Source organism: Dermacentor albipictus, chromosome 1 (assembly GCF_038994185.2).
Source record: "Dermacentor albipictus isolate Rhodes 1998 colony chromosome 1, USDA_Dalb.pri_finalv2, whole genome shotgun sequence".
Taxonomy (NCBI): domain Eukaryota; kingdom Metazoa; phylum Arthropoda; class Arachnida; order Ixodida; family Ixodidae; genus Dermacentor; species Dermacentor albipictus.
In genome coordinates, this window is record NC_091821.1 from 489,825,854 (window position 1) to 489,897,942 (window position 72,089).

General features: G+C 46.3%; 1 protein-coding gene and 1 long non-coding RNA gene across 2 annotated transcripts in view; one reads left to right on the top strand and one right to left on the bottom strand.

The window, feature by feature from the left end:
• Positions 1–11,195: 11,195 nt before the first annotated feature.
• Positions 11,196–45,241, bottom strand: LOC135911935 (uncharacterized). The gene is made up of 4 exons (XR_011514349.1): positions 45,088–45,241; positions 34,611–34,777; positions 11,532–11,615; positions 11,196–11,427 (listed from the first exon to the last, which is right to left on the bottom strand). It is a non-coding gene; the product is annotated as an uncharacterized lncRNA (long non-coding RNA).
• A 15,704-nt stretch (positions 45,242–60,945) lies between these two features.
• LOC135912879 (endothelin-converting enzyme 2-like) overlaps positions 60,946–72,089 on the top strand; it is a 219,294-nt gene continuing 208,150 nt past the window's right edge. Inside the window, exons 1-3 of the mRNA XM_065445457.1 lie at positions 60,946–60,978; positions 61,046–61,271; positions 62,485–62,567. Coding sequence (XP_065301529.1) covers positions 61,094–61,271; positions 62,485–62,567 — 261 coding nt within the window. The 5' untranslated portion in view covers positions 60,946–60,978; positions 61,046–61,093. The remainder of the gene's footprint in view (positions 60,979–61,045; positions 61,272–62,484; positions 62,568–72,089) is intronic.

A 72,089-nucleotide genomic window follows, 5' to 3' on the forward strand; every position in this document is an offset into this window, starting at 1 on the left:
GACCCACTCTTCTGCTTTGCCTCTCCAGGTCAGTGAGCATGCATTGCAATTGGTCCCCTGAGTTACTAAGCAAGGCAATATCATCCGCGAATCGCAACGTATCTATAAAACATCATCTTCCCCCGATACGCCAGCCGACCACCAACGATTCTCTTTCACTGCCGCATGCCATCGACTACAAAAGCGTTTCCTCAGATATCCCCATTCAAGTCGACAACTACCCGGTCACTGCTCTCGTGGACACTGACGCCAAGTATTCTGCTATGAGTGCCGAACTAGCTGCTGAACTGAGAAAAGTCACGACGTCATGGCACACACTAAGCCTTGCAACAGCAGCTGATCATCTCTCGACACTGATCGGGAGATGCAGCAGGCTCCAAATCCGCCAGTCAACGTCCGTTGCTGCGTTTATCGTGTTGCACGAGCGCTCGCGGAAAGTCATCCTTGAGATGGATTTTATTCGCCAGCACTGTGCTGTTATTGATCTTCGAGAGCTGCTTATAACCTTTCCCGACAACTATGCCCCGGTACTGCACGATAGTAGCACTCGCAAGACAGCACTGCATATTGTTGATGACATTGAGCCACCTCCGCCGCGAACTAGTAGGTTCGTAACTGTTGAAAGCGACTGCGACCTAAATAGTAGTGGCATCGCTAAAGGAAACATGTCTTGGCTCGGCAAGTCTGTGCCAGCCGCGGCATTGTTCAACTGAACCGCCGAATTGCTGAGCTTTTAGTGACGAACCTCATTGGTGAGTACCGACAGCTGCAAAGCGAACAGCATTGACCACTCTGACGATATTGGGGATGCAATAGGTCCTACGCTTGCTGAGCGTTCAGCAACGGCCAAGAGTGACGACACCATGGTTTTCAATACAGCCGAAGTGAATCCTGAACTCTCAACCACGCAAAGAGCGAAAACGAAGTATGTTATGCATGTTCAGCTGTTGTTTTGTATCCACGTAAAAATAACGTAGACCCATATCGCGAAGCATCGCATTATAACAGACCCTACCCAACGTCCCGTGCGTGAGCACGCCTACCACCTATGACAAAAGGAGCACGAGGTGATTGGTTGTCAAGTGAAGCATATGCTAGATGATTACGTAATTCAACCCTCAACCAGCCCATGCGCGTCGCCTGTTGTACTTGTCAAGAAGAAGGACGGCACTCTTTGGTTTTCTGTAGAATACCGCAAACATAACAGGATTGATGAAAAAATATGTCTACCCTCTTCCACGCATTCATAACTCTCAAGGCTGTGTTCGACATGCCCGATACTTATCCTAAATGGGTTTACGCAGCGGATACTGAAAGATAGCAGCTGATGAAGGAGATCACGAAAAGACTGCTTTCGTAACTCCTGAGGGCCTGTGCGAAGTTAAAGTGCTGCCCTTCAAATTACACTCCGTTCTCGCGGCCTTTCAACAAATGATGGACACCGTGCTCTCAGGTCTCAAGTGGCAATCATGGCTCGTCTATTCAGACGACGCCATTGTTTTTTTCTAGGACATTTGAACAACACATACAGTGACTTCAGTATGCGTTCCTTGCACTTCGATCTGGAGGCCTGTCATTAAAACCTGAGAAATGCCATTTTGGCTATCAGGAGCTGAAGTTCCTCGGCCACGTTGCTAGTAATGAAGGCCAGACCCAGAAAAGAGTGTGGCTGTTGCTGCATTTCCACCACAAGCCTACAAACGTGACGTGTGCCGCTTCTTGGGCCTCTGCTCATACTACAATGCTTTGTAGATAATTTTTGCAAGATCGCAGAACCCCTAACTTGCTTAACAAAGGAGGATATCCCGTTTGTTTGGGATCCGGAGCAGAGAGAAGCCTTCTCCGAGCTTCAGCGGCTCCCCCAGACACTGCCCTTACTTGGACACTTTGATCAAAATGCAGACACTGAATTGTACAATGATGCTAGCAACATCGACCTCGGTGCAGTCCTCGTGTAGTGTGCAAGATGGCGCTGAACGTGCTATCGCTTACACTAGCTGCACCTTAACATCTGCAGAACGAAACTACTCTACCACTGAAAAGGAATATTTGGCTATCGTCTGCGCGGGTGGCTAAGTTTCGGTGATATTTATACGGTGGGTACCGTATATTGTTATACAGTAGTTGCTGACAATCATGCCCTTTATTGGCTAATCAATCTCAAAGACTCTTCAGGAAGTCTTGCCAGGTGGAACCTTCGTCTTCAAGGTTTTGATGTAACAATCGTCTACAAGACTGGCCGGAGGCAAACTGACGCTCACATTCTTTCGAGCGCTCCACTTGCAAGGGTGTCAAGTGGTGCTGATGATGACGTTATTTTGCTTTGCACTGTCAATATACCTGACTTAGCTCGGCAACAGCGGGACCATTTAGAACTCGGGCAACTTATCGACTATCTGGAAAGCCGAAGTTCGCATCCTCCACGCACATTCACGCATTCAACATCTTCGTCGTGTCTCAGCAACAATGTCTGCTATAAAAAAGAATTTCTACCCATTAGTGACCGGACATCTCCTTGTCGTTCACTCCGCGCTGCGTGCCGATTCTGTACGCTTGCCACGATGAGCTCTTTTAAGGCCACTTGAGATTTGCGCGTACCTTGGCCCCAAATGAACAACGCTACTACTGGCCTAAGCTTGCCGGGGAAATGCAGCGTTACTTACAAACTTGCCGTCGCTGCCAGCGCTGAAAGACTTCACCTCAGTGCCAGCCGGTATCCTGAAGTTGGTTACACCACCAACACAACCATTTCAACAAATCGGCATGGACGTGCTCGGGCCCTTCCCTAAGTCTTTTGCTGGCAACCGCTGGATCGTGGTTGCGAATGATTACTTGACGTGATACTGCGAAACTGGAGCCATTGTCAGCGACGATGCGCACTTTTTCATCCACAACAGAGTCATCCGGCATGGTGCACCAGCAGTAGTCATATCAGATCGTGGTGCAGCTTTCACAGCTAAGATGATGCAAGACATCATGATGCTTGGTGGAATATCTCGTCGCCGTGGCACTGCATACCATCCTAAGACGAACGGTCTTACGGAGAGGTTGAATAAGACAATCGCTCAGATGTTTTCCATGTATGCCGACAGCGAAAGCAAGAACCGGGACGATGTTTTGCCTTACGTTACATTCGCGTACAACATTGCTGGTCAGGAAACCACTGGGATCACCACTCCTTCGGTTTGCTCCGCGGTCGTGAGGCAACCACCATGCTGGACCCCATGCTCCTCCCAAAACAATACCATTGACGCGGATGAATTTACCCGGCTCGCAGACCCAGCTCCCAAGCATGCACGCGAGCAAATCCAGAATCTTCAATCCAAAAACTCCCAGAGGTATAAAGCTCGCCATCGCGAGATTGCGTATCAACCCAGTGTCCATGTTTGGGTATGGACCCCGATTCTGCAACGTGGCCATTCGGAAAAGTTGCTGCACCACTACTTCGGCCTCTACAGGGCCCTCCGTCACCTCAGCGAGGTGAACTACGAAGTTGTCCCAGCAGACACTAGTCGGCGATCCCGTCGCATGCATCCTGCAGATATTGTCCATGTTTCAAGGATCAAACCGTAGCACTCACGTTGACGAAGCCATTCTCGCTTCCACTCGCCTTGATTTCTTACCTTTTCACAAACTTTATCAGTGTTGCCGGGCATGTGCTTTGTTTTTTTCTCTCTGCTTCCCATTTGAATCATCGAGACGACGGTTTCTGAAAGGTGGAAAATGCCACGAGCATAACAGTTGCCGCTGTAGTGGGTTTGCCGCTGCTGCAGAGGTTGAGGTCGATGGCGACGAAGACGCACCCTCAGTGAAGGCGTCGGAGGGGAACTGTCTGCTTCCATTAGATTAAACTTAATAGTTTTGTCATATATTGCAGTGTGATAATATACAGGAAGAACAAGGTTTATTATACTTTTAAACGAAAGGAAGTAGCCAACGAACAATTATTTCTAATGATAGCGATAACCTATGTCTAGAGAATGAATATGCTGCTGTGTGTTCACATCGCTTCAAGTTTCTTGCATGCTTTTTTGACGCTGACAAAACCTGTAGGCTTCTGTGACCCCTTCTGCAGAGCCTTTTGTCAACGGCATGTGAAATGCCCATGAATGTATATGTTTCAGTAATGCTTCTCTTTCCAGTAGGCAATACTAGCAATTATGAAAAAAATCTTTCATAATAATTTGCTACACTCATTAGCGATGGAAACATTGGCACTTGCATGCAGAGGTCATCAATATACAGGTTGTTTCCATGAACGCCTTCAAATTTTTTTTAATCTTGCCTGCGGCATACAGCACAATTGTAGTTCATAAGGTGGTGTACTCGAAGTGGTGGACACAACTTGCAAAAAAAAAAAATGAAATGCATAATCGAATACTTTCCAAAAATTCATCAATTAAGTTTTTAACCAATTACCCTATGACCCATACTGAAATGTGCAAATTGTAGCTGTGGAACTCACAAGGCGGATCCACTTAAAACGAGTTCTCAGTATGACACCTGTTTCGAGATAATAATTCTCGATTTTTGCAGAGAAATGCATTGGAGTTTCAGTTACTTTCTTAGCAAGATGTCGTTCTATGCAGGCAAGTACAAAATTAAGTGGAACATCAGTGCATTTCTCCGCAAAGCTATTCGATTTTGGGGCGTTGTCAGCTCTGGGAAGAAAAGGGTCCTCGAACGGCACAAACAACTCACGCAGGTGAATTATTGCACCGTATTCATGAAGAAAGTCCATTCCAGGGATTATTACGCGGGTGTCCACAGGTAATACTAGGAAAGACTCTCGTGAACGTCTACGCTCGGATTCAAATACCTGCCGTGCACATTCCAGTTGACATCTCCAGATGGCTATCTGCCCTGACAAATGGGGTTCTTGCCATGCCGTGGTGACTTTCCTCAACTTAGATGCCAGTGCGTCACTCATAACTGAATAATCAGCACCGGTGTCGACGAGGACAGTGAGAGCATTATAATCCACAAATACGGCGACGTCAGTGGAAACAATATTGTTAGTGTCAGAAAATTCAGAAAAAACAAAACAGTCATCGTCGCGTCGTTGCGTCGAGGGAGGTTATTCAAATGTTCGTTGGAAAGCGGCTTCACCTTCAGAAGTCACGGTTGCTAGTTTCATTTTGTGGAGACGCGGAGATCGGTTCGTGAGGGGAGCGTGAGACGACGAGGGCAAGCTAGGTGACACGCACCGACGAGGGGAAAGCGATCGCGATTGGCGGCGCTCATCAGGAATCTGCTGACCTGTCAGATACGCCTCGATCGCTGCACCGCATACACCGCTACACCGCAGATCGCTTTGAAGACGGGGCCCACGCAGGCGGACATTTAGGCACGTCGGAGACCGTTTTCAAGACACACGAGCACCGGCAACGCGTCCCTACGGCGTGTGCCCAAGGCGTTTACTATAGAGTCCGCGATTCGTGTGGACAACGATGCAGCAGACGCCGCGGTTGACTCCAACAGCTTGCATTCTGTACGGAGTGGTGTTCGAGGAGGACATCGAGAGAGCTAGTGATCTAAAGAAATGAAAGACGCTTGATTCTGCAACCCGCGAGAGACCACGGCGAAGCGTTGTCAGGGGATAGGGAGTAGGAACTGAAAGGTGATCAGGAGGAAGCATGTGTCCTAATAGACAGCACTATGCGTGACGGGTCGCAGTCCTCAGTAAAGTGGCTAGCATGGTAGCGGGCTCTGACAGGGTGTCTATTCCACTGAGATTTACAAACTACACTAGGCATCGCAGCGCAGGGAGCCGGAAGCACACCGGGAACAACAGGTCAGTCTCTGTGGCCGCTGGAAGGCCGTGGCCTCTGTAAGTGCTGATCACTACGAAGCGTTCCTATGCCAAGGATGGATAGGCACAGAGAGGGTGCTCCAGAGGCTCGGGGACCCCGCACCTCTTCCCGCAGGTGACGTTGCGCGGTCCTTGGTGTGAAGCTGGGCCGCAGTTTAGCTGCACTTAATCCGCAAGCTCAAGAGCGTGGACCAGTGTCTTCTTTCTCTAGAGAGGCCGTTCTCTCGAAGCGGCTTGGAGGCGCTGCCACTAGCAACACGGGAGTCCGGGTGAATGGAGGTGAGCAGGCACCGTAGTCGATATTCCTTGTAGTTCGAAGCAGCTACCGCTCTGGTAGCCGGGACTACATGATGCTGGGCAGCGTTGGCGTAGGTATCCGTCTCCTCGTAACGATTTAGGGCAGCCAGTGCAAGGATATTAGAATTGTGGTCCTGGCTAGAGCCGTTAACATGGCAAGCAGCAACACCTAGGAGTACCCCAAGGTAACGCCCCTTAAACTTCGTAAAGTAGCGACACTCTCCTCCTCTACCTTCCCTCCTCCTCGTTTCTTCTCTCTTTCGCACTCCCTCTTCGACCGTGGCGCCGCCTACACTGCTCGAGCGTAGCAACGGCGCCAACATGCGCTCCTCGCCACTCCGTAGACGCTTCTCGAGCAAAAATGGCGCTGATGCACCGCGCGTGAGCCCACGTGATGCTATTCGGCCAATAGTGACGCGGCGTCGGCCTCGGCCAGAGCGCGCGAGGAGGAGGCGGCATTCTTCAAAGCGTGGCACTACTTTACGATGTTTAAGGGGTTTTACTCCAAGGAGGTCGGCAGCCACATGCAGCCCCCCGAGCTCAGCTGCAGTAGAACTCGCTGTAAACAGGCACTGCCTGTGACACTGCCGGGGTACTGCTGTTACTGCCGACCCACTGGGGAAGACTGACCATTCACGATCACCAGCAGGTGCCCTTCCCTGGAGCTTGCAGGATGCCGTATGCAGCAGGGCTGCGGCTGGGGCACCCCGCTTGGCTATCCCCTTGAAACGAGAGGTGCACGTCCAGAGGTTGGTGATGGACAGGAGAAAAAGCCACTGCCACAGGAAGGTGGAGAACTGTCTCCTCATAGAGCCAGCATAGGCTGCCTAGACATGAAGCCAGCAGGCTCCGGAGCCTGGCTAAGAGAGCTTGGCCATCTGGTGCGCGATGTAGCTTGTCAATATGGCCCAGTCACCGCTGCAGCATGAGCAGTGACAGTGGTCATTCGCCGGCCTCAGCCAGTGCTGCGGTGATATTGAAATGCCTTGGGAGCCACAGAACATTTACGATGGCCGTCCTGTGCAGGACCTCTAGTTGTCTTTTCCTGGCATGTGTCAGGCAAACCAGTGGCAGGGCATACAACAAGGACGATGTTGCTACAGCCTTGTTCAGGCGCAGTGCCCACTTGGTGGAGCATCGTTGGCCTCGTTGGAGGAGTCGGCTCCCGGCTGCATGTACTCGGCGCGCCTTGGTGCTGAGGGCCTTAGCAGCCTGGATCCACGTCAGCCGGCGGTCTATGGTTAGGTCAAGGTAAGTCACCGATTGGGTGAGGGAACAAACGCGAGATAATGACATCTTAGTTGAAATCAAGAAAAAGAAATGGGCATGGGCAGGACATGTAATGAGGAGGGCAGATAACCGATGGTCATTAAGGGTTACGGACTAGATTCCAAGGGAAGGTAAGCGTAGCAGGGGGCGGCAGAAAGTTAGGTGGGCGGATGAGATTAAGAAGTTTGTTGGGACGGCATGGCTACAATTAGTACATGACCGGGGTTGTTGGAGAAGTATGGGAGAGGCCTTTACCCTGCAGTGGGCGTAACCAAGCTGATGATGATGATGAAGTCACCGTCTGCTTTCACGGAAGTGGGTCGGTGCCGATTCTCAACGGGTGGACGTTGAGGCCGGGCGGCCCTTGGGTGTACCACTAGGGCCTCCGTCTTTGCAGGAAAGACTGTTAGGCTGATGCTCCCGAGGAAGGCTGTCACCACGTACAGGGCTCTTTGCAGTGATCTCCGGACAGCTAGCTGGAAGGCACCGCATTGGTCTCCGGACCCAGAGTGCCACATCATCAGCGTAAATGGAGCACTGTTTGTGGTATCGGATGTCTACCGGTAATGCGGCTGGCACTACCAGCTGGCACTACCGGCTGGCACTACCGGAAAATTTCGGGATGGTTTTGCATCCAATTGAGCAGAGACAGGGTATGGCAAAATCACAACGAAGAACTGCGCCCATGGCAGCTTATGTGTCATTTGTAGAGCTTCTTTGTGGTTCCTAATAAATAATTATTATGAAATGCCTAACATCCGTATTTGATAACCCCATATGCTCATACAGAATGCCATATCAAAGCCCACTTGTTCCGAATATTTGTATCAGTTTCTTTGATTGGGAGGATGAGGCATGGTGGGCTTGCACACGACTGACAGCAAGTTCTTCATGTTAAAAAACGTGACTTCAAGAAACATTTCTAGCAAATTTGTCCAATTGAAACGTAACACTATTCGTTGTTAAATTATATGTTCGTTGGAAGTTTCGATAATTTTCCCATCGCTTATTTTATTCTTTGCTTTTTGCGCCTCTAGCAGGTGACTAAGGTTTAAAATCATCATCATCATCATCATCAGCCTAGTTACGCCCACTGCAGGGCAAAGGCCTCTCCCATACTTCTCCAACTACCCCGGTCATATACTAATTGTGGCCATGTTCTCCCTGCAAACGTCTTAATGTCATCCGCCCACCTAACTTTCTGCCGCCCCCTGCTACGCTTCCCTTCACTTGGAATCCAGTCCGTAACCCTTAGTGACCATCGGTTATCTTCCCTCCTCAATTACATGTCCGGCCCATGCCCATTTCTTTTTCTTGATGTCAACTAAGGTGTCGTTTACCCGCGTTTGTTGCCTCACCCAATCTGCTCTTTTCTTATCCCTTAACGTTACACCCATCATTCTTCCTTCCATAGCTCGTTGCGTCGTCCTCAATTTCAGCAGAACCCTTTTCGTAAGCCTCCAGGTTTCTGCCGCATATGTGAGTACTGGTAACACACAGCTGTTATACACTTTCCTTTTGAGGGATAGTGGCAAGCTGCTGTTCATGATTTGAGAATGCCTGCCAAACGCACCCCAACCCATTCTTATTCTTCTGGCTATTTCAGTCTCATGATCCGGATCCGTGGTCACTACCTGCCCTAAGTAGATGTATTCCCCTACCACTTCCAGTGCTTCGCTACCTATCGTAAACTGCTGTTCTCTTCCGAGGCTGTTAAACAATACTTTAGTTTTCTGCAGATTAATTTTCAGACCCACCCTTCTGCTTTGCCTCTCCAGGTCAGTGAGCATGCATGGCAATTGGTCTCCTGAGTTACTAAGCAAGGCAATATCATCAGCGAATCGCAAGTTGCTAAGTATTCTCCATCAAAATTTATGCCCAATTCTTCCCACTCCAGGCCTCTGAATACCTCCTGTACACATGCTGTGAATAGCATTGGAGATATCGTATCTCCCTGTCTGACGCCTTTCTTTATAGGGATTTTGTTGCTTTCTTTGTGGAGGACTACGATGGCTGTGGAGCCGCTATAGATATCTTCCAGTATTTTTACATATCGCTCATCTACACCCTGATTCCGTAATGCCTTCATGACTGCTGAGGTTTCGACTGAATCAAACGCTTTCTCGTAATCAATGAAAGCTATATATAAGGGTTGGTTATATTCTGCATATTTCTCTATCGCTTGATTTATAGTGTGAATATGGTCTATTGTTGAGTAGCCTTTACGGAATCCTGCCTGGTCCTTTGGTTGACAGAAGTCTAAGGTGTTCCTGATTCTATTTGCGATTACCTTAGTAAATAGTTTGTAGGCAACGGACAGTAAGCTGATCGGTCTATAATTTTTCAAGTCTTTGGCGTCCCCTTTCTTATGGATTAGCATTATATTAGCGTTCTTCCAAGATTCCGGTACGCTCGAGGTTATGAGGCATTGCGTATGCAGGGTGGCCAGTTTCTCTAGAACAATCTGACCACCATTCTTCAACAAATCTGCTGTTACTTATCCTCCCCAGCTGCCTTCCCCCTTTGCATAGCTCCTAAGGCTTTCTTTACTTCTGGCGCTACCTGTGGGATTTCGAATTCCTCTAGGCTATTCTCTCTTCCACTATCGTCGTGGGTGCCACTTGTACTGTATAAATCTCTATACAACTCCTCAGCCACTTGAACTATCTCATCCATATTAGTAACGATATTGCCGGCTTTGTCTCGTAACGCATACATCCGATTCTTGCCGATTCCTAGTTTCTTCTTCACTGTTTTTAGGCTTCCTCCGTTCCTGAGAGCATGTTGAATTCTATCCATATTATACTTCCTTATGTCAGCCGTCTTACGCTTGTTGATTAACTTCGAAAGTTCTGCCAGTTCTATTCTAGCTGTAGGGTTAGAGGCTTTCATACATTGGTGTTTCTTCATCAGATCTTTCGTCTCCTGCGATAGTTTGCTGGTATCCTGCCTAATGGAGTTACCATCGACTTCCATCGCACTCCTTAATGATGCCCATGACATTGTCGTTCATTGCTTCAACACTAAGGTCCTGAGTTAAAGCCGAATACCTGTTCTGTAGCTTGATCCGGAATTCCTCGAGTTTCCCTCTTACCGCTAACTCATTATTCGGCTTCATATGTACCAGTTTCTTCCGTTCCCTCCTCAGGTCTAGACTAATTCGAGTTCTTACCATCCTGTGGTCACTGCAGCGCACCTTGCCGAGCACGTCCACATCTTGTGTGATGCCAGGGTTAGCGCAGAGTATGAAGTCGATTTCATTTCTAGTCTCACCATTCGGGCTCCTCCACGTCCACTTTCGACTAACCCGCTTGCGGAAAAAGGTATTCATTATCCGCATATTATTCTGTTCTGAGCTTTAAAATATAAATCTCTAAATGTTAGGTTCGTGAACACACATGATACATTCTTCTGATGTAACATCTGCAAATCTCGACATTTGCTTTCATTTCTACTGTACATCGTTTAAACTTCTCGTGTTGTTTCTTTAGACCTGCCGAAGCTGCCACGTTCCTTCTTTATAATTTTCGAGAAAACCCCTTAGTCATGAATATGGATACTCTTCAAGTACCATGATCAACAAATATAATTCCCTTGAATGTGAGGTCTTGCGATCGTAACATCTATTTTAAAGTGCAGAAAGTCACTTTTCAGCACTCCGGCACATTTCATTGCTTCTCAGCCATGAAGTTACACTAAGTAGAATGTAAACATCACTTGACTAATGCGATGCTCATATCAGACACTAGGGATATTTAAGGAATTGTCCAGTTTATTATCACGCATGAAGCACGCTTGACTATACATGCGGCAGCAAAACAGAAGAAATACAAAATTATAATATCGCAAGCCACTCGTCAATTCCACCACAAGGACGACTTCGATTTCCGCTGTTTCAAGAACGGCGCCTGCGGGAGAAATTTATACTCCTCTGCACAACTCCTTATCATATACCATGTACTTTTCTGGTCCGCAGAGCAGGTGGTATATGAAGAAGCATAGTGACTTGATCTTCTCGATTTCTGCAACTTTCACCCAAAGTTCACACCCTGCAAGTAGAACTATAAGTCAGGCAGCAGTATCTGCTCAAACAAAAAGTTGAAACGGAAGCTGTTTCTCAATCAGTCACCCATCAAAACGGGATGCTACTCACCATTTTTCCTGTGAGGCAGTCTCATTATCTCGCAGTTATCGTACTCCAAAAAGGCCATTATGTAGTCGACCGTGAATTCCTTTCCTGAAATGTAAGCATATACGAGTGACCATGTTTAGTAACTAACAAACAAATCACAAACTTACTCACGATGACTACTTAGGCAAACCCCTGCAATTTTGTAATAGACCTCTCGTTATCATATTTAACTTAAGGAAAGCAAGCGCCGGGCAACAGGAGAACAACGGTGATGAATCTACAATGCTTGGTGCACAGCTTAATAAGTTGCTAAGTCACTTGATAACGACGTCACTGTGGCAATTACGACTAACCTCGTTCTAAAAAGCCGGTCCTAATTGAAATGCAGACCGTTGCTGTCCCAGTATCTTTTGTAAAGAGAGGCTCGTAGGTGTAAATAGCGTACGAAACAGAAAGCTTTCTGAATGCATGTTTGAGAATATGTCGACTTAATAATATGTCGAATTAATAATATGTCGGCCACAATAACGGGTCATGGCCGATATGCAAGCGCCTGCAAGAATTACCTGGGAAGTCACCTTCCCCCGCATGGCTTGCGCAAGGAGCGTAGCCCGCAACGCAGCGCCTGCTGTTAGCAAGCACACTGGGTACGCGAGTGCGATGGAAGCGTGGATGTGCCAACATATGCCCGATAGTTATTAGGTACACGCAGCATGTATTAATCCGTATGCATTTTACGCATACTTGCCTCGGAACTCTTCCCATCTGTCCGTTTCTCTGTAATGCGTGACATGGTGCACTGACGCATAGGTATGCGTGAGATCCCTTTGACTATGCTAGGAGAATGCCAGCAAACTTTAGAGTAGGAAAAAATCGAGAGGCAGACATAGACAAAGAGACAGGAAGGTGGCTGGAAGGTCAGGAAGGTCTATGTCTGCCTCTCGATTTTTTCCTACTCTAAAGTTTGCTGGCATTCTCCTAGCATAACCATGTACCAACTAGCCCAACAAGCCACTCTCATGAACCCTTTGACTACGTATGAGTACTGAAATTTATGATTACGAGTATATTTAGGGGTACTGAACAGGTATAAGAGTAATAAAGGTTACTAAAGCCTAACAAGAGTTTCTACGGCAAAATTACGACAACAATGATTAATTGAATAATTAGGAACAGTGAGTGAAATTAAGATTACTGCACGTTAATTTACTGAAATAAACAATAGTACCTAAGGTTCAATTACCGGGGCTTAAAAATAATATTTAAGAGTACTTGAGGTTAGTTTGACCTAAGTATTCATAATTATAGTTGGTAACTTATAAGAACGTCTCCATCATACCTTCACTTGAGCCGAATTGAGTAAACAAGCAAAGTCGTTATTATACCCATAACTAAGTCTAATCAATTAATTACCGAATGCATTAGGTTTATTTACCTCAGCCAAAGTTCAACCTATGTACATTGCTCTCTCCTAAACTGCTCCAAATCAGGTGATGTTTATACACGCTATGCGGCGAATTGGAGAGCGAGAGCTGCGTGCTGCAAAAAAGTATGCAACACTCGGCTGAAGTTGTCCAAGTATGCATACGAATAAGCGTGCCCCCGAATTGCAGCTGGCCCACCCACACATTTCAGTTGGTGCACGCCCAAATTTCAAGCTGGCCCACCCCAAAGATTCAAGTTGACCCACCCCCAAATTTCCCTTGGTCCACCCCCACTTTCAAGTTGGCTCACTCCCAAGTTCAAACTTGGCCCACGCCAAATTTAGGATGGCCCACCCCCAAGTTTCAAGTTAGCCCACCCCCAAATTTAAGTTGGCCAACCCTCATATTTCAGTTGGCCCACCCTCAACTTTAAGTAGCCCCACCTGCAAATTTCAGTTTGGCTCACTCCCAAATTTAAGTTTGCCCACCCCTACATTTCAGTTGAACCATGCCGAAATTTCAAGTTGGCCCACCGTCAAATTTAGGTTGACTCACCCTTAAATTTCAGTTGACCTACACCTTATTTCAAGCTCACTTACCCCAAACTTAAAGTTGGCCCATCGCAAACTTGAGCTGTCCTAACCTGAAATTTCAAGCTAGCCCACCCCCAAATTTAGTTGGCCCCTCCAAAATTTCAGTTGGCCCACCCCTAAATTACTAGTTGACGAACCCCCAAAGTTATGTTACCCGACCCCCTGATTTTAGTTGGCCTACCCTCCTATTTCAATTGGCCCAGCCCCAAGTTTCAAGTTGGCCCACCCCTTGCCGATGCATTTTCTGCGGAGTCGTATGCATGTATCCCTATGGGTATAATCTTATATATTTTTTTTGTTTCATTTCTTCCTTGTCGGTTATAAAACTGCCATTCATCTACAATTGCACTACTGTAACGGTTGAATGTAACTTTACCAATTACTCATTTTTGTGGATATACAAGGCATTGCACTTTTCGATTAATGCAGATCTAGCTGTGGTACTCACCAAAAAATGCTCGCACATTGAAAGATGCTGGAAGTACCATAACTAGAGGCATGGAGGTGCAAGAGCGTAGGAGAGGCCCCGGCCAGCACAGACTTTTTGGAAAACGTGTGGTGGTAGTGACGTGCTGTTTTTTGCAAAAGAACACTGGTGCTAGTACCGCAAATGTCAACGTTATTTTAGCAACCATGCTCCTTAAACTCTCGCTGTTGGTCTCGACCTCTGAAAAGAGAGATAAGATTTTTCGGCCTGTGTCTTTCTCACAGCACATTCTGTTCGTGAGACAAGCTGATTTTGGAGCGTGGTATCTAGGCTTTACAGTCGTGTTTTGTGTCTTTGTGTGTGAGTGTCAACCGGCAACACATACACTCAAGTAATCACAGCACGGGTCTGTCATCTGCTTCAACGTGCCACGGAAAAGCACACGAGCATGCCTGCTGTACTAAACCTGTTAAAGTTTTGTATGCTTTTTCCTGATGCGCTTCGGCAGCAAACACTCCCGGCAGCTTGTAGCAATGCAAGTTCAAAGATCGCGCCTATCTGTTCTGGCGAACTGATTGGAGGCGCAAAAAGAGATGGCACACCAACGTGGCTGAATTTCCGGCTTCAAGAACGTGACGCCAAGGTTTCTCCTATTTTGTTTCTTTCCTCCATGCCTAAAGGGCTTATTTTGGCACTTACACATTTCCAGTGCACTAATATACTGCGCGGTTTGCTAGCACCAGGCGCTGCGCTGGAAGACCCTACCCTTGTGCATCTATCTGGCGTGTGAGTGAGTCTAGCAGGCGCTTGCCTATTGGCCATGTCCATTCATTCTAGCCGCCACTAGACAACGTCATAAGCGGACGCGCTGTCCCTTGCTACCACTTGCTGGCACTCTAAGCAGCCTTTGCAGAGGGCAGGCCGCGCGCTTGGGTGTACCCTTTCGTAAGGAACCACCCTGCACACGAGAAGACGTGGTTGGTGGTGCAAATGTAGGACTCTAGTCGGAATTGGGGGGGCGTCTTCAGCATGTCGTACAATTGAGCACGCACGAAAATATATTTTGGGCATTTTGTACCATATGTCAAGTTTTAAATTTCAACTTTTAACTAATGATGCTGTGCATGTGCATTCCGACGCCATACCGAGTGTATTCGAAGATTCGATAACATTGGGAATAGGGTAATCGTCCGATGTCTTCACCCAGGCATAAGCAGTTCCATTTTTCCTGCACAGTAGGAAAGAAAGCAACTGAGCTTTCTCTAAGACACAGCGCGGGCCCTCTGTAGCGGATATCAATTAATTAAGCGATAATTTCTGGACAACAAATTTATTTGTTTATTTAGCATGCTTTGTAGGTCTCAGGGCTTTAACAACAAATGTTTGCACAGTAAAAAGAAACAAAATACAATTATCGCAAATGAAGGAACCATGTTAGCAATAGGCTTCATGAATGGTGGTCTTGAAGTTGTCGATGTCGGTGATGGCGGACATGGAAGCGTTAAAGTGGTTACATTCCTTGCTAGTCTTCGGAGTGTAATATTCGCTGTAGGTATTTGCCCGACAAGCGGGCACACCAACTTTGAAGTTACGGTCTGAATGCGATGAAACGTAGACGGGAGCAGAAGAAAAGAACGTCTTTTGGAAGAGGATTATAATGAGAGATATTGTATAACAATGAAATACGTAAGCGTTTACGGCAAAAGATAGTTGTGGTAAAGCAACTGTTGCTTTCATTGATGATATGCTCGCCTGCGGAGAGTAACTTGATTGAATTAAATGAGCTGCGCCATTCTCATTGTACACTTCCTTTTTTTATTAAAAGCATACAAGAACAAAAATACCTTTCAAAAGCTTTGTATGTATAGCAGACATATACAAGACAGCAACAAGATAGTCCTGGACGAACCTGACTGAGGAGGAGTGAAGAACGTGGAAGGGAGCTGACATGCATCCAGCCTAAACAACAGTACCTTCGGTATTTTTTTAGTGTATCCAAAAATGCGGTTACGTCTAATTTACTCTACCAGTCTGTAAATGACGGCGCTGCTATGTACTGGTCTGTGCATTACGAACTTTCGTATTAACGCTGGCACTGCTATAAGAGTAGTACGGTTGAGAGCTACTTTTGCTCTTTCCAAGGCAGAACACACCAATCACTGCTTCCACAACCGGAGCAGCGCTCATCAGAAATTTGGAAACCTGTTCCGACTCCCATGAGCGTTTCTTCGCTAAACTGAAGCTTGTTAAAAGGGTGCATTTTATTTATTAGATAAAATAGTGCAGCACGGAAAAAAATTTTTATGGTCAAGTGTGAGTTTTAGTTTCCCGAGATATACGCGAATCAAACGACACATTCCTTTACATCAGCCTGTACGGAAGCTCCATTAGTGTAGTTCCAACCTCTTCTAAATGTGCTTGAAACAACGTACACTACAGAGCCAATACTCAATTTATTGAAATTATTCCCCGTATGAGGACGCACGCCTTGCCTTTCTCAAACATTAGCCGGTGGTGTCCTTGCAGATGATTACATCTCCTTTACACCATCACTCCCGGTGACTTTACAATGCTTTCTTTCTTGACTTCTCATCATTGTTTCGAAGTGTCGAACTGACTTTTTCTTCATGTGAGCACCTATTAGCAAGTGCTTTCTATCGTCATATTCATTCTTAGCGCAGTTTATTCGCTTCCTGACAGCAGCCTAAAGCTAAGACCTCGGGATGGCAACCTCAGAGCATTGAAAAACTTTATCGCTGGTTCTAATTTTAGGAGCAGGCAAAGACAAACACGATACCAATTCCCAGATAAAAAATGACACAGTTATGGGGTGCTACTTGCCGAGGAACGCACTAGCGGGCGACTCCGGGTTAATTTGGAACACCTGTTGTTCTTTAACGTGTGCTTAAGTCTCGGCACACGAGGGTTTCCTTGCGCTTCGCCCCATTGGAAAGCTCCCGCTACGACTAGGATTGAAACCGCGACCTCGAGCTATGCAGCGCAACGCCACAGTCCCTAAGCTATCGCGGTGAGCAAACCTCACAGCAAGCTCGAAAGCGAGCTTCGTTTAATAACGTTACAAATTATATATAAAAACGTATATTATGAAGTACCTTAAACAACGAAAGAAAGCACATGTACAATTTACACTAGCAGCGGGTGATGATGAGACGTGCAATATTGGCACTAAGCGATCGTTGCATTAAGTATGACTTTGCAAATGAACGCAGGTATTGCGAGAGACACTGCAGTGGGGTACTCCTGATTGTTTCCATATAAGGTTATAGGCACCCATGAAGTTCGATGCACCCTTGAAGAATATCGTCGTAGTCAGAGGCAATCGCACCAGTCAATTCATGCTCGGCAGCTGGGTGCCATATTTACTAAGGTAACTTGGTGTTTGTAAGTGTATCGAGTTGGGTTAGATTGTAAGAAGTTCAAGCCATTTGAATGCAAAGTATCAACCTTCTGCCGGTAGGAGCGTAACTGTCGCATTAAAATGGCCTTATTAGAGTTCAGTCTAAATTTTGGAGAAGAATAGCAGTGTGCCTCATTCACTTGACCGTAAATCACTATCATCAACAGAGAAACAGATAGGCAAAGAACTTTATTGGGGTCTTGAGAAGCGCTCCCCGTAGAGCAGCACCGCGGGCCGCTCTCCTGTGTGGGAACGCGGAGGCCTAGACTCACCACACAATCGTAAGCTCTCTGCACAGCCCGGAGTTGTGGGAGAAGCTCGGAACTCTTCATTATCAAGACAGGTAAATTTTAATGATATCCATTTATGCAAGCCCATATTATTGATATCAGCGTGCCAGGGACAGGACATTTAAGATCTTTCCATTTGAAGCTTCAACAAAGTTGAGTTAATTCTACTACCCCCAATTTATCCTGTAAAGTAAGTCTCACAGTAGGATATGACTCTTCTGTAATGTCTGAATTGTCTACGTTTGTATTTTAGCTGCCTCTCATACAAACTATGCAAGCTGCCCTATACGATTTCTTTATCTTGAACAAGAACAAGTGTGAATAATTCTTTTCTGATGAAACAACACCAGAACTGCAAGTCTCCTGGGTTTTTAGTTCTACAGTCCTAAAGAAAAGCTCGCAGTATTTACTACCTAGTGTTACACCATTTGCTACCTTGATATGACTGCAGTTCACCGCGAGTTATTAACAGTGCTGAGTAAATGGCATAGCCACTGTTACTAATGGGTCTCAGCTATCAATTCAAATCGTCGTTAGCCCAACCGAATCCAACGTTTCTGTAAGATAACGCACATATCGGACCCCCACTGGAATAGGACACAGCTAGACTGATAGATGCAGCAGAGACGAGACACTTTGTGTCAGGCGGTGCTAACTGCGGGCGTTTGCAATGGGTTGGTGAGACCCATTAGGTAACAGTGACTACCCAGTGTAATCGGCATTGTTGTAGCTTTATCATTACCAACTGCAGTTGTACTAATGTAGAAAATGGTGTGCACTAAGTAGTGACTACAACGACGTTTTTTATTCGTGTAGTCTGTGCGCAGTCCGAAGGCTGAACATGTACTTAAAAGTATTATTGCTTGCATTTTGGGCTCTAGAAGGTTGCGGGCTCTGCTTGAAGCAATTTGCAAGATCTATATTCATTGCCAAATCCTCATTCTACGATCAGTAAGATACATGCTGTATTGCTTCAAGTATAAGAGAAAATGATGATGCCTGGAAGCAATAGCGTGCTTAATCAAACAGCACAGTCATGTATGTAACATTTCTTCAGCCGCGGATGCAATGTTCCAAAGAAGAGGTTTTGGCTACAAGGTGTCGACTTTCTGAAGAAAGTATGCGTTTTCAGCAGCAATTTGGTGCTGCCGACTTCTACGCCGAGTCAGGACAGTTAGCAGGATATAAGGTGCGTTTGAGCCACGGTCGTAACATAAAGGCCAACGTGAGCGGTCATTGGTCGAGCACTGGTCGAAGTGAGTGTTGCTGCTGACTGAATAACAATATGCTTCACAGGGGAAATGTATGTGCGCTTTTCGCTTGGCCCTTTTAGATAGATAAGGAAAAAAGAGTATTTGTCATGTTCAATGCTATAAAATAGCAATTTTAATCGGATTTATCGCGTTCTGCCAAGCAGACAAGGTGATGCTAAGTTGGCGAGCATTACTAACGGTGTACCTGCCGAAAAACGCTGTAGCCGCTAAAGACAAAAGGAAAGGCACATGCAAGCACAAAGCGCTACCCCATTAACAAGATCAGTCACTGCTAGCTGATATTACAAACCAATTAAGACTCAGCTACACGATATCGACACGCAGGGTGCACTTTTAAGTGAACTTCTACTATGCAGTATAGTAGAAGTGTGTATTTTATCTATCTGTAATACCATTTATAAGTAGAAGTGGGCTAATGTCAGCGTGCCCAATTACGAATCAAGTATGAAAAGTAAGGATCTCTTTTCCAATCGAATTTTGAATAGTGAAACGCTGACGCATGCATTTGCAGCAGCAATATCTATTTCCTTACAATCAGGTACCACTCCTGCACTCAGTAGTGCAAAAATGGTAGATAATTATCAGGGCCAAAGAATAGTTTATACGCAATATCACAAATTGTCATTAACAAAACTGCCCGTAAACCTGCAACAAATTTACAGCTTGGTTGCAAACAATGTTTGCAAGAGTGCTAGGCTGCTATATCCCTAGCATTCCCAAAACGCTAAATAAACAGTTGCCGAAAACAAATTACAACGTGTGGGAAAAGAACAACAATTATCCTCAAGAACATGGGCGCTGTAGGCGCCTGTAAACACAACCGTTGCCAAGAAAACACACATGGTTGTAGCGTTAAAGGCAAAATTGCTACATGACAAAACAGCAGAAAACGCTAAATGACAGAGTACTAGAAAAATACCAGGTGGTCATGCAGACTTTCACCGGAAAACCGAGAACAATTCTTGAATTACCAATTTTGTTTCTGAAGCGCTTTTATGTCTTTTGTTCATGTTCTGCTATTCTGCTGCACTTCGTTGTGTAGACGTAGAACAGTAAGTAACCCGGCTTTAACAATAACTTGTTGCGAAATATTATGTTGGAAGGTCTGCAATACTCGAAAATACAGAACTGCTGCTTTTTGAAAGCGGATATAAATAGTTAGTGTATAATATTCGATTTCTATTCAAAACGTCAAATGTTCGCCCATCAGAAGTTATTAATGACGCTCAACTTGTGAAATCTTCAAAGATAACCTGTAAGTACTACGTGTTGCAAACGAACTCCTACTTCGTCAATGAAAACTTCGCATTAGCTTGTTTTTCCCGATACTGCGGCTGCATTGTAATGAGGGTGGAACGCGCAATCGTTCATGTACCAAGACTTCAGCATTTGGGTGCACGACTGTGGATTGAGTCGTCTTACTAAAGAGTATGTTCGTAGGTGAGAGTGCTTCTTTCCATTTTTTTTGCTTCTGTATATATTGGCGCGTGGTCTGTGTGAACAAGCACATGCGTATACCCGCACTCACGCGCGCGCGCGTGTGTGAGAAAAAAATTGCGTGTTTATGTGTCTGTTTGCATGCGGCATTACTTTCTTCTCTTTTTCAGCGTGCGATGGTCACGCAAGCTTTTCCCATGCATACAGTGTCCCGCAGACACACAGATGACGCCAGTATCCATTAAACGCTACTTACTGAACGTATGGGCTTCTATGAAAGCTTTGCTGTAATGTGTACTCTATATACATCGGAGAAGTGCTGCGCCAGCTTTCATTTCTAGTTCAGAACAAGACCACTCCTGCGGTACTCCTAACACTTCATGAGACATGTATTTCTTATAGTCAGAATATTGATAGCAGGGATGAAATTTCAATAATGGTGATGATGCAGTTGTGCTGGCGGCATCTGTTCGTAGACACTGTTGAAAAAGTACCCGAGCGTAGTCCTTGCGCTTTCAGCGGTTTGGTTCACAAGAGGCGGGAAGTTTTTTTTTTTTTTTATTGCCACTGACGGACACTTAACAATTCGCAGTCATTGTTCTCGTAGAAGCGCTGTTATTGTTGTGGTTTGCCCACACATAGTCATATCAAGTGCGGTAGTGTTTGCAAATCGCTGTCTATATCCAGATAATTAAAATCAAAGATACGCGCATTACAACTTACCGGTCTTTCTGCTTGGATGCCACTGCTTTGTTTTCCATAAACAGTTCAATACCAATTCCTCGCGCAATTTGAACTTGTGATTTTGATTTATCTTGGATTACTTTCAACTAATCTCTTTTACCTAAATGACTATTGAAAAAGACAACTTCAGTGCTCACATAAAATCCAATGCTTCAGTTATTATTATCAGATTAGTCATCCACATCCTGTAAAGTATTTGTTAAAACATGCGCAGGGGCGTTTTATTTCGATATTGTAGGAATAACGTATGGATTTAAAATGTTTCGTCAGTTCTGCTTTAGTATTTCAAATAAATAGCTGTGTCACGGCTGTCTGTCAATATCACCATCTGTTTAATTTTGAACATGTTGATTAAGTTACCATGTGTATCATTGCTGTTTCATTATGACGTTTAATCTTTTTCTGAATGCACTCTAGATTTTGCGGACGCTGATGATACTTTTTCTTTTACTGTGGTAATGTTTGAACTAATTCGGCCACTTTGGTTGGTCGATCTCGCACAATAAGCAGTAGTTGATACCCGCTGACCAAAGTTGTCTACAAGGCTGGGCCACTAGGTATGAGCTGGATATTGTGTTGCTGCGCATAAAACATAGGCCACTTAGCATGTGCCCGAATATGCAAATTTGCTTATGGATGCTGTCTGGCCTAGCAAACAACTTGGGTAGTTACTATGTGCCACTGGCTATGACCCTGAGCCGACAACTTCGGTACTGCGTGTGCGATTTTGGTCTGCGCCCATTCTTGGCCTATCCCCCGTTAGGTATGTGTCAAGGTGGTACAAAGAATACGTAGCTATAATATTGCCGTGACAACTTCGTAACATTTCAGTTGCGCGCCCTTCGTATTGGGCACTGCACGCCGTACCGTGGTGTTTGTTGTTCAGCAACAACAGGCAGTTGTTACTGAACAACAAACACCACGGTACGGCGTGCAGTGGTGTTTGTTCTTCGTGGCACGGGTAGCCGGTTCGATCCGGCTCGCATGCGCCACGCGCACGAGGTGTCAAGCAAGAAGGAAGAGGAAGACGGTTCGAGGCCAGTTCATGAATGCGACTGTCGGGGAATTCTTCACGACCGCAGTGACCTTTAGTTGTGGGCACAAGTTCACCCTTAATAAATATCGTTGTTTTATTAACATCGTTACATTTCTGGTGGAGGTGCTGGGTATGAGTCGAAGCCCCACGAACGGAAGTCAGCGTAGCCCAGACCACCAGCGAGCCCATTTCCTGGAACTGACACCTGCACACCAGCGGACCAGCAACCGTCTTCGAGGTGACTCGCCTGAATTCGGCCTTCTTCATTCCAAGGGTAACTCAGGTAACGGACGCCGCCGCAATGACTAGCCAGGTAACATCGGTACAGCTGGTTGTAAGACAACCTCGCCAGCCGCCAACATTCCATGGCGACTTGTTCGAAGACGTGGAAGACTGGTTAGAAGTGTTCGAGAGAGTGGCGAGGTTCAATGAATGGAATGAGAGACAGAAGCTCCGTAACGTATATTTCGCTTTGGAGGACCTCGCAAAAACTTGGTATGAAAACCGCGAACCCTTTTTGTCATCTTGGGAGGAATTTCGACGACAACTGCTACCAACATACGCCAGCACGGATTATAAAGGAAAGGAGGAAACTGCACTTCAAGCTAGGAACCAGCTCCCAAACGAGAACGTGGCGATGTACATCGAGGACATGTCTCGCCTGTTCAAGCGTGCTGATCCAATTATGAGTGAAGCTAAGAAGCTGCGCCATCTCATGCGTGGAGTAAAGCAGGAACTCTTCGTAGTTCTCGTCCGCAACCCACCACGCACGGTCGGCGAGTTCGGATACGAAGCAACGACCATCGAAAAGACGCTCAAACAGCGGGCTCGGCAATACAACAGTGACGCAAGCTCTGCATCTGCCCATGTCTTCTCTGGGGGCGTGCCACACGACCTTGAAGCCCTGCGGGAGCTCGTCCGGTCAGTGATCAGGGAAGAGCTCAACAAGTTGCAGACACCTCAGGCTCCAACTGCACTATCTATCGTCGACGTTGCTCGGAATGAACTGAGGCAGGTCATACAGGATCCAGAGCATGAGTCACAGCCGATGTGGTGCACCCCAAAGTACACCGACGTACTCAGGCAACACGCGGTACACAGTAGTGGAGCAGTTGCGATGACCGTTCCCTACCCGCCGACAGTACACAGTGCACCTTGTCTGCTGGAACCATCGGCTGCCTATCCGCCTTCAGCACGTAGTGCACCTCGTTTTGTGGAACAAAGGCCCCGGAAAAGTGACGTTTGGCGTGACCACGAGCGCAGGCGTCTGTGTTTTCACTGCGGAGAAGCGGGTCCATTGTATAGGTTCTGCCCGTACTGTCAAGCTGAATTAAGGGGTTTTCCCTTCAATGCGCCATGCCCCCGAAACGGTGAACGGCCTGCAGAGATCGAAGAATACTTGTGCATGCGCCAAGCCCCATTACTCCTCGCCAACATCAACAACGGTCACCGCCGCCCATGCGCTACCGATCGCCTAGCCCACGAGCGTCTCCGAGATTGCCTAGGCGTCGTTCACCAAGCCCACACCATCAAAACTAAAGCACGCGACCTGTGGAGGTGAAGCCGCTGATAACCAGAGTTACGAATATCCTCCAACGTGGTTCCAGTGCGATGACGAGATAATTCCGGTAAGCAGGTGCACGAACGAAACGATTACATCAGATTTGCGGTTGATAATCGACAGATGCGAGCTGAATGCCTTAGTCGACACCGGCGCTGATTATTCTGTACTAAGTAAGCTTCAAGATGGTGAAGCAGCTGAAAAAAAGTTGTGACGCAGAGGACTGGACCGCAGATACGCACGGCAGGTGATCATCCTATTACGCCCCATGGCCGATGCACTGCAAGACTTACGATAAAAGGCTTCACCTACGTTTCTGACTTTATTCTACTGCCAGAATGTTCACGAGAACTTTTATTGGGGATAAATTTTTTTCAAGCTAACGGCGCCAAAATTAACCTGCGTAGGTTCAGTGTGTGTCTTTCTCGACAAAAGGAGCTGTACTGTGGAAGAATCGGAGGAGCGACGTCTTGCTGCACTGCGCGTCGTTGATGATGATGTAACTGTGCCGCCACGCTGCAGTATGATGGTTCTTGTGGAGAATGAAGCATTTCTTCATTTATTTTCTGAACTGTCTTCTTTTTATGTTGCAGAACAGAATTCATCAGACAAATCAATAAATAATTTAGAATGTGTATACTTCTCGCTTCTTCATACTTACTAGCGGAATAGCGTACTTCAATACCTGTCTGTTTTTCAACAGTCGAGGGGCGACGTATACTTTGAATTTGTTACCCCAATAAAACGGAATATTAACCGTTGTGGTGCAAAACCCAAAATCATGGAAAATATTATTGGACTCTAGCGTAGTCTAGTAAGCAACAATTTTTACTATTTTTTTCGTAATTTGTCAATCCAATTTTTCCAGTCCTCTGAAAATAAGGCGGAGATCGTTATGTCATATATCAGAACACTGCACGCCAGTGTGTGAGCTATGGTTTTGTTGACCGGTAGAGGTGCTTTATCCGTTACATTGAAAAATAAATGTACAACACTCATTAGTTCGCAACATAACTATGTCACGTGATACTGCCAAGACATGACGATGTGGAACGTCATACCTAGGTATTTGAATGTCTTCACATATTCTATAACACCACAGTTACATGAAATAGAATGTTCATCGTGTAAAAATATTGGCAAGTTTGTTTTTGAGCTTTTAATGGACTTCGAAACCACATCAGTTTGCTTTTTTAGCATTGATAAAGCAATTTTCCTTGAACCATTGCATGGCCTTATGAACTGCATTCGGCATAGTGTCACTGCTTCCTCATAACGAACGTGGCGTGTGAGTAGAACCACATCCAGTGCACATTGATACACTGTATATTTTCTGATTATTACGGGCAAGTCTTTCATAAATAAATTGAATAACGAAGTTGACGACATGGATCCTTGGGAAACACAAGCTGTAATATTGTCACGTGGTGGTGAGGTTAAGAACACAGTAGCAATACTTTGATAGACAAAACTAACTTTTATTGGGCGAACCTGTGCCCACAAAACAGGCTACACTTATAGCACAATGATAGCGGCGAACACGGTCGGCGATCGTCGAAAATCTGATCAGTGGTTCAAGCGCGTCGGCTTTTATACACAATCGTTGAATGTTCCAGACTAATCGTTGGGACCCGCGTGCCTTCCATAAAGTTCTACATCATTCGCGTCAGGCGAATAAATCAGATAACACAAGGTTCGGCAACAACAGACTGCGGATAGAAGCACCGATAACTTTCCAGAAACTTCGCATACATGCAAGCGCGTCCCGCGCTGTGCTATAAGATTTGTTAGGCGGTGAAACCTGGTCGCCTGATAAATATAAATACACGTGTCAATACCCCCCTCTTAAAAAGCATCGTCCCGATGCTATAAAGAGAGCGAAACACAAAGGGACACTTATTAAACATAAGTAACAAAACAACGAAAAGAAATAAAGTCCAAAGGTCAGTTACGCGAAGTCCCAAAGTTCGTCAACGCTGGTGGTACGGCTTGAGCCGCACAACGTGGACAATTTCAGGTCGTGAGTGGCGCCGCTGTGACAGCGAAATTCCATCTGGCACGACCTCGTAGTCCAGTGCACCAATACGTCGGATGATCTTGTACGGTCCCAAATAGCGACGCAAAAGCTTCTCGCTCAGTCCTCGTCGGCGTATAGGGGTCCAAACCCAAACACGGTCACCGGGCTGGTACTCGACAAAGCGTCGTCGGAGGCTGTAGTGTCGGCTGTCGGTCCTCTGCTGGTTCTTGATCGGCAGGCGGGCGAGCTGTCGGGCTTCTTCGGCGCGCTGGAGATAGCTAGCGACGTCGAGATTTTCCTCGTCATTGACGTGGGGCAGCATGGCGTCGAGCGTCGTCGTCGGATTCCTGCCGTAAACCAGCTTAAACGGCGTGATCTGTGTTGTTTCTTGCACCGCCGTGTTGTAAGCGAATGTTACGTACGGCAGGACGGCATCCCACGTCTTGTGTTCGACGTCCACGTACATCGCTAGCATGTCGGCGAGGGTCTTATCCAGCCGCTGCGTAAGACCATTCGTCTGCGGGTGGTAGGCCGTTGTCCTCCTGTGCCTTGTCTGACTGTAGTTCAGAATGGCTTGGGTGAGCTCCGCTGTAAAGGCCGTTCCTCTGTCGGTGATGAGGACTTCTGGGGCACCATGTCGGAGCAGGATGTTTTCGACAAAGAATTTCGCCACTTCGGCTGCGCTACCTTTCGGCAGTGCTTTAGTTTCAGCGAAGCGGGTGAGGTAGCCCGTCGCCACGACGATCCACTTATTTCCGGTTGTTGACGTCGGAAAGGGTCCCAACAAGTCCATCCCGATCTGCTGGAATGGTCGGCAAGGAGGCTCGATTGGCTGTAGTAATCCGGCTGGCCTTGTCGGTGGTGTCTTGCGTCGCTGACAGTCTCGGCATGTTCTGACATAACGGGCGACGTCGGCGGTCAGGTGCGGCCAATAATACTTTTCTTGTATCCTTGATAGTGTCCGGGAAAATCCTAGGTGTCCAGCGGTTGGATCGTCATGTAGGGCGTGCAATACTTCTGGACGAAGTCCTGACGGGACAACAAGAAGGTAGTTGGCGCGGACTGGGGAGAAGTTCTTCTTCACGAGTAGATTGTTTTGAAGCGTGAAGGAAGATAATCCGCGCTTAAATGCCCTGGGGAAAACGTCGGTGTGCCCTTCCAAATATTCGACGAGGCCTTTTAGCTCCGCGTCTGCCCGTTGCTGTGCAGCGAAGTCTTCCGCGCTTATCATTCCGAGGAAGGCGTCGTCATTCTCGTCGTCTTGCGGCGGCGGGTCAATGGGGGCGCGTGATAGGCAATCGGCATCGGAGTGTTTTCGTCCGGACTTGTAGGTGACAGTGATGTCGTATTCTTGTAGTCTGAGGCTCCACCGCGCAAGTCGTCCTGAAGGATCCTTCATATTCGCTAGCCAACACAACGCGTTATGGTCACTGACGACTTTGAATGGCCTGCCATAAAGATAAGGGCGAAATTTAGCTGTAGCCCAAGCGATGGCGAGGCATTCCTTTTCGGTCGTAGAATAGTTGCCTTCCGCTTTTGACAGCGACCGGCTAGCGTAAGCTATCACCTGTTCGACTCCGTTTCTCCTCTGGACTAGAACGGCACCGAGGCCTAGGCTACTGGCGTCAGTATGGATTTCTGTATCGGCGTACTCGTCGAAGTGCGCAAGTACCAGCGGCGACTGCATGCGTCGTTTGAGTTCTTCAAATGCGTCGGCCTGCGGTGTTTCCCACTTGAACTCGACATCACATTTCGTTAGATGTGTTAGCGGCTCCGCCATGCGCGAAAAGTCCTTGACAAATCGCCTATAGTAGGCACACATGCCAAGGAACCTACGCACTGCCTTCTTGTTGATGGGTTGCGGGAACTGTGCGATTGCAGCTGTCTTTTGCGGGTCTGGACGGACACCAGATTTGCTGATTACGTGGCCTAGGAACAGAAGCTCATCGTAAGCGAAGCGGCATTTTTCCGGCTTCAGAGTAAGCCCTGACGACTTGATGGCTTCTAGTACTGTCGCAAGCCGCTTGAGGTGATCGTCGAAATTCCCGGCGAAGACGATGACGTCATCCAAGTAAACGAGACAGGTCTGCCACTTCAGTCCTGCTAATACTGTGTCCATGACGCGCTGGAACGTTGCAGGCGCCGAACACAGTCCGAATGGCATAACCTTGAACTCGTAGAGGCCGTCTGGCGTGATGAAAGCGGTCTTTTCGCGATCCCTTTCGTCGACCTCTGTTTGCCAGTAGCCAGACTTGAGGTCCATCGATGAGAAGTATTTAGCATGGCAGAGCCGATCCAATGCGTCGTCTATCCGTGGGAGGGGGTATACGTCTTTCTTCGTGATTTTGTTCAATCGACGATAATCGACGCAGAAACGTAGGGTTCCGTCCTTTTTCTTCACTAAAACAACTGGAGACGCCCACGGGCTTTTCGACAGCTGCATGATGTCGTCGCGCAGCATTTCGTCGACTTGGTGTCTTATAGCTTCGCGTTCTCGCGTCGAAACTCGGTAAGGGCTCTGGCGGAGTGGTCGAGCGCACTCTTCGGTTATTATGCGATGCTTTGCAACTGGGGTTTGTCGAATCCTCGATGACGTCGAAAAGCAGTCTTTGTATCGTCGAAGCAGACTTCTGAGCTGTTGCTTCTTAATCACGGGGAGACTTGGATTAATGTCGAAGTCTGGCTCGGGAACTACGGTCGTAGGGGTAGATGCAACTGAATCGGAGAGGACAAACGCATCGCTGGTTTCCTGAAATTCCTCGATGTATGCGATCGTCGTGCCCTTGTTGATGTGCTTGAACTCCTGGCTGAAGTTTGTCAGCAACACCTTCGTGTTTCCTCCGTGCAGTCGAGCGATCCCTCTTGCGACGCAAATTTCACGGTCGAGCAGTAGACGTTGGTCGCCTTCGATGACGCCTTCTACGTCAACGGGTGTTTCGGGGCCGACCGAAATGACAATGCTGGAGCGAGGCGGGATGCTTACTTGATCTTCGAGCACCCTCAAGGCGTGGTGACTACGAGGGCTCTCCGGCGGTATCGCTTTATCTTCCGACAGCGTTATTGACTTCGACTTCAGGTCGATGATTGCGCCGTGTTGGTTCAGGAAGTCCATGCCGAGAATGACGTCTCGTGAACACTGTTGGAGGATAACGAAGGTGGCAGGGTAAGTCCGGTCATGAACGGTAATTCTTGCCGTGCAGACTCCAGACGGCGTGATAAGGTGTCCTCCAGCGGTTCGAATAGGAGGGCCTTCCCATGTAGTCTTAACTTTCTTCAACTGGGCGGCGATGTGACCACTCATGACGGAGTAATCAGCCCCTGTGTCGACTAAGGCAGTGACTGCGTGGCCTTCGAGAAGCACGTCGAGGTCGGTGGTTCTTTGTCTGGCGTTGCAGTTAGGTCGTGGCGTCGGATCACGGCTGCGTCGTGTTGAACTGAAGTTGGAACGTCGCGTCGTCAAGTCGTCGTTCGTCGGTGTAGTCTTGCCTTCCTGACTTCGTCGGGACGGCGGCGTGTCATTGTTCTGTCGTCGAGATCGCTTCGTCGTCGTCTTCGTCGGCGGCGGAGGATCTTCGTCAGTTCGACGAACAGCAACCGCACCTCCATCGGTTGCTGCTTTTAGTTTTCCGGATATGGGCTCGCTGACCGGCCCCGGGCTGGGCCAGTGCATGGTTGGCGCTGCGGCGACAGGTAGCGGCCTGGTGATGGCGAACGGGACGGCCGTCGAGGGCTCCACTGAGTAGCGGCGAGGTAATCGGCGATGTCACGTGGGCGCTCGCCAAGCTGTGGACGCGGCGCGTTGACGGCGAAACCTCGCAGTCCCATCTCCCGGTACGGACATCGTCGGTAGACGTGGCCCGCTTCTCCGCAGTGGTAGCAGAGCGGGCGGTGTTCAGGCGCACGCCAGATGTCCGTCTTCCTCGCGTAGGTGCGCTGGGCGACGGGTGGTCGTGCTGGCGGCGGCGGCGGCGGACGACGAAACTGTGGCGTGACAGGGCCCTGGCGCGGTCGCGGAGGGGGTCCTTGACGGCGTGCGACGGCGGCGTAGGTAATCGCTTGCGGCTCACGCTGCGGCGATTCAGGGGCTACTCCAAGTTGTTGTTGGAGTTCCTCACGCACGGCGTCGGCAATCGAAGCCACTTGAGGCTGTGATGATGGGAACAGCTTTTGTAGCTCCTCCCGCACGACAGCTCGGATAGTCTCGCGTAGGTCGTCGGCGGCCAGTGACTGAACTCCGGCGTAGTTTTTCGAGGTCGTGCGGCGGTCGAATTGCCGGTTTCGCATCTCGAGTGTCTTCTCGATGCTGGTGGCCTCGTGAAGAAACTCGTCGACGGTCTTCGGTGGGCTTCGTACCATTCCGGCAAAACGTTCCTCCTTCACACCACACATCAGCAGGCGGACTTTCTTCTCCTCGGGCATTTCAGGGTCGGCGTGGCGGAACAGACGGCTCATTTCTTCCGTGTAGATCGCGGTCGTCTCATTAGGTAGCTGCACCCGGGTTTCCAATAGCGCTTGGGCTCGTTCTCGGCGTACGACGCTTGCGAATGTCTGCAGGAAGCCGCTTCGGAAAAGTTCCCAGGTCGTTAGGGTGGCTTCTCAGTTCTCGAACCACGTCCTGGCCGCGTCTTCCAATGCGAAGAAGACATATCGCAGTTTGTCGTCGCTGTTCCAGTTGTTAAACGTAGCGACTCTCTCGTACGTCTCAAGCCAGCCTTCCGGGTCCTCTAAAGTTGAACCACGGAACGTCGGAGGCTCCCTGGGCTGCTGTAGCACGATGGGCGATGCCGGGGCTGCCATTGGGGTGGACTTCGTGGCAATCTTTCTGGTCGTCTCAGGCAAAAGTCCGTGCTCCGGGGGCAGTTGTTGAAGACGGCGGCTTGCTCGATGGTCCGGGACTGCGTTGGTGTTGTCTTTGCGTTCCGGGCTCGGATCACGGCTTGTCGGGGGCGTCCGGTACATGGACCAAAAGCACCTCCATCAGATGTCACGTGGTGGTGACGTTAAGAACACAGTAGCAATACTGTGATAGGCAAAACTAACTTTTATTGGGCGAACCTGTGCCCACAAAACAGGCTACACTTATAGCACAACGATAGCGGCGAACACGGTCGGCGATCGTCGAAAATCTGATCAGCGGTTCAAGCGCGTCGGCTTTTATGCACAATCGTCGAATGTTCCAGACTAATCGTTGGGACCCGCGTGCCTTCCATAAAGTTCTACATCATTCGCGTCAGGCGAATAAATCAGATAACACAAGGTTCGGCAACAACAGACTGCGGATAGAAGCACCGATACTTTTCCAGAAACTTCGGATACATGCAAGCGCGTCCCGCGCTGTGAGATAAGTTTTGTTAGGCGGTGAAACCTGGTCGCCTGATAAATATAAATACACGTGTCAATATATTCCTTTCTTTACTACCCATTACTACCTGCCAGGCGACATGCAAATATTTATGAATATCAAAAAAAGATCCCCTGAAACCCCAAAAAAAGCTTTTCCAATAAAATATCTCAATTTACAGCTTCGAACACTTTTGTTAAATCCAAAATCAAAGCGCAACTACACATGATATCTAAATAGGAAAACAATTCATGATAAACCATTCTAACCATGTTATAGTACTTCGCTCAGCAGTACATCTGAACTGTCTTAGTGTTAGGACTGAAAATTTCTTTGTGAAGAAATTCATACAATTAAGCAGGAACTTTTCCAATATTTGGGAGAGTGATTATTATTATTATTATTATTATTATTATTATTATTTAACGAGTCATTTACTTACCGTGTCCAAGACCAGCCCTCAAGTCTGAGAGCTAGCACACGCATACAATAAAAACAAAGAAAAAATAACTGCAGGGGGCTATATAAATAAAAGATGAATGAAAACATACCAGTCTCTGAAGAAGACTGTACATACAACAAAGCACAAGGTAAATACAAAATAGAAAGAAAGAGAATGGCAGCTAAACAATTCCGAAACTATGACACAAGAACGCTAACCTTGGGAAAGAGCAATCACAGCGAGTTATAAAAAGATCTAGATCATGAAATTAAGCGCAATGCAGGCTCAGTACTATGTGGAAGGTTGAGTGTTTGTGATGACAGGAGGGAGCATGAAAAGGTTCTCTATCGTCTCTGGTGATCTTCCCCGGAGTGCGAAACATGATAACAACTGAAAAGTTCGGGTTGGGTGAGGATACCGTGGAGAATTTTGAAAGAAAACAGGTCAGTGCTAGAACATGGCCCAGTGTCCATGTTAGCAAAGCGGGGATGAAATATGCTTTGAAACATTTTTCTGTACCCAGCCTATAATGTCACTGTTGGATCTAGAAATGCCATTCCAAACGACGGATGCGTATTGAAGTTGAGGGAAACAGATTGCTTCGCACAACTTGCTTCTGAAAACATCAGCAACAGAGTGCATACTTATGCCCTGGTCGCATCCCTCCGCAATTCTAAAAGCCTGTGGTAGTATATTTGCCCTGGTATAGACATCTATATTTAATAACTCCTCGAATACTTTCACTTTTCGAAACACGTGAAAATTGCACGGTGTTTTGCTGTATTTAAGTCTGGCTGCAAAACCGATGTCTCGAATTGTCGCGCAATTTTTTATTCATTGCTCGCCTAATGTTTCTGAGCTTGCTCATCGCGGCATAGTGTATTTTACTGTGAAGACCTCAATGATGCCGAATCAGCATCGATTTCTCAATGACCGCACCTATCAGCTATCACAAACCTCGCATGTTTCATGACACAGATCTCCACACCGGTACTTCATAAGGGGGCAAGTTGACACCATTTACTGTCACTTCAGGAAAGCCTTTGTTGTAGTCTGTCACTCACTGCTTCTGGTTAAGCACTTTGGTGTCAACTCGTCAATGGTCAATCCCTTGCGCAGATATGTTCTTGATGGATTATGTTATATTAACCTCAATGGCAAAACAAGTTTATTTTACATAACAGCAAGCGACGTCCCTCAAAAATGAGTATACGGAGCGCTCTGTTTTTCTAACTTTTATTATTGATGTTCTTTCCGCTATGCGGAATACTTGGTTCCTTCTATCTCCCGATGACATTAAGATTTTAAGGAAGTTCATACTGTTGATGACTGTTCCATCCTGCAGTCTCACCTGTTTTGTTTGTTTGTTTTTTTAAATGGTTAAAAAACAGTAAGTAGCCTTACCTTGAGTGCTACTAAAACCAAAGTCAGGAATTTCACAAGCAAAACAGCTAGCATTGCTTTTTCTTACTGTGTACGATTGAGTAAGGTGTGCGACATGAATGATCTCGGTGTACTTTTTGATGCAACCTCACACTTCTTTGCTCACACTAAAAACGTTGCAATATGGCGTATGCGTTCTCTTGGCTCTTTTTGCACAATATCGAGGAATCTAATTATCCCACACTGCTAAGAAAGCTGCACACAATAGTCTGTCTTTTTGAACTTGAATACGCGTCGTTCTTCAAGAATGGCAGTTCTAGAACCAACAGTGACACTACCGATGGAGTAAAAAAATTAGTATATATCTTCATCGCTTTCCTAAAACGGACACTGGATCTTATTCTAGCACTTTTGCATTATTGCCATTCCCCATCGCCGTCGACGTAATCGCGCATACCTTCTGTTTCCTTTCAAACTCCCTCACGATATTCTCACCTGTCCCCAACTCCTCCGTTGTACCATGTTTCGTATTTCGCGCAAGATCACCAGAGAAATAGACCTTTCCACGTTGGTGCCTGTCATCTCCCACGCTCTGTGGTCCGCAGAATACTGAGCCTTTATTAGGCTTATTATCATGATCTCCATATTTTCATAACTCGCTGTCATTGTTCTTTCTCGAGCTTTCCGTTCTTTTGTCAAAGCTTGAAAAATTGTTCAACTGCCCTTCTTCTTGTGCTTTTGTATTCACCTTGCACCTTGTTGTATATACACTATTTTAATATCTTATAATTGAATATACTTACATTCCCCTGCATTATGTTTTGGTTTTGTTGTGTTGTTTTCTTTAGTGCATGCAGGCGCCAGCACTCAGACATCACGGTTGTTCCTGAGCGCGGTAGATAAAATATTGACTGACTGATTGATAATTTAATAATATATGGGGTTTTACGTGCCAAAACCACTTTCTGATTATGAGGCACGCCGTAGTGGGGGACTCCGGAAATTTTGACCACCTGGGGTTCTTTAACGTGCACCTAAATCTAAGTACACGGGTGTTTTCGCATTTAGCCCCCATCGAAATGCGGCCGCCGTGGCCGGGATTCGATCCCGCGACCTCGTGCTCAGCAGCCTAACACCATAGCCACTGAGCAACCACGGCGGGTATTGATAATTTACATTATTAATATTATTATTACTAACTCTATCTATTATTGTAGTTATTACGCCATAAGAAGTAAGCGTCACCATTGTATGAGTTGTTGACTAAATTTCTTGTGGCATTTTTATTTCAATGCATACGGAAATGTATCTATCGTTATATGTTACTCATTAGATTTTCAATATTTTAAAAAATTCGCTTGACGAGTATTTTATGTCCTAATCTTTGTCTCAGTAGTACTTCACACCCATTCCCTTTTGTGACCTACTATGGACCATAGAAGTATCGACATAAATAGTTATATACGTGAAAAATAATTCTACTTTTGCTTAGCTTTGTTGTTCCTGTGTATACATGTTGTTATGACCTAATTATCAATCGAAGGTCCCTCTCTGCAGCCATTCATAATGGTACCTTATTCTCGATACATGTACTAAATGTCGATATGCTGAATTGATCAAAAATTTAAACTGAACCTCGCCAACCACGTTGTGAACGCATGGAATTTTTCATGTAATGAAAATGTGTTCGAGTTTTATGCGAAGAATACTTACACTGAACCGTCCTTCGGGTTAAGCGATCCAAAGTTGTTGACTGTGTAATTTTCTTTTTCGTTAACCGAAATAAGTTCAGTGAAGACACATCTCTGCTTGTAGCCATAGAAAGGTTCCTCCTCATAGGTCCTCATGTACAGGTAATATTTCCCTGGTGTAATGAGTGACTGCAAAAGAAAAGGTTGATTATGGTTTTCTTGCACTTTCCAAAGAATATTGAAGTCCAGTCATAAAGTGAGATGTAGCTCTACACGAAATTATAATGAGATAGAACGAGATTAATACTAGCTGACTATGTAAAGACATATTTGCGGACATGTCCTAAATGTATTTGCTGTAAACGCTGTTGTGAGCAAAAGAATTGCTCTTAGCCATGTCGGTGCTTGGGCTTACCAAGTATATTGTCCCGGTTCCGAGCAGAGCAACATCAAGCAGGGTAACAGGAGAAAAGTGAGATGCAGAGAAGTTTTAGCTAACAACTGTTCAATTGCAGACAGATGCAAAACGAAGGAGGCTTCCACGCACACCCAGTGCAGAGAATATGCGACCTAAAAACAGAGAATCGCAAAATCTGTCTAGTGAAAAGGCACATCTCCAGAGAAACCACCGTAATCGATGTATTGCTGTGATAGCTTGCAGTTCTCAGAATAAAGTCAACAAGAAGACCCCAAGAACACTGCCGAACTGAAGACGGTGCTGTATCAGACACTGAGCACCCTGATATACTGCCGTTGCAGCACAAATAAACACTCCAAGAGCAAACGCATCGATAAAATTGCTCAACGTCATACATGTATAAAGGACGTCACATTTTCCAGTTGAAGGATTAAGGTGGCATTGACAAAATTTTTGTTTGTTTTGATTCTATGTACAACATTGGATAGGTTTTCTTTTCTATCTCCTGATATTCTCTTTAGAACTTTGGTTAAAAACCATAAAGATCGACGAGTTTAAGCGTAGGACTGTATTCTTATTTAGACAATGCAAGACGGCGACCGCTATAGCTCCTGGTTTTGTCTTTGCCGCCTACATAGAGCATACGTTTGCATAGAGCACCCGCTGATAGAGTATCATCCCAGTGCTACAGTACACTTAGCTGTGTACTTTGCTGTAGTGGCTAGAGGGGCACATGCCACTATCGGCTGGGCTGCGCTGCGTATGACCGAGCGGCACTTTTTCATCTCAACGACAGGTGGTGCAGTCATCGTCACCTGCGGGTTTGTTGTCTTCAAGTGCTGACACTGCGTAATGGCAAAATAACAGTCATTGTTTCGCTCCTGGATGCACTACCGCAGGATAGGTCTCACCCAGAAAATAAAGGAAAAAGGCCTCTATCTCCGCAGCCCGCCCCAATAATGAACGCCGCCAGGCTAGGGAAGGTTCCATTTCACAAGCTGACAAGCTACTGGACAAGAACTGCGTTGTGTGTGAAGTTCACTTCAACAAAGTTTATAGCTCGCAGCTACGCACATGCAATCAACGGTAAAACGGTGGAAATTCGCCTTGACCCCCTTTCTCTAACACCCGATGCCACTCCAACTTCGTTCCCCAAAGTCTTTGGGTACCTTTCCAAGAGGCAGCCATCAAAAAGAAAGACAGCTACTTCGACTGGATCGATACCGCGCTAGCGAAAGAACGACAATCATTCTGATGAGCTTGATGACGGTGTAGTCAGTGTCGTCCCATCAACTCCACATTGCGACAACAGCAACAGTGCTACAGAAGCAGGCTTCCCAGGTAAACTCTGGGTAAGACACCTGATTTCAAGCGTCCCGAACGTTGTGTCATTTTTTGCGTGTGCGGCCAGAGACGAAACAGTAATTTTAGAACTTACTTCTGTGTTCTTGCACACTTGTAGTTTTCCACTGCACTGAGTGCGTACACGGATCACTTGTGAATAGGGTCAATGTTTGCAGCGTTATCGCTGAGGAGTTGCTGTTTCAGATAGACGCTATGACTGCCTGTGAAGGGCTGGAAATGCTGATGAACATTGAGAATGCCAAAACAAAATATAAACTTTATGAAGGGAAATGTTACAGCATCAGATGTTGCGGGATATCTTTAAATGAGGCGAGGCGCTTGTAATGTAGGTACCTTCGGAAGTTGCACCTGAATCAATCCTGCTACAAGCGCACAAGAGCCAGACACGCTAACGTTTCACGCAAGCTAGCAAGGAACAGTGCACAACTTCAACGACAGAGGCTGAGCACTGGCAAGCTGAGTGACACGGTTAAAGGAACGGAACATGCTCATTTTGAAACAAAGTTGGCAAGCTTGTCGAGAAAGCAGGAAATGCATGTTCGAACACGCTTTGAAGCTTCAACGAGGAAAGGCAAAACGGAATGAATTTTGAGCAGCGGTGCATCTTAGAATGCCTTGTGATGCATATGGAGAGCCCACAACTTGATGAGCCCATTCGAAAGCACAACGTAACGGTCTTTCTGAGTCTTTTATGCATGCAGTCTTACATGTGCCAGTATAAGTGGATATGTGATGAATTAAAAGGTGCTCGCGGCAGTATACCCAAGAAGACAAAGGGCATTGCAGACAACATGGAGTCATCCTTCTTTACGACCTTAAGCGCTCAGAAAACTTGAGGGTCAACAGAAATCGACAGATTGACGGAGTCACTGACCTCGGCAAGTAGAGGTCTGGAGGGCAACTAGGGGTGCATTGTTACCATAGGCTGCCGATTTTATTTCGGCCATTCACCGGCAAAGGGTAATAAATCTTCAGGGTTTTCCACTCACGAGGTGGATCTGCTGTCCAGAATAATTGTCGATGCTGTGATCTATCCTGAAAAATCTATTGATTTCTTAACATGTGACCGCCTTTCTCAGAGTAGAATCATGTGGAAAACTTTGCACCTAGTGGATATCTCTAAAATAGAATGTTTCAAATCCCGCGCTCAGTGGACACAAGCCGATACCTACATTTCATTTCAGACTTTCCCGATCTTGTGAACTTTATGCGTAATTCCATAGTATCGAAAGGGCGCTAGACGCCTAAGGAAAAATAGACAACGAGTATGTGAAGGAAGCATCGAAGTTTGACACTGCGAATACAATTCGGCTGAGGGCAATGCGATATGCAACTATGGTGGTTTGCCAGCCTAATAGATTTGAAAAGATGCGAGTGAACATGCAGTTTCGTTTCTTCAGCCACGAGGTATAGAGATGCCTTTATATATGCAAGAATAAAGTGGATACCCGCTATTGTTCTGACAGTGCAACGGCAATATCATCGTTTTTTCTTTATGGTAAGGGACCTAATTGATTCGATGGCGGCTTGGTGCAGCCAGAAGAGTTTCAGGCGAGACAGTCAACAAGCCAAAGATATCAAAAAGTTCTGAGATATACTTGATGTGCACGAGCAAGAATTTGGAAACCAGGGTGGATTCCTGAGGAAGGAGCAGCTGAAGGCATCCACGTAACCCTTTCCAGCACCTTCTCTCTGTTCGCTAAAGTCACAGAGACCTTGGTTTCAATAACTTTATGACCTCCTGTTGGCACCTATTCTGTAACCCTAATGGTCCAACGGTTATCTAACCGGCGCATTACATGACCTGTCCAGCTTCTTTTTTTCTCTTTATGTCAATTAGAATATCGTCTATAGCCGTTCGCTTTCTGGTCCAAACCGCTCTCTTTCTGTCTCTTAACGTCATGCCTAGCAATCTTCGTTCCATCGCTCTTTGCGCGGTCCTTAACTTGTTCTCAAGCTTCTTTGTCAGTCTCCAAATCTCTGCCCCATATGTCAGCACTGGTAAAATGCGCTGATTGTACACATTCCTTTTCAATAATACTAGTAAGCTTCAAGTCAGGAGTGGGCAATGTCTGCCGTATGCGATTCAACCCATTTTTCTCATGGTCAGGGTTCCCTGTGATTAATCGACCTAGGTAAACGTACTCCTTCCCATGCTCTAGAGACGCAATCGAGGACGACAAAAGACTAGGTGGAGCGATGAAATTAGGATATTCGCGGGCGCTAGTTGGAATCGGTTGGCGCAGGACAGGGTAAGGTTGGCGCAGGACAGGGCAGGGAGGGGCCTCTGTACTGCAGTGGACATAAAACAGGATGATGATGATGATAATGATGATAATGACGACGACGACGATGATGATGATGATGATGATGGTGGTGGTGGTGGTGGTGGTGGTGGTGGTGGTGCTGGTGGTGGTGGTGGTGGTGGTGGTGGTGATGATGATGATGACTTTAAGTCCGTGGTACCTCACGTTTGTACCAGGACCCACTTGAAAACTTATTTGATATATTAAGGCAAATGTCAAGCTGCAATGACCACCCGACCCCGGCACAATTCTTCGTTTCTGTGGACTGCCTCAATTGTTTCGTTTGGCCCGATCACCTACACCAGCGGCATTATGTCACAAGGAGTTCTGAGCAGCCTTCTTGATCCACGCCACTGTAACAATTTTTCTTTACATGCAGAGAAAGCTGGATGATCTTGAATGATGTTCACGGGATGGTAAGGACATGTGATTCCAAGCCAGATCATGGTGACATAATCAGATAAAAAAGTGACACTCGGATAACGTGCTACGATAGCGGGCATGTGCCGAGGTAAATGTTAATGAGAACAAAGTGCGAAGACTGTTGTCAGCTGTTGCTTCATTGAAAAAAATTCGCGCGTGCTTCCGGAAGAGTCGTGCTTTCCAACCGCATGGATCGAGGAGGCCTACTTTACAACTCTCAGGCAATAAAGGACTTGGTTTCTGCGATCGAAGGGGCCTTCATGCATTGTTTTGGTTATAGTAAGTTGAAAGCTGAAAGCATCATGAGCCTCATTTCTTGCTTCTAAATAAATAAGCTGAATATGGTTTGTGCGCAAGAGAGCGTACAAATCGCCAACCAAGTGATACGGTTTTTTGACATAACGACGTTGCACTTCCTTGCCACAGGAGAGGACGCATCCAGACAAGGAGAGCGAGAAAAAATGAAGTACCACAAGCTGAGGCGCACAACATAACTGCCTTTATATCAGCAAGGACAACGCAAAGCGTTTGTTTTTATATATAAAGAGCAGGAATTGTGGACATCAGATAGTGTGCCCACCAATTCTGTATATATCTGAACCGCACTTTCCACCTGACAATTATTGAATGCATTACATCTTGTTGACAGTTCCCGTGTATATGTCTCATTATACTATATTTAATTTGCATTCCATTTCGTGTCGTATTCTTTGTTTAAGAGCTAACAGCCATGTGTATACAGTTGTCTGCATTACTTTATTGCAATTAAATATTCTTTCTCTTTTCTAGGACATCTATGAATGGTGCCACACGCGAACTTGGTTCTTTGCAGGCTTCTAATATTGGATAACAAATTTATCTTTGCGCTCCCATTATGCTCAGTTTCGACAATTGGTGCATACAGTTCCACATTTTCTTGCAAAATTAACAAACTTGACGCGAAAAGAAATAATCCTAGTTCACTCAAGCAGCTCCTTTCAAGTGCTGAGGCCCACACCATCCAGTAGACTATGAGGACAAGCGCCTGTCGGCCAAGGCACTAATAAAGTAACGCCAGACAGACCTGCATACGGGACTCCCTAATAGTACCTTACATGCAGAGGCGGCACTGCAAAACCGCAAACGACGGCCTAGCGCGCAAGCTTTCTTTGTTCGGTGCAAATATTAGTTTCATAAGCGTTGCACTGTGCGCTAAACTAAAGCACGGCAATAATATGATTAACATTTCCTAGTACGTTTGGCCAGCTGCAGTGATAAAGCCACCCAGTGTTTAAAATTATTTTGCGATACGATGCGCGTCAAGAAGTCGTGGAACGAAAAAAGCACCTCACAGCGTAACCACCTTAGCCAGTGTGCAAGCGGTACCTCGGATCCGACAGCAGCGCCGTAGCATCGTCCTGAACAAATGTTGCCTCTATGGCACTCCGATGCCGACAGCTCCCCCTCTAGCCACCACAACGTTGCCGCCTACGGCGAATACCACAGTGCCTGGGATATTCTGTCTAGTTCACTGAATGCAGCCGTCCGCGTTGTCATCGCGGTGACGCCTTCTCCTAGCTAACGCGCGGTGGTGCTGCCAATTCTTTAAAGATTTAAGGAGCGATAGCGGATAATAGGAGGCGCTAATGGGGGTGCGTGACGGACGTGTTTTTCGAGGGCGACGAAAGCATAAGTTCTTGTGCATGCTTTGAATTTGCTTCTGTTTCTTCAGTTTCCTCATTTCTTATGCATTTGAAATTACCTTGCTAGTTTTTTTTTTCTTTTTTCGCGGCCTACGCGAGTGCATTTGGTGTGTATTTGGTTTTGCGAGGTAGTGTGAGCGCCCTTTCGTGCCGCCTGTTTGGCACATGCAAGCATGCGGGACGTTAAATCTGTACAGTCTTTAAGTAGTAGTTTGGAAGTTGCACGACTATTAGCTATTAGTGGTTTTGGTTTGTGTGCATTGGGATTAGGAATGTTGCTTTGGCAGGACAGTGAGAGCGTGGCCGCGGGTTTGAACACGTGCGAACCCGTGTCATACCGTAAGTATGTGCGGCGTTTATTGGTTTTAAAACATTAGTGCCAATTACTTTGCGTCATTTTAAGGATTTAGGTTCTCAGCGTACCAGCCTTTGCTAGTAGGCACATCCTCTGAAAGCTTCGGTGTTGCATTAGAGAAAGCTGAGTTCAACACACGGCAAGAAAGACAGTAAAACGTACAGTACGAGGGGTCCTTGCCCTCCTACCTAAAGGTAAACGAAGGGAAGGATGAGATTGGAGAGGACATCCAGTGCGCCGGCCGACACGGTAATGTCGATGCTTGACTAAAGAAAGTGGAGGATTTCTAAGATGAGCTTGTGGACAGGTCGAAAAGCTCAAAGTGAGCTAATCATGGAGCGTGATGCATGGAAGGCGGTGGAAAAAAAACTTCAAGCAGCTGAGGAAGAGCTGAACAGTGCCGCCATCATAAATGACAATGGTTGTGACAACTGAAGGTTGTCTCCTGGAATGACAGGACAAGCAGTATCGACACAGCACGGGGAATACGTGCAACGTGGAGGGGTGGGGCGGGAGGGGATTAACTGGGGTAAATGGCAAGAGCGTCACCTACCTTGAAGCAGTCACAAAGGTAAAGCAGACACGCAAGGGTCAATGCCCCTTGTAAAGTCTAAAAAACAGAAAAGATGACAAAGGGAAGCAGGGAGTAGCTTCGCCCATAGGAGTGGGTGAAAGTGTGACAATCACTGGAGACTCACACCTGGCTAGGCACTCAGAGGGAATTGTAGAGAGGGTGGAAGGCGACAAAAGAGAGGTAGTAGAGACATTTATAGGGTGGACATTGGGCTTTCTCTACGAGCAATGAAAAGAAAAGCTCGTGGAAAATACCCACGGATGTATCCTTGTTGTATTAGCAGGTGGGCTAAATTACGTGCTAAACAGAAAAGGGGCTGTACTAGCCCAGAACATGGCGAAGGGGGTAGACAACTTGCGCGAGCTGTCCCCTCAGGTGCAGATCGTGGTGTGCACGGTGCCTGTACTTGACAGTAACGTACAAATAGCCGTTGTGACTGCTAATGAGGCTACATCGACAATGAGCCGAGAGAAAGGTTTCGAGGTTTTAGAAGTAAACAGGAAAATGAGAAGGTATGGCAGTTTTCCAGGAGACGGGGTTCGCTTAAATCGCAAGCTTGGACGAGAAGTTGGCAGGGGACTTGCTGGTCGTGCGGTCGCTTTTTTAGGGGCCCCACGGGCGCTCAGGAGGCCAGGGCAGGTAGTAATTAAGAAGAAGCTCTTTTAGGGGAACTTCAGAATAGAATCACCGTCAATATAAAAGGAGGAAAAAAAGAAAGAGAGCCCGTCATGCACTAGGCTACATAAACATTCGGTGTGGCAGAAGAAAGTAAAAGTCAGTAAAGATGGAGGAGCAGTTAAAATGAGAAATAATAAGAGCGTATGCCCTTATAGAAACGAACCTCGAAGACTCACAAGAACCGCGAGCGATTGAGAATTATGTTTGGCAAAGGTGCAACAGAACAAAATCAGAAAGCAAGGGTGGGGCAGTCGGTATGTACATCCATAGGAGCCAAATGGGAAAGAGTAAATTAAAAATTTCAAGAGCATCTTTGGTTATCAACCACGACGAGCGGAAAGAAAACTTGCTGGAGTTACATATTTGTGGACTGGAAATAATTGTAGAGAGAAGTATCAAGAGTAGGTGGAGTGTCGAAGTGTTGATATTAAGGGCTTCAGTAATAATGCCGATATTATCCTATTAGGCGACATGAATACTCACATGCAGCATCCAGATGGACATGCTGACAGCAACGGGAACTCAATGCTACATCTTTGTGAGCGACATAACCTAGTTATTGTGAATAAAGGACGTAAGTGTGATGGGCAGACCACGTGAGAAGTGGCAGACCGGCAATCCACCATTGATTACTATTTGATGACAGAACAAATTCATGATAAGTTGACAGAAATGGTCATTAACGAGGAAGGGTGCAACAGCGTAGCTCGTAACCATAAGCACACCGATTTGAAGGTGGGATATGTAGTTGGGGAAGAGAGCAAGGAGCGAAGAATGGCCAGATCAAGTTTCAACTCTGAACAAATAACAAATAATTGCCACAAGAATCGAAGAAGAACTTGGCAAGTGGTCCAACCAAAAGTGGGCATATAGTGATTTAAGTGTAATTATGACAGAAAATTGCAGCAGAAGCAACATGCTTGCTGGAAAGGAAAAAAGAAACCAAACAGCTGGGGGAACATGACGAAACCAGAATCGATCGCCGAACGACAGAACATACCCCGAGAGCACAGGCAGGGAAAGGAGCGCAGTTGCCGGGGGATGAAGTAGCCAGACAATGGGAATTATACCGCGAGAAAAAGAATAGATTGTTCAAGTACTGGTCCAAGCAAAGCTCAAAGGTGAAAGTGAACATTGGTTGTCTGAAGTTCGTGAGAAAAAGAAGGCCGCATTTAGAATTTTTCGGAACCAAATAAAATTATGATGGAACAAGTCTAAAACAATACAACATATCCTACACAAAGATAGAAACAAGCTGGATGGGGACGCGGCATTAAATTACATCCGAAAAATAACAGCCGAATCTTTCCAAGGCAATGGCGAGGTTGTATTTGAGGGGAAGAAAAGCATGAAAGTGAACGAGATGGAAAAAGAAGTGGTGCTGACAAATGTCAACTGAGATAAAGGCCAAGAGAAAACTCCTGCGTGCACGGCCACAGAGCCAAAGTTCCCGCTAAGCTGAATAATGCATTAGGAATAAAATGTAAGGCAGCTTTGTTGAAAGCAGTACTAAAAAAAGTTTAAATGATAGACGAATACCAGACAGTTCACGACAAAGCAGAATGAATTTAATTTATAAAGGTAAGGGGTGAAAAGACAGAATGCGCTCATATGGACCGGTGACCATTACATCAATAATAAAGAGGTTAGCAATGCAGGCGAATACATTAAAGCGGCAAGCATGGACAGAGAATAAGGGCATATTGGGAGAACTTCAGAATGGCTTCAGAATAGGTAGGCATGTGGATAACTTATTTGTCCTTACTTAGTGTAATAAAATATACAGACTAGAAAAAAAATGTTATATGTGGCATATATGTTACATCTGGCAACAGGTCAGCTTTGTATATGCCGCTTCTTGTAAGGGACGACTGGCGTTCACCATCGTGACTGTCCATGGTCGGCAAAGAACCACGAATGCGGCCTCGGTTTAGACCAGGGACTCAGAAATTGCTGAACGAATGGCTATTGCACTAGCCCTGCTGGATATATCACGGGATGTCATCTATAGCGATTAAAGTTCTGCAGTGAGAGAATTAGATACTGGCACCGCTTCCAAACAAGCCCTCGGACTTCTTGGGGGCAAGCCAATCACGCACCACTTCATTTATTGATTTCCCAACATCAGGGTCAGATAGAGGCTGCTCCTCCCAACCTCAACTGGTCTGCTCATGGGGCTGCGCGCGAACTTGCCAACCGGACTACCAGCGACCAATCGGAAGCCGACTTCCCAGAGAACAGGGACACGCACTCCACCTGCAATGTGATTACTAAACACTACTATCTCTGCCGTAGAACCTACTTCGTTCCTCATCCGCGGCTCGGTAGAGCTCAAGCATTAACACTCCGTCTGCTACAAACGAATACGTATCTAAATGCACCGCTCCTGCATAAAATCTATCCAGATACTTACGCCGATGGTACTTGCCGCGAGTGTGGAGAAATAGCCACGTTAGAACACATGCACTGGCGGTGTGCCTGGTCACGCTATATAATTGACAACAGCTCCACCAGATGGGAGGGTACAATTGGCCAGATGGGAACATGTTATAGGGTACAATTCCTCACAAATACGTTCGTTTCCACATAGAACAAGGCATTGTTAAGTGTGATGGAATAACAACAAGAGGAAACACTGTATTCTTCTGTATTCAAATTTGCATTTTAGTCGTACAATATTGGGCAAGAGTATGCTTACCTTCCATGCATCCTGATATTTGGCTAGCTCTGGTCTGCGTTCAATAAGCTCCGCTTGGCCCAAGTAAGCAGTCGTGGCAAGAAGCGTCACACCAAGCAGAGAAAAACCCACAGTTTATTGTGGGGTATACATAACGCCAATATGCGCTGAAAATGCGTTCTGCCAAGAAAAGAAAACGCGCCGTATGACACATTGTGCAGAATCATAAAGAATGAACTAGCAGTTTCGCACGAAAGGTGATGTATTGATAGCGACAGCAAAAGCATGATACTCATACAGCAAGTAGGGCTTATATTTAGAACAGAGCTTAAACAGCGCAAAAAAGACGAGGACACAAGGAAACAAATACCACAGACAAGCGCTGACTGCCGACTGGAAGTTTATTTGAAATTCACCGGACATTTATTCTTTCCTCATCATAGGCATGCGCCCACCAGTCGTAAAAACATCTGCAAATCCGCAACATTCTAATCTTTCTTCCAAAAATGGTATGTCTTTTCCCGACAAGGCAAGATAGGGAGTGCTTACATATTTCTTTCCTTCCTTTCTAATGTGAAAGGCTTTAATATTTCCCTTTCCCTCTTACCTTTTTCTTTCCCTATGGATTTTGTATTTTCAAATAAGGGGGTGCAGAGACACTTCTTACAGTGTCCGGCTAAATGACTCCCATAGCCATTCTGTAGGTTACTGCTGTGCTGACGAGCTGTTCCATTGAAGCCCAGTTGAGATTGTGGTATTTGTTTCCTTGTGTCCTCGTCTTTTTCGCGCTGTTTAACCTCAGTTCTAAGTATGAACCAACTAGCTAATACTAGGGCTTGTAGTTTTCTGTGCAGCATAGGTTGCAGAAAATATTCGCTTACGAACTATTCAAGCGTGTTGTCACGCGTCCATAGACAAACCTGAATTCTGTTCATTCGATGACGGCGAGCCCTCGTGGTTACTGGCGCTAGAGGAGTTCGCCAGCAACCACGGTGGTATTCTACCAGCAACCGATGGTAATCTACCCGGCATGGTTGCTTAGTGGCTATGGTGTTGGGCTGCTAAGCGCGAAGTTGCAGGATCGTATCCGGCCACGGCCGCCGCATTTTTATGGGCGTGACTTGCTAAAACACACGTGTACTTAGATTAAGGTGCACTTTGAAGAGTCCCAGGTGGTCCAAATTATTTGTAATCTCCCACTATGCCGTGCCTAATCATCAAATCATGAATTTGGCGCGTAAATACTCAAAATTTAATGGCCTTCTATGAGCACGTTGTGCACATGCGCAGCACTCCTGATCTGGCATTCACGAACGTAGCATTGAGCGGCCTCTTTTCAGTTACCTTTCGTGTTTCGGTTTCCGGGAGCACTGGCGCGTGTTTTGTGGTGAAGCACCCAAGTGCCTATTGTAATTTGAAGTTTCTTTCAGAGAAGTAGCTCACTGTGACGTCATTTTTTGCGGGGTACAATTTCTTTTCCCAGTGCACATGCCCGGTGGCCCCAGAGCACGTAGCCAGTTGACCCAGCGGCATATACGTAGAGGCCCGAGTATATATACCCAGTCACACATAACCAGTTGCCTCCGTGGTAAACACCCAATTGTCCCTGTAACATATAATTTAGACTGCACTATCACCGCGATCGGCCCACGAAAGCGGATAGGCTCGCCTGCCACAAAGTGGTTGAGCTAAGAGAAGCATGTTTTGCATTAAAAGACAAAAATTCCCGTTACACAGTTACCTTGACTTGATAGGCCCACGCTGCTCACTACGTATGTTAATCTAGCGGTGGGTCCCCCACCACTAGATCTCCTTACCACTCCCTCGCCTGAAGCATGAGACGCGATAATTCGAGCCCGAGCCTGGAGGTGAAATTTGGGCTACTGAAACGGCCGAGGAGGTGCCTGTAACGCACTGCCTGGTAGCCACCCCTCACTAAACGAATTGGACGAAATAAAGTTGTTTTCTCCTCCTCCTCCTCCTCCTCCTCCTCCTCCTGTTACGCTTAATGCAATATTAGGAGCACATATACTCCTCCACAAAAGGTAGACACCAAGTTGTATGTCAATATTGACAAGTAACAGGAACCAGCGGGTTGTAGTGGCCACAAAATAATTACTAGATTGCATTATAGCATTGAACAAGCATCTACACGTGTTCTGAAATTTGTGTTTTTTGCAAGTCCGTCGCTTTCATGCTGTGCAATTAAATTGCTTGCGACCCTGCCTACGGATCGTCGTGCGGGCAATACCTTTTTCACATCTCTATAGTATAAAAACAGACGAGACATCTACCAATAAAAAAAACGTTTTCCGATGCGTTGGCTTTTTATAATTGCTTTCTTGCCTTTCCGTACATGTTATTTTAAACGCACTACCGCCGCAGCCTAAACGTAGCTACCGCCGCCTAAGATGATATACTAAAGCCGGTGCGAAGCTTAAGCTTAAAACGATCACATGTTACCTGGATGCGTTCTCGTTATTTACTGCAAGTGCAGCGCCCGCATGGAACGCTTAGTCCGCATGCGTTCTCATAAAGCTCTGAAAGACAGAGTATATAACGCCTACTACACTTCCAATTCAAAAACGGAACGTTGAGCCGCACGCCGCTTGAGCGAGTGAAAACTGGCTCGACTTGGCTTAACTTGCTCGCGATCGCCAGTTTTTGTGGCTAGATGTTTGCATAAATATAAAGCGCTCATTTTTAGTCATTTTTATTCTATATGAGAATTATGTTCACGCGACAACAGTATGTAAGGTTCGGCGATACCAACAGCGTCTTTTCTCTCAAACGAAAATAGCACAGATAGCACGCCGCCGTCGCCATATGCCTTAAGGAATGTGGGTGCAGGCTGTGTTTTCATGCAGCCTCAGTAAATGTTACAGCATGCGTCTTGCCGCGTGGGCAAAGCGAGCTTAACTGGCTGCGCATGTGCTATCGCATCGATTGTAGCGCACTGCCATCGATGGCGGCGGAGTGCATGCGCCTCAACTATCCGCGTAACTGCTATCGGAATACGTACGAGGGCAACAATACACACGATGCAAAAAACGCACACTGCTGGTGGGGCATATGTTGAAGCTTAGCGAACACTTACGGCAAGCTTTCTGTGCGCTGGATTTCACACATTCTGAAAACAAAAAACGCTTCTGCTAGGAACTTGCCAATTTAACAATAATACACGCTTATTTACGCTCTTTTTCTTTTTCACTGTTTCTCCATATGTATCCGAAATGAAACCACACGCTTGATCTTCACAAGTAGTCAATAAGTGGTACCTCAAAGAAATATTCTTGCAAAGTGGCGAGTGCCACGTGAAAATTGCGCACATTTCCCAGCACATACGGGGGTCTAGTGTGGGTCGGGCGACGGCTTGCTGCTATACCTGTCGAGGAGCGAAACAATCAGGTTATAATCTAGGGACCTCGTAGGAAGCACTTCTCCGGTTGCCCTTTCTTTAAATGAGCTCTCGCTCTCTTCCTGCAAGAACGGTTAATAAATGTGAAAACTGAACCTGCTTACTGAATAACACTAGAGAAAGAGTACTTCAAATGCCCAGGGTTGAATGTTGCGCGCCCATGATGACGATAAACTGCGAGATTTTGGCTGTTGCTAGCTAAAACCACCTTCCATTAGCAAAGGCTGCCACTAGCGTGCCATTGGTTAAATTAGCTTCAACATTTAGCTTTCAGTTGTCTATAATGTCTATTTCACAACTTCTGCATGCAAAGGCTTTCACTCACCGATCGGCACGGACGGTGAAGACGGTCGTTGTAACTAATCTCCTCATGAAACGGAAAGCTAACGATGCAAGAGACACTTGCTGGTAGACAGAGGAGTGTGTTACTGTTATTGCTCCGTTCGTACACGCTCGAATAATATTCAAATGAAAGGAAAACCAGTCAGGTGAGGCAACCTTGATGCCTTTTCGCTTAGGGCACTGTCGCAGCGTTCGGGTAAATTACGAGCATTCGCGGCCGTATGTCGCCTAATTATGCAGTCAGCGAAGATGTCGACCTCTTGAGAACACGTCTTGCTTGTGCTCTATCACAGCGTGATGTGATACAACTCTCTGTTCGATCGACTGCACAAGACATGTTATTCCAACATGTACTTGACCATAAAATATGCATCACGTAACTGCGCTGTCGTGAAGCTACAAATAAAAACAAAACGAAGCTAAAAAAATAAGACAAGCAATAAGATAGACCAATATATAAACAACAACAGAATATTTGGAAGGAAAATGACGGCAGAAACGAGAGCAAGTACGCTCACGCGAAATACGGGTTCATTTGGAACGAGCCGTTTTTTTTTTTCTGTTTCTCAGTCATCGCGATAGCGGCGACTTACATTGGCGGTGGCGACAGACGCAACACCGCCAACCGACACGTTTAATGAATTGAGCCCATAACACCCTACGCTTTGAAAAGCGCCCTGTATATATATAATATTACTCCATAGGGATTAAGTGAAAAAATTGTCGGGGAGCTTTCCATCTAGTTGACAGCAGACAATAATCAACGCTGCACCAGAGCAACGCAAGCAGCGCCAGAAGGCGATTTGATGTAGGCTTGGTATTATTCTCAGGAATAGAGCTACAGGGGCTGATATCGGACAGCGCTATAGCCCGGAATCGTTCAAGAGGCCTCTCTTCTCCGCTGAAGTTTCAAAAGCATGCAGGCCGTTTAAGGAAGCACACTACGAAATCTACATGCCTTTGACACGTTGCTGCGTTGCCTATTACCCTGTATTTTTTACATCACCACAGAAGGTGTTGCCCAATGACGTCCATTGATATTCATGGACAAGGAATGGGCCATTGTATCTTGCCACTTAATTTTTATGTCATCAGCGATTACAGACATGTCCTATCGAACTAACCATGGGAAAAGCACACATGAGTACCGACAAAACAGCTCATGCTTAAAAGTGAAGCAATGCAAGCGAAAGTAACCCTCAAGGCGACTGATGCGCTACGTGACTGGCGACCTAATAACCGCAGCCACGCTTACCAGCATGCGACATATGTGCAGCAGACGTGATGTCCTTGGACAAAGCTGGGGCGTAAGCAGGTCTGGTCGCCGCGGCTACAGGGTCATCGTAGGCTTTACAGTTTTCACCATTAATTATTTTATTGAATACGCGGCCCCCACGTGCCAAAGAAAATTACTGCATTCCATATGTACGATGGTAGTACATTTCTTCGGAATTCATCAGCAGTTACCCGCTCTGCACACTGCAGGCCGAATCCGCTGCCGTTTGTTCGCAGCGTTTCTTTTCTATCTCGCTCTATCTGTCTGCGCGTGTGCGTGTGTGTCTGCGTGAGTCTGTACGTGTGTGCACGTGCGTTTTTTTTTTGTCTACGTGGCGCAAGGCACATTTCCATTGTACTAGGCTTTGTGCATTTCAGGGAAAAGCCCAAGTTCTTGCCCCTGCGCTGCTTGCTCTTTATGCCCTGCAGGCACCTTAGGTTTGACGCGGAAGTGCCAATGTGCGTCATGCAGTCTTGCTGGTGATGCTCACAGCTTCAGAGGAAGAGAGGCAGAGAACATGTATTTAATAAAATTCTAGGAATGGGATACGGCGCCTTCTTCTTTCTTCTTACATCGGAGGCAGAGGGGATGAGATATGGCGATATGAGCAATGAAGTCCTCAAGAAGAACGCGACTGTTCTTTCAATTCCCAGCTGTACTTGCAAGCATCGGTGACCGATTACAACATTTAGCAGGCTGGTGAGGATAAGCTTTGAAGAATTCGATGAGCAGCCCCATGTGTACATGCCATGTCAATGTTCAACTTATGCAGAACATTTTATGATGTGACCATTGACGTATCGTTGGTACTTTTCAAACTTCACAAGATTCGGGAAAAAGAAGCCAATGCGGAACTGCAAGCGACTTTTTAATCCAATGCCCAATTTAGTGAAAAACGTGCTTGTACATTCCCGAGTGCTCACCACATTTAAACATCACAGCGTAATCTTGGGAATGCGCACCGCCTTGGCTTAAAGGCACGTTGCGCTGCTAACTTCGATGACGTGAGTTTGATACCGGCAGTGGCGAACGCATTTCATGAGTTCGAAATGCAAACACGCTGGCTTACTTGAACGTCGGTGCAGCTGGACAAAAAGAAATCAGGTGGTCAAAATATTCTATAAGTTTTTCCTCACAATCAGATCATGAATCCTGCACCTAAAGCCCCCAGATTTTACCGCAATAGGGTTAAGCGCCCCACGTCGCAGAAAATGCAGTGTCGGTGTCGGTGGAGTTTCTCGTGAGGGAAAATTTCTGTACATATTTAGAGACATGTCTATACCGCGCCTTGCTATATGACATGCGGTATATGCGGGTTATATTGCCACACCATTCTATCACTAAAGTTGCTCATACGTTGTCCAACATTCTTGACAAAGTTATTTCTCAGAATTTTGAGAATGACAGCCCACAAACGAATGTCATGAAATAAAACACCGAAAGCGCGCGACCTTTGTGTTAAACCTTCTCAGACATAAATATTACAAGTGCTAAAGTGCTCCGGGATCGTCCCACGAAAGAGACCACGTTTCTACCAGAAAGCTCACCTTCGTGCATAGCGTTCGCCGCCAGCGTTTCCCGGTAAACATTAAGGCCTGTCCAGACAAATAAATACTTTATCTCTCAAGTACCTCGCAGCACTGCCGAAGGTGCGAGGGCTACCCAGACAATATCCTTGCGCAGCGGTATATAGTTCCGCGCGTAACTGGCCCATTATTGGCTACACTATAAAATTTTATTTTTGCTCGCGGCATGATACGGTACCGCGATACGTCGCGTGTTATAGCCTTAGCGCATGCAGGTCGTATACTGAGAAATACTGTGGCAGCTACTGCCAGTGCCTGTAAGAGTCACTCTAACCGTGATCACCTATAGCAACACTCCTTTCAATGCTAATTTGCACTTGTTACTGGCTCTCCGCCCTGTCACCCCGAAACAAGTGACAAAATTTGTCACCGGAAAGTCTCGGCTCAAGCTGAGGTCAAAGCATCTGTTGTATTTTGTCGTAATTATTGCGATCGGCTGTTTGTTTTCACGCTACTAGGACTACAGACACGGCACCGAACCCTACGACAGGTTTCATTTCTAATTAGCATATGGCGCGACAGCATTAGCGTTGCTGATGCACTGACGATGCGGAGCGCTCTAAAGGCCTTATTTTTCAGTGCACAATTAATTCACTACACCTTTCTAGCACGGAACGTGATGACGGTAGGGACCAAACACCAAGTAGACGCCGACCAGACGCTGTGCCCCACGTGAACACTTCTAAGAGTGTTTGTCCGTACTACTTCCTAAGTAGGCTGCAAGTCAAACGCAGGGAACGGGTGCAGGGGAAGCGAAGCGCCGCTGTCACATGCGTGTAATCAAAGTTTATGGTTATAACATCAAAACAATATTTTTTTTGCGTCAATCCACCAACCATGGAGCATGTGCCAACAGGATGGCAAGCAGACGCTGAGCAGATGACGCGGCCCCGATGAGTGGTGTGCCTGTATATACAGGGACGCTACATCTCAAGGGTAAAGTGGGCCCGCGTGTTGAAGGTTGAAACCGCTGTGACTCGTGAGGCACGGCACAAACAAGGCGCATGGGCGCGAGCTTTCCTGCGCGTACGCGAAGTTTGGCGTTTACCGTTACGTGAGCTGCAGTTGCCGGGAACCGTGTGAAGCAGTCAGGGATCTTTGAATGCTATCAGCGTTCGACTCTTAAAGGCGAAACTTAAGCGTCGTCCAGATTTTTCTTACTTAATGTGAAAGCATTGTATGTCTGTCACAAAAAATTGACAAGTAACAGGATGCAGAAATAGAACCAGCAGGTTATATTTCTGCCATGTCCATTACGACATGGCCGTCATTGCCGCCGCAGGTGCAGCACCGCTTATGCGGTAATAGGGAGGCAAGCTCCTTATTGTTCCTGAGCTCGCCGGACCGGTGGTGACGTGGGTCGCCAGAGTGCGACGAGGGACGGGCTAGCCACGGCGAGCAGGCAGAGTAGTTTGGAAGACGGAGCAGCAGGGTCGTGCACCGAGAGACAGCTCAAGAGGTGGTCGGTAGGCGGAAGCCCCGAGGCCGGTGTCTTTGCCGGTAGATCGACCGACGGTGCAAGTCCGTCAAGATTTTGGGCATGGGGGTACTAGCAGCCCGACGTTTCCTCAGGTCGGTTTCGCGGCGTGCACGCCACAGATACGGATCGTGTTCCAACCTGCTCTCGGAACTTTCCGCCGGACTCTATTTTTTTATACGCGTTCCATCTGTAATTTAATTATTCATAACATGTTCATTTTTGCATGTTCTGTAAGTGTAGTGTTTGCCGCGTTGATTGCCGCTTGTATTTTTTATTTGTGCCGCATATTGTTTCTTCATTTCGCGAGTGTTAGAAATTTCCATGAGGTGGCCCAGGGTTTGTGCCGCGCGTCACGTCAGAGTTGGTGCTGTGTGTGATCCGCCCGCCTTCCGTGAGGCTTTGCAAAATATGCTTTCAGTTTGCGTATTATTTTCATCATGTCCCTGGCCTGATTTTATTTTATTAAATTGAGCGTGTGTTATTCCGTCGCCTCCCGTATCATGCCTCTGGTCCACGGTGCATCAGGCGTCACCATACCGGCGGTCAGCCGTCGAACCATCGGTAAATGCACGGGGGCTGGGTTTGTTGTTGTCCCATCCCCTCCTGTTCGCAGAGTGCGAATACATTACCCCCAATATTTTACAATGTCGCATGGGGTAGAAAAGCCGGCATTATCCCCAACGAGTGGTCCCAAACATCAATGGTCATCACCAACGTCATCGGTGGCTCGTATGACGTCCGCAGTAATACAGAAGAAAGTAAGTGGTATAACAACGTTAATTAACAGTATCTATGGGTACTTATTGTGAACTGAACTGAATTAAGGTTAATTACAATTAGGTAAAGTGAATTGAAGTTAGTACAAGTTAGAGTAGGGTGACCTAAGGTGGACTAAAGTGAATTAAGGTGAAGTAAAGTGAATGAAGCTGAATTAAACTGCATTAAGGGTGGCAAAAATTATAGCAAGGTGGAGTAAAGTGAATTAAGGGTGGTAGAAATTGGAGCAACGTGGATTAACGTGAGTAAAGTGTAGTAACCTGTGATCTATGAATGTGAAAAAAAGAACTTATATGAAGTTTACGTAGATAGTCGCGTGTGTGTCAGTGTGGCATAAAGAAGTAATCACAATATCAACTCGTAGCTACTTGGCGATGCGATCTGAATGGTCGCGGTCTGATGATGAATGGATGCAGAGAAAGGAAAGCGAAGAAAGTAACGCAAACAGCTTGCATTATTTAAGAAGTCTTTAACGGTGATAACTAAGTTATAATGCTTTCACATTTGAATCACATAAGGATACTCAAGTGTCTTAATTTTTTTAAGCTTGGAAAGGACCTTGCCATTGTGGTAGAGAGCGTACCCTTGTATTATACGTTTTCTAAACACCACTTTATATATCCTTAGTATCGTTCCGAATGTGTGGTATATTCGACCTTATTCTGCGCTAAAGCAGAGCAGTGTTATTCACTGTATCCGTCATACACTTTTCGCAACACCCAAATATACGCAATACGAATTTCCATTAGAGTATAAACTTTATTGTTTTGTATGTTTCAGTTTACAACGATTGTAAAGGGATAAGTTAGCCTTCAATTTCTCGGAAATTTGTACTACGCAGGCTGCTGGAAAATAAAATGAAAGGGGGGTTGAGATAAAAGACTGATTGGTAAATTGTGCACTTCGCCTCATGTTTTCTCCGATTCCACTTTCGTGTTCCTTACCAGTAGCGTGCGGGCTAGGACTTACTCGGATATAAGTATTTTGTGATGTGACAGCTAGCTTTGCAGTAAAAACCAAATCTGCGATCTTCCTTAAAGCCACTGGCAAGCCCAGTTGCAACGCTTGGCACAACATCTTGTGATCACTAAATGGTCTTTGCATTCATTAAAGCAGCTAGTCACCAGAGGTTTCAATGTGCATGCAATGGGCGGCCAGGGTGGGAACCGAGAAACGTGACTAAAGTCATGACTGCAGGCTCGAACATCATCTCATGTCAAGCGGAGCCACCGATAGCACATGATGCGCCTGCTCAGACGGGAGTCTCAAAGCTTGCGCAAACAAACCAAGATTGTAGTACAAGCAGTTGCTATGATTTCGCTGTACACTTTGTAGTCCCAATGATCGGAAACGCCCAGCTTTCGACTGCATGGTTTTTATTTTCGCACTGCTCTGCATTGTGTAATCACGTTGTGCTGCCTTTTTATGTATATAGAATTAGCCGTTCCATATCGCCCATGGGCAATATAATGACGACAGCACCCGTTTCCGCGGTTAATTCTACTGCACAACTTACTTTCACTATACGCACAGACGCACCAACGTCCATAAGAATGCTTCGTATCTAAGGCGTAGTTCGGTGAGCGATATCGCTTAGGCGGCGCCCGCGGTGCCCGCTGTGGCGTTTCACAAATACGTGTGTGGAAGCGGCCGCGCGGAATAAGTGAAGCTGATACGCAGGAACAAAGCATGTCCTGTGAAACAGAAGAGAGTGATTGAATGCTGCCAACTGGCAGAAAGTCGGCGAGTAGCAGCGCAACAGGGAAGTTGGCTTTTCTGCAATTGGGGATGCTTTTAACGTACGCGGTCATGCTTAGGCGAATAAGCAAATGTTCACGCCATGTTTCGGCGAATGCAAACGCGCAAAAGTCGGATGTAGAAGATGAAAAGGTGAGTATTATCAGCATCCTCTTTGAAGCCGCGCGTCGGCTGGCGCCACCAAGCTTGTCGCTGTGACCCTGTTTTGCCTTTATTATTGCAAATTAAGACCTGTGGTTGTGTCAATAATCCGTCAAACGTCCAATAAATATAAAGGCCGAAAAATGTTTGTTGTGTGTTTTCTGATTTTAAGCCTTTTACTCTTCTCCAGCTGAAATTAGTTCGATTGTGCAGCATGCAGTGCACGCCTGTTCCATCCAGCAGAAGGGATTGAAACTGGTGCAAGGCGCAACGTGGGTTTCGTGACCAGCGTGGCAGAGGTAAGGCGTTGGGAAACGCCGTAAGATAGTAGCACGGCAAAAAAAAAAAACGAGACACAAGACAGGAGCAGATTCGTTAGACACGTTTAAACCTTGCGAGATAATTTAATACTGCCAAAGGGCGCATTGTGAAGAGGCGAGCCTCAGGAATCTCGTCCCGGCTATTTCTTTTAACGATGTTATACACAACCCAACGTAATGTCTGCCCATATCGAAATAAAGAACGCACACCGAGCTCCCTGGCTTGGCTCTCTGTATATGGGGCTCTCTGAACACGAGGCTGTAACGTTACACGACTGCCGGCGTCCTACATCGGGGCAGTCAAAATCAAGTAAAAAAAGCGGCATCACTCTTAACAGCTTCTCTGTTGAATACCGTAACTGGTTACCTGTACCTGGCTGAATAAAAGCAATTCAAATGCCGAGGAATACGTAATCTGTCACTAAAAGTATATCTGTGGATATATACATTGACACATGCCATGGCATATGGGCCATCCGTTGTGGCACTTAGACGCTTGAAAGGTTGGAAGAAGAGGAGATCGTGTTTCGTTGTCTGTTTCCGGTAAAGACGTGGACTCTTGGCTGTATCTATTTTTTCGCCCGTGACATTACTAGTGCTACGTAAATGTAACTTCGCCCCCGAGGTTCCGCCGTCACTTCTTGCACCTTACGGACAGCCACAGCTCCCACAGCTAGAAGCAGCCGCCGCCTGCAAAGACTACCACCCGAATTCGCTTCCTTGTCATCGAGACTAGAAATAAAGATGTCAACGACCACTACAAACCAGGCGAGCCAAACCTACGACGCCCAGTCTGCACTCAGGTATATTTTTCACGCGCCACAAACACCCAGATCGTTCCATGGAGACACTTTTCAGGATGTTGAAAAGGGGCTGGGTGCCAGCATCAACGAGCGCCGCGATGCTCGAAAACAGCGGAAAGATTACTTCGTGTGCGCCCCTCAAGCATGCACGTGCCGTTATACATACATACATACATACATACATACATACATACATACATACATACATACATACATACATACATACATACATACATACATACATACATACATACATACGTACATACATACATACGTACATACATACATACATACATACATACATACATACATACATACATACATACATACATACATACATACATACATACATACATACATACATACATACATACATACATACATACATACATACATACATACATACATAGGTGTTTGTGTGTGTGTGTGGACCCCGGCCGCAAGGGCAGTAAAAAATCCTGTTATTTTTCCTACGTGCTTCTATTCTTTTAACTATTTCTGTGCCGGATCCTGCGATTCTATGTTTCACAGATACTATATACATACATCTACATATATACACGCTTCCTTAAGCTCTTCCCTCCCCTCTCTAGGTCTACCATGTGACCGGCTTCGCAAAATTCACACACACACGCATGCAATCTTGAATGCATTTTTGTTGTAAATGTCAAAGTGAAAAACAATTTGTTGGAAGTCAGTGAGCCGGTTCAAGTATATATATATATATATATATATATATATATATATATATATATATATATATATATATATATATATATATATATATATATATGTATGTATGTATGTATGTATATATATATATATATATATATATATATATATATATATATATATATATATGCATCGGAGCCAAAGCTGCGTTGCAGTGCGGCAACTTCGCCCTATAAAGGCCATGCACCCCATGGTAAACCTTCTCTACATGCGTGTCTTTGACCAGTTTAGCCTTTGTCGATCTTGTAACCATGAATGAGAGACGGCTTTAGCGCCAGTAGCCGACAGTCAGACGCTTCATCAAAGTGCAGAATCAACCACATTTCAGTAGGTCGACAGAATCGCTGAGGAGGCATGTGTATTATGGCCCCTGTGGCAGGAGAATGGCGCCCAACAACGTGATTATGACGCCACGCTACCCATCCCGATTTCACCGTCTTTGTGTCGGAAAGCATTGTCCGAACAACGACCACAAATCACCTGCAGTGAAAACAGCCTAGAGTGCTGTAGAAAAATTGGCATTTTCGCCATATGGCCAAGCATTCAACGTGATGGCAAGTCGTAGGGTGGTGCTAAAGGTGTCTCACAAAGCACGCGTCCAGGAGAGCATCGCCAGCGACGTTGCAGGAGTCTCACCTCGACGGTGCATGCTTTGAGGCCGAAGCAAAAGCGGCGGCATTTAAAAGCACCTCGCCTCCCCCCCCCCCCCCGAAAAAAAAAGGGAAAGATAGATAAAGTAGACATAGCCTGGCGCTTACTGTTCATTCTGATTAGACATACATAAAAGTTATTGTGCAAGCGTGAAAGAAGCCCGCGAATACTCGCAAAGTGCCTCGAGCGGCCAGTAGCGCTCAATTTTGATGTATTCTCTGGCTTCTTTCACGCTCGGAAGAACACTGTTATGTCGCACGTATTGAACAGCAGAAAGCTGTATCGAGATTTTTTCATATTGCTCTACAATTTTCTTAATGACATTTTTCGTCTAGCTATATTATATTTGAGAAGTTCGTTAAATAAGACTAATTATGTAATTAGGTGGAATGCAAAACACTCTCATTATCTCCAAGCGACGGCCCACAACTATGTCTTGGTTTTGTCCAGCTAGGTGGAAGTTCAATATTTTTAAATCTTGGTGCACGATAGTCGGCACAGCCTGTATAAGGTGCCTTCTAATTTTTCGTAGCGTAGGCAGTATGAGAGGGACACGGAAATCCAAATAAGACAAACACACACCGCTAACTTTCAACAACAGATTCTTTTAAAGTACTCGCCGGCATACTTATTGTCCTCAAAACATCACAAGACAAACTTACATTGCTCGGCAAATAACAAAACCGGCAAATCCAGACGCACCTACTTTTGTCACCACATAGGTTATGTAGAAGGGCGTCCGTTTAACGCGAGCAGAAAAAATCGAGCTCTTCTTTTTTATTGGTAACAAAGAAATACTGGCGCACGCGCTTGGATTTTGTTGCCGTAACGACGGGCGGTCATTTCTTTACAGCCATTAGCCGTCTAAGACTTTCAGCTTAATAAAATCAAAAGACAGACGACAGACTGGTCGCTCAACAGGCGAACGCTCACGTGGGCAGCCGGCCTTGGTTGCTTCGGTGGCGTGACTTCTGCATGGCGCATGCATCTGTCGTGTCATTGGCTTGCTGCTAGATGACGCAAGGAAAATAAGCCGCAAAGTGTCACCTATATCTATACGCCAAACTTGGTACATCTAGCAGAAAAGAAAACGAGGAGCATTGTGAGTTAACTTCATTTCACGTTCTTCTTTTTCCGATGCTTGCATCAGCTAAGGAAAGCCGTGAACACCTGGCGCGACATCTTTCCTGCTGCCAGTTTTTCACCGAGTGGCCGCTCTTGTTGAATGTATTTCTGTATGTGCATGCCTTGGTTGATGCATGTGGGTCAATCCAGGTGGTTCAGGTAAAACTGCGAGCTTAAGTGTACCCTCGCGATCCGCTCAATTGGCTCTGCCGTATAGAGCAAGGTACGAATCGTGTGTCCCTCATGCCGGGGTGATCACTGTGCGTACAACCACTATAGAGTCCCTGCTCTGCAGCCGTGTGCACACCACACCGTCGTGCGAACGGTGGTCCGAGTACAACGCCCAGTACACTTCAAGCTACGATTGCTCACGGTTTTCCATTTGCTGTCATCTCGTGCGGCATTGAGGTATAAGGGTTATTGAAGTTCCACGCCTGCCACACCAGTGGAGGCACTCCGCCTCACGCCAGCAGTGTGAGGCGCCTGATAGGGGTGCTGTTTCTGCTGCGTGGCAGACGTTCCCTCTCGTGCTGTCTTGCACCAACGTGTCGCCCCCCCCCCCCCCCCCCCCGTGTTCTTCGAGCGCCATTCCTTCACTCAAACTCGCTATACCGCTTTCAATGCTTCGTCGTTCTTGCGAAACTGCACTTTTTTTCTTCAAGCAACAAGCAACGCACTCTGTTTCTTTTTTTTTTGCCTTGTCTATTTAGATTGACTACGTTTATGGGAATGCAGCGTAGCTACTTCACAGCGTGGAAATGATCAAAGTTTATTATTTTAGTTAACTATTTAACGCGTGTCGATTCAGAACATTGTAGGCAAATAAATTCACTGATGGAATAAGAACGCGACCAATTAACTTGTCATTAATTACATTCCGAAAAACTGTTGTCATGCCCGATAAGATGGAGTGCTGCTCCTGCGAGAGTTCGTCGTCCTCCTTCATTCGTCCACGAGTATCTGCGGTATTCATTTTCCTTTTAAGAAATGCAATAATTTTCTAGCATTTATATCAAAAGCCTATAATATTCTCCGTGTCGATGCACTGCATTTTGAGATTACTATTGAGGGTAGACACTGTGCAACTGCAATATACGTTAAATTGTGCTTTGTGTCGGCATTCACATAGTATTTATGCACGGAGTAAGATAGCTTTTATTTGCAGAAAGGCCGATTGGCCGGTCGGAGGCAGCGCGGTTTATGCTGCTTCTCGGCAGAGGGAGGGGGGGGGGGGGCGAAAGGGCACAAAGGTGTGATGAAAGTTGCTGGTGTTCCCGTGTACCTATACCAAGGAAGGTTCAGGAAAACAGCATTTGTGTCCAGCGCAGCTTCTCTTTACACAATATTGCATCATGGTCTCTCTTTAAGGGGTTTCCATTTGCAAATTAGCCTCCTTTTCGTATTTATGCTACTATTGCATTTACCTTTACAACCCGATTTTTCGCCGATTTTCGGCAGTGGGTGCGTGCCACACTTCAGGCCCATCTTCGATACAAGGCCACGGTGAGCGGCTCCTTTCACTCGTCGTTGAAACCTGCGCCGATAACCCTCAAACTATTCTATGTCGCAGTGTTCGAGCGCGCCTGCCGAGCCAGGGTCGAGGAGAGATTGCCGAAATATGAGGAAAGGCGAGCATAGCAGCGAGGTTATGGCCGAGAAAGGAGTTCCGAGGGCGCTGCTCTTGTGTCAAGTTTTCAGACCCTGTCTTCGTCGGGGGCTTCTTATTCTGGTGCTGAGTATAGCCTGCCTCTTTGTCGCCGTCACCTTGAGTAAGAGCTTCCTGGCGTGGACCCCACGTGAGTCTCCGAGCTTCTTCGCTGTTTTTTTTTTTCGCCTCACCGAAAAACGTCTTCTCGGTGCACTCGAGCTCTGCGTAATGCGTGGCAATACTGACGTAGGACATCCTCACCATTTATTGTTACTGACGTTCTTTCAAAATTGAAACTGGAAACTGCGATTCATCATTGCGTCTCTGGCTCTACCAGAAGCCTGGTCTTTCTCAATTTCCACAGATAATGTCTGTAACGTGTGAGCTTTATTGTATTACTTTCATTGGAACCCAAATTCAGAAGTGAGGTGTAGTCCACAGAATGAGTTAAATATTTGACGATGTAGAACATTTCCGGCACATGATCTTTTGGCGTTGTAAGACAATAAAATTCATGCACCGAAAGATGCCGGTGACAGAATTATTCTGAATTAAATATATATAAAAAATGCAAGAACCGAGCTATCGAGAAGAAATAAAAACCAGAAAATATTTAGAAAAAAAAACAGTTACAGTAAAAGTCAGACATGTTTCAACAGCCAACGTATTACCCAAGTAAACCTCTTGCTTCGGCTACTTGGTTCATGCTTGAATGAGTAAAGAGCAAGGCGCAATAGACCAGGACAGAAGAAGAACAAGAACACAAATGATAAGACCGGCACCTGTCCTTTGTGTTCTTCTTGTGTCCTGTTCTATTTTGCCTTGCTCTTTACTCATTCAAGTATTACCCATCCCGCGGTTGGCGAAATAGCGCCAAACTTAGGGTGTCCGTCTCAGAGGGACATCGATTCGTTCCCGTGTTATTATGGGGAAGAAAATTTTCTTCTCCTTTTTTGCTTCGCTTATTCGTAACGCATCACCTGCGCTCGATTTCCTACGATTTTTCTAGCGTTTTTATTTGCATCTTGAGTAATTGCCAAGTAGACTTTCGTAAAAACCACGTAAAATGGAGTTTGGACTTTTTAGGTACATACTCGCTGCTTTGATGGGCTTTAGGCCAGCTTAAAAAGAACATTACTTTGTTAATTGTTTCACTGCTGGAATTTTGCTTATTGTGGTCCTTGTAAAGAAGGACGCAGGCGTATTAAAATATTTACAAATGACCCATTAGTGCGGGGTAGTGAGCCTTGAACAAAACTTGAGGCGTATTTTATTCCTGCAAAGAGTATCCCTGTATTTTTGGGCTGTTGATTGCGGCATAATCTCTCGTTTCTTTTGCTGTTGCTTTTTTCTTCTTGAAGTTCTTGTGCCGGATACCTTCATCCCGAGCGCCGCTGTGAAAGCACGGAGGATGCCTGGAAACCTGAATGCGTCATCAGGAGCGGTAAATACTCGATTCAGTATCAACGCCCAGTGATCGAAGAGAGTGCTACTAAAGTTATTTTGGTCATGAGTAGTATGAAAAATTGTGAAGTTGCGTCATATCTTTCACATCAGTGACTGTTTTGAAGCACTGCCTAGGAGTTCATGTGTTTCCAAGAATAAAACATGAGTAGCTCACAGTTGTCACATTGAAAAACGCAATGGTGATAACAATAAAATTTTACGGTGCTAAACCAGTGTGATATTTCATACTTCTACATAGGAAACAATCTCACAGAAGCATAACGCTTCCAACGGCGACAACAGCTTAGCGGTGGAAATTCGGCTTAAAGGAGCAGAGGCTAAGAATCTTCCGGCATTCATCTAGGTTCGAATGAAATATAATTAAGAAAAAAGGATCGTATGTATTTATTTGGTCACGTGGTTTCCGAATCACTGCATTTGACAGCTCAAAAGGGTAACAATAATGAAACACTAAACCTCGTTTTTTGTTACTTGCCAATTGCTATTGTCTTTATAAAAGACGTTCACAACGCCTTTTGTAGATGAATGAACATGTGCGAACATTGTGCGAGTCGGGTTTTAAAATAAATAAGAATAAAAACTGACCGGCCTCCGCGATTCCTGCAGCTGTAAAGTGAATTGCTCTAACGCTATATTTGCTTACGCGACTTCTGTCGGCAAAATTTTCACAAATCTCGCGTGACGGATACCAAAACTGTAGGCCACAACGCGATCACAAACATCACGACCCTTCCACGAGACACTTCACAGACTGACAATAACACTCATCAGTGACGGCTCCGTCGCGCAACAGCTAAGCTTCGTAAGCGTTGCTGTTGCCTGCGAAATACATGTGACCGGTCCTCTGTGTCTGCCTTACGCATGCTACAGATCTCGTTGAAAGTTGCAAAGAGAGAAGTTGTGAAATAATTAATTGATTCGTTAATTGAAATCACTAAGTGTGAAATGCCTTACTCGTAAGCCTGTCACCGCGCCCTTCCGCATAACGCCAGTGGCATGAGTTTCGCGGCGGAAAGAAAAAAGTATTCGCTGCCAAGGTCCCTCTTGACTGGCTACTGCAGGGCCAGGGGCCTTATAGTGTATAACTATTCCAATATGTTTTTATTCCAATCTTCTGATGTCAAACTTGCGTAACCGCCGACGTCAGCATCGGGCGGTGACCCACAGGGTTGCCTCAACAGCGCAATCAAACGCCCTGTTAGTTTATATGAGGTCACTTATCTTGGCCTTCAAAACGAATAGCATTGCCTAGATTGAGCGGTTTTTCGTTTGTAATTGGCTGCCAGAAGGCTAGGAGTACGCTCATTTGGAGAGGGTTCCCATGGGGCCCAGCCAGCGCACTGAAAATAGATAACTGGATGAAGAGGCTGGTTCACGCGTCTAGGATTGGTCCGCTTTCCCTTACATAGCTTGTGGTCATTGGTCGAAAATCGCGGCAGCGTGACAGGGAAGGTCAATATTTCCGATAAAACGGATTCTCATCAAAGAAGAGTTGGCAGAGCGAGGTCCTAGACATGCCGAAAGTGCTTGAATATGTTACACGTCCACGCACAAATTTTTATTATACGCAAATAAACCCATGCTCTCCGACAGGTGCGAGTAGCCAGTGCCTAAGCGATCGGCGGCAGTCATCTTTTGTTCCTGTCGGAACGGAGCAGCCTGTGGCTATTTAGAAAAAAATCAATTTTGTTCAGCCTATTAACGCATCTTTAACTCGTACACGTCACTTTGACGAAGTGAGTTTTCGTGGATTTGTGACGTCGCGTGACAGGGAGATGAGGTGGGCGCATCCCAAAATCTTTTGACCAATAGCCGAGGGCTAAGGACGAAAAGGCGTTAAACGAGAAATAACTATATTTCTTTTGTGCGGTCCAGTGATGCATAATCAGTGCATACACGTCATATCAGATGGAGAGCTATCGCGGTTTTCGTGACGTCGCGTGGCAGACAGGCGAAGGTGCAGAAATGTTTTGGACCAGGGGCCGTATAACGTAAAACTATTCCAATATGTTTTATTGCAATCTCCTGACGTCAAATTTGCGTAACCGCCGACGCAAGCGTCGGGCGGTCACCAGCAGGGTAATCTGAACAAACCAATCAAACGCTCCCCTCGCTCACAGGCGGTCACTTTTGTTTGTTTGAAAAATGAATAACATTGCCTGCACTGAGCGCCTTGTCTTATCTAGTTGGCTCACAAGAGGCGAGGAGCATGCTCAAGTGGAGAGGGATTCGATGGGGCCGAGCTACTGCCCTGAATATCGATAACCGGATGAAGAGGGTGGTGCCGGCGTCTGCGATTGGTCCGTTTTCCCGTACTTATAGCTTGCGGTGGCTGATCGAAAATCGCGGCGGCAAGCCACGGAAGGTTAAGAATGACTCAAAAACGGATCCTCAGCAAAGAAGAGTTGGCAGAACGAGGTTTAAACGCGCCCAAAGTTCTCGAAAACGTTGCACGGCCACGTAAAAAGTTTTATTACAGGCCGAAAACACCCATGCTCTCCGGCAGGGGCGAGTAGCCGTGCCGGAGCGATCGGCGGCAGTCATCTTTTATTCCTTTCGGAACGGGGCAGCCTGCGGCTATTCAGAAGAAAATTCAGTTTTGTTCGCCATATTAATGTATCTTTATTGCATACATGTCACTTTAACGCGGTAAGTTTTTGCGGTTTGGTGACGTCGCGTGAGAGGAGGTGAAGTGGGTGCAGCCCGAAAACTTTTGACCAATAGCCGCGGGCTAATGGCAAAAAGGCGCCGAATCAAAAATAACTATTTTTCTTTTGCTCAGTCAAATTATGCATAATCAGTGTGTACACGTCATATCAGATAGGGAGGTATTGCGGTTTTCGTGACGTCGCGTGACAGACAGGTGAAGTGGGGGTGGTCCAAAGACCTTTTTGACCAATCGCGGTGCGCTGATTGCAGAATTGGAATAGAAAAGTTTGGAACAGATTTACGTTACAGCGCCCCCTGATATACTTGCGCATGTGTAATAGTTAAACGCGCTTGATGCACACTCCTGCGAACCAGCCTCGACCCGCCGTGGTGGCGTAGTGGCTTTGTGTTGCACTGCTAAGCCCGAGGTTGCGGGATCGAATGCCGGCGATGGCGGCCGCATATACATGGTCGCGCAATGCAAAAACACCCGTGTACCGCGCATTGCGTGCACGGTAAAGAAATCCAGGTGGTTAGAACTGACCCCAAGTCCCCTACTACGGCGTGCCTGATAATCATATCGTGGTTTGGCACGCGAAACCCCAGAATTTACTTTAGCTAATAAACCAGCCTGCATTAGCACTATATAGTGTCCGCTCTTAAAATCTTTAAACTGTGCGGACCTCTTAACGCAATTGCTCATGATAGCTGCTTTTTCTGGCGGACCCCATTCTTGAGCCACCCGATATGTGCCACTCGGTGTGTGCCACTGGCTATGTGCCCCTTTTTGGCAAAGCTCTAGCGTGTGTGTGAAGTGATTTTAGAGAGAATGGAAGAGATAAGTGCAGTGCCGTAACTGTCTATCACAGGAGGACACCTCAACAGCACTGCACGGGGAAAGGGGTGTGGGGAAAAAAAGATGAGGGAGGAAAGGAGGAGGTGGCAAAAAAGAAAAAAAAAGACGCTGTAATTGAAAAGATCGGTGGTAGTGGTCTTCACGTAAACCAGCGGAACATTGGTGCCCGAGATCAGACATAAAATGGTTCTAGCACATTTCTCTACTCATTTGTGCAATACAGTGGCATACGTACAGCCGGCAAACGCAGCTAGAACATGTCACATAAAAATCGTTCATTTATTGAAAATTCACGATCGAAATCGAAAGTGGCACCTGCAGGACAAGGCTTTATTTTATTTTGTAAAGGAGCTAAGTGACTTGCCCTGCAGTGCGGCGGCGGCTATTCATGGATGAAAAATAATTTTCAGTTTTAGGTGATCGGACAGTTGTGTTCCCTAGTTCCTCGTATACAAGGAACTCCGTATACGAGAACAGAGCTATAGCTTTTTTTCTTTATGTATGTCGATTGTTTAAAATACAGCTTTTATCCTAATGTGCCAGGCATGTTGCTGTATATTACTCGAGGCCGTTAGCTATGTCATGGACAAGACAATGACTGCAAGTTTCGGTGATTGCTTTAGGATACCATTCCTTCACAGTAAAACAATGTTGCTCTGTCTGATGACAGATATCTAATTAATCTCACGAATTTATTCTCCATGACAAAATGGCAACCCAAGTTACTTCCTTTCTGTGTTACATTAAACAAAAGTGCGATATTGCACGAATACGAATACTACAGCGAAGGAAATAATTGACGCGTAAACGACCATACGCTTGCGCCGTCCTCTTGGCACTCACCGGCTCCCTGTTCTATACGCACTACGTGTCCTACCCAAATAGCAATCGCTTATATTATATATATACATATACATCTCTGAGTCAATAAATGAAAGGAGGATGGCAAAGAGAAATGCACGCCTGAGCAAGTACTTCTTACAGTGAGAGCATTAGTAAGCAAGGACGTGTCAAATAACGCCATTGTGTGAGGTAACACGTATTGCAAATCTGTCAAAGATACTATTCTATTACCTGTGCGTCACTAAACAAAGTGGCGACGACCACTACAAGTGTACAAGTGTTAGGCGTGGCATCATAAATCATTTGTCCCCCAACTCCTGCCTAAGACCAGGCGGTATATTGTGGTATTTCTCGGTAAATAACTAAGGGTCGGTCAAAGTAATCGTAATCAATGTTCAATAGTCATTGCGTCACCAGCTGCATCGTATCAAGCTACGTGTGCTATGAGAGATAGCGTAGGTGAAAACGGTGATATTTCTGACCACCGAGTGCGCATCGAAACCTCTTACAAGACAATATGACAGCAAAAGCTACTCGAAGCTGATTTCATTGAGTTTTCGTGTCGTCTGAATGGCGGATAATGGAAAACGGTTCCGGGGTATGACGGGAAAAAAAACCTGTTCATGAGGCACACCGTAGCGGGTGACTTCGGAACCATTTCACCCGCCTAGCGTTCATCGACGTGCGCGCAATGCTCGGCACACAAGCGCTATCGCATTCTTCCCTGAAACAGAATGCGGCCGCCGAAACCGGCATCGCACTCGCGACCTCGTGCTCAGGAGCACAACGCCACAGTCACTAATCTACTATCGGCGTCAAATGAAAGTTGAACAGCGGAGCGCGTGGACCAAGCATAAGTAAAGAGATATAGTGCGCGCCGTCCAGTCATCACCATTGACAGGCGCGCACATCCGGCACAACGCGCTCGGCATGCCGGCCGCCGTCCCGGCTGCCAGCGATGCCGCGCAGCGCAAATTTGCCGATCGAAAGAACGAATGTGGCGCGCAAGCTGCAAACTGCGCGGGCGAATCTACCTTGCGATGACGGTGCAAACTGCACAACGCGCACCGCTCTACGCGCCGACAGCGCTTGTTGTTTCGGCGATCTGTGCGATAAGACTCGCCGTAAACTGCAATATTCTAGCTTCATTTTTATTTTTCATTTTCTACCTTTCAATTATAAGAACCAGAATAGAAGCGACATTATCTCACTAGAGGGGGATCGCGCAGTGCGGCCAAACCGTATGTGCGCGCCTGTCAATGGTGATGACTGGACGGCGCGCACTATATCTTCACTTATGCTTGGTCCACGCGCTCCGCTGTTCAACTTTCATTTGACGCCGATAGTACTCCGATGGGAACGGGACAATGTAGTTCCAACGTTCCGCTCTCACCCAATTTGGTGGCATGTTTAAGATTGCGAAATCGCAAGCCTCATGGTGAGCCTGTGAAATATAAAATTGCTTATGTATGATTTCCAAGTGGGCTGACTTGGAGCACGATGACGCGAGTGTGAGAGGGGATCCTATTCGGGCTTTCCAACTCCTAAGTGGCGCGTCCAATGGCGTTGTGGTCACAACCATCGCAAGCTATTTAAGGACAATGCTTTCTGAAAGCCTCTTCACGTGATCGGCTGAACTGTCAGCCCTGCCTTGCGTTGGACTGTTACATTCATCATCAGCCTGGTTACGCCCACTGCAGGGCAAAGGCCTCTCCCATATTTCTCCAACAACCCCGGTCATGTACTAATTGTGGCCATGCCGTCCCTGCAAACTTCTTAATCTCATCCGCCCACCTAACTTTCTGCCGTCCCCTGCTACGCTTCCCTTCCCTTGGAATCCAGTCCGTAACCCTTAATGACCATCGGTTATCTTCCCTCCTCATTACATGTCCTGCCCATGCCCATTTCTTTTTCTTGATTTCAACTAAGATGTCATTAACTCGCGTTTGTTCCCTCACCCAATCTGCTCTTTTCTTATCCCTTAACGTTACACCTATCATTCTTCTTTCCATAGCTCGTTGCGTCGTCTTCAATTTGAGTAGAACCCTTTTCGTAAGCCTCCAGGTTTCTGCCCCGTAGGTGAGTACTGGTAAGACACAGCTATTATATACTTTTCTCTTGAGGGATAATGGCAACCTGCTGTTCATGATCTGAGAATGCCTGCCAAACGCACCCCAGCCCATTCTTATTCTTCTGATTATTTCTGTCTCATGATCCGGATCCGCAGTCACTACCTGCCCTAAGTAGATGTATTCCCTTACGACTTCCAGTGCCTCGCTGCCTACTGTAAACTGCTGTTCTCTTCCGAGACTGTTAAACATTACTTTAGTTTTCTGCAGATTAATTTTTAGACCCACTCTTCTGCTTTGCCTCTCCAGGTCAGTGAGCATGCATTGCAGTTGCTCCCCTGAGTTACTAAGCAAGGCAATATCATCAGCGAATCGCAAGTTACTAAGGTATTCTCCATTAACTTTTATCCCCATTTCTTCCCAATCCAGGTCTCTGAATACCTCCTGTAAACACGCTGTGAATAGCATTGGAGAGATCGTATCTCCCTGCCTGACGCCTTTCTTTATTGGGATTTTGTTGCTTTCTTTATGGAGGACTATGGTGGCTGTGGAGCCGCTATAGATATTTTTCAGTATTTTTACATATGGCTCGTCTACACCCTGATTCCGTAATGCCTCCATGACTGCTGAGGTTTCGACAGAATCAAATGCTTTCTCGTAATCAATGAAAGCTATATATAAGGGTTGGTTATATTCCGCACATTTCTCTATCACCTGATTGATAGTGTGAATATGATCTATTGTTGAGTAGCCTTTACGAAATCCTGCCTGGTCCTTTGCTTGACAGAAGTCTAAGGTGTTCCTGATTCTATTTGCGATTACCTTAGTAAATAGTTTGTAGGCAACGGACAGTAAGCTGATTGGTCTATAATTTTTCAAGTCTTTGGCATCCCCTTTCTTATGGATTAGGATTATGTTAGCATTTTTCCAAGACTCGGGTACGGTCGAAGTCATGAGGCATTGCGTGTACAGGGTGGCCAGTTTCTCTAGAACAATCTGCCCACCATCCTTCAACAAATCTGCTGTTACCTGGTCCTCCCCAGCTGCCTTCCCCCTTTGCATATCTCCCAAGGCTTTCTTTACTTCTTCCGGCGTTACCTGTGGGATTTCGAATTCCTCTAGACTGTTTTTTCTTCCATTATCGTCGTGGGTGGCACTGGTACTGTACAAATCTCTATAGAACTCCTCAGCCACTTGTACTATCTCATCCATATTAGTAATGATATTGCCGGCTTTGTCTCTTAACGCATACATCTGATTCTTGCCAATTCCTAGTTTCTTCTTCACTGTTTTTAGGCTTCCTCCGTTCCTGAGAGCATGTTCAATTCTATCCACATTATACTTCCTTATGTCAGCTGTCTTACGCTTGTTGATTAACTTCGAAAGTTCTGCCAGTTCTATTCTAGCTGTAGGGTTAGAGGCTTTCATACATTGGCGTTTCTTAATCAGATCTTTCGTCTCCTGCGATAGTTTACTGGTATCCTGCCTAACGGAGAGACCACCGACTTCCATTGCACACTCCTTAATGATGTCCACAAGATTGTCGTTCATTGCTTCAACACTAAGGTCCTCTTCCTGAGTTAAAGCCGAATACCTGTTCTGTAGCTTGATCTGGAATTGCTCTATTTTCCCTCTTACCGCTAACTCATTGATCGGCTTCTTATGTACCAGTTTCTTCCGTTCCCTTCTCAGGTCTAGGCTAATTCGAGTTCTTACCATCCTGTGGTCACTGCAGCGCACCTTGCCGAGCACGTCCACATCTTTTATGATGCCAGGGTTAGCGCAGAGTATGAGGTCTATTTCATTTCTAGTCTCACCATTCGGGCTCCTCCACGTCCACTTTCGGCTATCCCGTTTGCGGAAGAAGGTATTCATTATCCTCATATTATTCTGTTCCGCAAACTCTACCAATAACTCCCCCCTGATATTCCTAGTGCCTATGCCATATTCCCCCACTGCCTTGTCTCCAGTCTGCTTTTTGCCTACCTTGGCATTAAAGTCACCCATTAGTATAGTGTATTTAGTTTTCACTCTACCCATCGCCGATTCCACGTCTTCATAGAAGCTTTCGACTTCCTGGTCATCATGACTGGATGTAGGGGCGTAGACCTGTACAATCTTCATTTTGTACCTCTTATTAAGTTTCACAACAAGACCTGCCACCCTCTCGTTAATGCTATAGAATTCATGTATGTTACCAGCTATATTCTTATTAATCAGGAATCCGACGCCTAGTTCCCTTCTCTCTTCTAAGCCCCGGTAGCACAGGACGTGCCCGCTTTTTAGCACTGTATATGCTTCTTTTGGCCTCCTAACTTCGCTGAGCCCTATTATATCCCATTTACTGCCCTCTAATTCCTCCAATAGCACTGCTAGACTCGCCTCACTAGATAACGTTCTAGCGTTAAACGTTGCCAGGTTCATATTCCAATGGCGGCCTGTCCGGAGCCAGTGATTCTTAGCACCCTCTGCAGCGTCGCAGGTCTGACCGCCGCCGTGGTCAGTTGCTTCGCAGCTGCTGGGGACTGAGGGCCGGGGTTTGATTGTGTTGTTCATATAGCAGGTTGTGTCCAAGTACTGCACCAGGGTGGCCAATCCTGCTCTGGTGAGGGAGTGCGTTACCGGTTCTGGTCACCGGGATCAGGCCACACTCCAGGCCTCTTTATGCAATTTTATCAACACGCGGATTTCTTTTTTTTTCTTTTTTTTTTAAATCCGGTGGAAAATTGCCGGCACCGGGATTCGAACCACGGACCTCTTGCACGCGAGGCGGGTGTTCTACCTCTACGCCACCGCTGCTACCTACGCCACCGCTGCTACAGCAGAGATCTAGGTCATTCCAATGAATGCTTCACGTCCGACCGACCTCTGGGAGCTGCAGGCCAGTGGCGATGAACAGCAGCGCGCAATATTCCTTCCTCTGCGTGGAATGGCCACTCGTACGCTTGCACCTGAGTGCCCTACATTTGATAGCGTAGCCTGCAAAAGGTTTACTTAGAAAGCCAGCAAGGGCGGTGCAACTCATTATCCGTCACTTCTTCGAACGCGTATCGCGCTTCCAGCCGTGGTCGACACCGAAAGA